This window comes from Cryptomeria japonica, chromosome 7 (genome assembly GCF_030272615.1).
Source record: "Cryptomeria japonica chromosome 7, Sugi_1.0, whole genome shotgun sequence".
NCBI lineage: Eukaryota > Viridiplantae > Streptophyta > Pinopsida > Cupressales > Cupressaceae > Cryptomeria > Cryptomeria japonica.
The window spans coordinates 238926616-238998704 of NC_081411.1; the positions used below are offsets into that span (position 1 = coordinate 238926616).

Here is a 72089-nt window from a genome sequence, read left to right on the forward strand (position 1 = left end):
AGGATTTGTGTGGTCTTGGTGAAGGTTTCTATACCCTTGGTGAAGCTTACTGCATAGTTGGTGGTCTGCTCTACATAGTTGACTCTTTGCGTTATGCAGTTAGAAAGAAAGGTTGGCTAATCAGCTCATCTTGTATCTCATGCTGGGTTTTCAATAAGTTTTTCATTTGCAGGGTATTTATTGGTCTAAAAAGTTGATTTGAAGGTTTAATGTGCATGATTGTAGGGTTTGATCAATCAAACCCTTAAAATTGAACAACAGATTTTACTTAGATCCTAATTAGGCTTGGATCAATCTTTCATTTATTCAAACAACTTTCACTTAGATCCTAATAGGCTTGGATTAATATTTTATTTCCTCAACAAATTTCATCTAGATCCTAATTAGGCTTGGATTAACCTTTCATTTTCCCTAGAAATTGCACCTAGATCCTAATTAGACTTTGATTAATCTTTCATTTAATGCTACAACTCACATTTAGATCTTAATTAGGTTTTGGATTAATCTTTGGTTTCATGTAGCAAGTCACACTTAGATCCTAATCAAGAGGTAAATGAATCTTTCAATTCATGTAACAATCTCAATTAGACTTAACTAGGAAGTTAAATGATTCCCTTCAGTTTTCATTATAATCATCTTTAGCTTAGAGGGTTTAATCAGATGTCATGATTCAAGATGGTTCTTCCCAAATCTAATGTTACCCTTTTGCTTCAACCTGACCTAGCATATGATAGTCACCAAGAGGACATTCTTACAGGATTAGGTGAACTAGCTTGGGAAACCAAAACTAGTTACACTTAGTACATGAGAATAAATTTTTTCATAGAAGAGGTGGAAGCCAAAGCTGATCATATTGAGAAATCCTTAAAGAAAAAAATTGAACAGGAGAGAGAAAAACAAAAATTAAGGGAAGAAGAGACAACCCAAGCTCCACCTCCTCCTAAACCCTGATAGGGATCCTGTCTTAGTATTCTTAAGCATCTTGCATCTTTAACTTAGAGAGTGTCTCACATCTTTAGTATAGGAATTTGTCTTGTATCCTTGGAAAATGAACCAAAAAACATAATGTCTCATATAGTGAAGTTTAGGATTTTAGAGAACCATAAGATAGTAGAACATAAGAGATTGACCAAGAACTTTCAAATAACACAACTAGCTTAGGCACTATTCACTAGCCCCGACATATCCATCACTCTTATGACCCCTAACGACACCATATGGATCGTAGAACACCATATGACCCCTAACAACACCATATGGCCCCTTAGGATACCATATGACCCCTAACGACACTATATGGTATCCTAAGGGGTCATATGGTGTCACAAGGAGTCATGTCATGTACTAGGATGTAAAAAGGGGTCATATGTTGTCATATAACCCCTAATGACACCATATGAGCCTAAGGGGTCATATGGTGTCATAAGGGGTTATGTGGTGTCCTAAGGGGTCATATGATACCATATGACCCATTAGGACACCATATGACTCCCAACAACACCATATGACCCCTAACGACACCATTTTATTGATTATTCATTGTGGTCTCTTCTTTAATTGATTGACTACTCATTGTGGTCTCTTCTTCAATTTCATTAGGTTCATTTAGTAAATCAAATTTTGTTGGTGCATCTTTATCATTTGTTTGATTATTGATTGTGATTTCTTCTTCAATCGCATTAGATTCATTTGGTTGTACATATAATTGAGATATTGTGGATGACATATTTTCTTGTCCCATTGTTCTTAGTTCACATAATTTCTTCATACACTGTCTTTGTCTTTCATTTTCAACCTCTCATTGTTTGATTGTTCCTCGCTTGTTATTTCCAATCGTTAATAACGATTGTCCTAAATAAAATCATTTTGCACTAATTAGAACAACAATTCAATCATTTGAAAACATGCAAAACAAAATTTCCCTTACTTTGACATATAAAACTGTCACAAAATCACAGTATAAGTTGTAGTGGGGCCTTCAACGACTTCAAAAACTCCTTTTGTGGTCATTGAGGCCATTGGCTAAATAAAAATATGCGCAAGAAACACGTACAAGTTATATTTAGTTAATCCGTATGTGTAATTATTCCCTAAAAATACCCCAATAGGGCAATGTTCATAATTCCCATAACTCGTACGTGCTTTTTATGTTAAAAAACCACAGCCCTGCAAGGCTATGGGCTCTCAACCACTGCACTCACACAAGGGATTTTTGGAGGAGGGCCCATAGCACTGCGGGGCTGCAGGGTCCATGTCCCCTTCTTTTTTAAATAAAGTTAAAATAATATAAATTATTAAAATATAAATTAAAATAATATAGAATAATGAAAATATAAAAATAATAATATAAAATAATTAAAATTAAAATAATATAAAATAATTAAAATTAAGATAATATAAAAAAATTAAAATATAAATTAAAATAAATAAAATATAATCATACAAAAAAAAAAAAATTGAAGGAGAAAAATAATGAAAATAGTATCATAATTAATGTATTCTATTGATTATTTTTTATGGATGGGAAGGGGAGTGAGGGAGAGGGAGATAGAGAGAAAGAGTGGGAAGAGGGAGGGGGGGAGAGAGAGTGAAGGAGAGATGGTATGTGTGTGTGTGTGTGTGTGTGTGTGTGTGTGTGTGTGTGTGTGTGTGTGTGTGTGTGAGAGAGAGAGAGAGAGAGAGAGAGAGAGAGAGAGAGAGAGAGAGAGAGAGAGAGAGAGAGAGAGAGAGAGAGAGAGAGAGAGAGAGAGAGTTGGGGAGGGAGGGGGAGAGAGGGAGAGGGAGAGTGAGAGGATGGGAAAGAAAGGGAGATAGAAGGGGGGAGGGAGAGAGAAAGAGTGGGGAGGGAGGGAGAGAAAAAGAGAGAGGGTGAGAGAGAGAGAGGGATGGTAAGGGGAGTGAGGGAGAGGGAGATAGAGAGAAAGAGTGGGGATAGGGAGGGAGAGAGAGAGGGGGGAGAGTGAGAGGATGGTAAAGGAAGGGAGATAGAAGGTGGGAGGGAGAGAGAAAGAGTATGGAGGGAGGGAGAGAAAAAGAGAGAGGGTGAGAGGGATATCATACATGGTCCTAAGGGGTTCGAATGGGTCCAAAAAAAGAGAGAGGGTGAGAGGGATATCATACATGGTCCTAAGGGGTCCTAATGGGTCCACACATGTGTTAGCACACCATGTGACCCCTTAGGACATCATACGACCCCTTAAGATATCATATGGTCCTAAGGGGTCATGTCGTGTGCTAAGAGGTCATATGGTGTTGTTATGGGTCTTCGGGGTCCTAATAGGGCTACACATGTGTTAGAACACTGTTGGTTAACAAATTTGTCCTTCTTAAATACCTTTTAAAAATGACTCCCAAATGCGCAAATTGAAAGACAAAAACAAGAACCAATAGTTGAGTCACTTGCAAAGGGGAGTGCAAGTTCTCTCTGAATTTTGATATGAAGGTACAACTCCCTTCATTGGATAAAAATATATATTTTTTGAATATGCTTTTAACCGGAAAGTAATAAAGGCAACTAACATCTGCTCATAGCCATGACATATATGTGAATAGTAGATTTATAATGAAGTGAATGAAGATAAGTAAAACACAGTTCAATTACCCACACCCACAAAAATAACCTTTCTAATAGAATCAAAATTCTCTAGACTCTAATCGAGTCTCTCTCATGCCTCAAAGGATAAGGGGGATCAAAAAACCCAGGCAAAGAGCTAACAATAGATTTCTTTCCAACGTACAAATTATTTCTGAAATCTTAGTTTTAGAATCAAATGCATATACACAATTTGATGTAACAGAAAAGGCAATGAAAGGTAATTACAAGAGAAACAAAGCTCATAGTAATTAAAAGAAAATATTGACAGATACGCAGATCAACAAATCTTCTTTATTTCATCAATGCCAAAATATGTGCTCACAGACTCAACACTTCTGAAAAATAAAACTGTGTAGTCTAGAAAACTATGCTGCCCTCTCTTTTTAACAACATAAAAGAAAACAATCCTCACTCTTTCCTTTCATTACATATATATAGCCTCTTTTTTTAAGAGACTTTCAGTTATCAATAACTGATTCTTGAAAAGATTATTTATTTCCTTCTCACTTAACATTCCTGTGAATACAATTATTACCTTTAGGGAAATAAAGCTCAAATATTCTAATGTATAATTTCCCTTGCTAGCCTTGGTGAATAATTTTTCACTTATAGGTGAAAATACTTGCCCACTTTCCTTAGTGTTTGAGTTTATATGAGTAAAAACCCAAGTATCTCCCAATTAATGTGATTGTCATTGATAGTTTTGATAGTGTTGTGCTCTGTTATCCATATCTTATGAACCAGACATAATGTTAGAAATATCTCCAGTGAGAATTTAGAAAACTAGGTTTTCTAAAACATATCAAAAATTCATCAAGATTCAACAATTGAATTGAGAGTTATGCCCCTTGCACAAAGACTGATTTTTCTGTCTCAGAAATTTCATGGCTACAAGTTGCATTGAAAACTACAAACAGTATACATTCCAAAACTTACACATGGATCACCACTTTGAGCTTCCATTTGAAGGAATGAGCTCTATTTTAAGAGAAAGCTATCTTTAGAATATAGGAGGATTGTAACTCTTTGGATTGTTTGTAATACAGTGCTGCTGAAACAATTGTTTGAAAATGTTATCAACTTCTATCCTTTGTTATCAACATATGGATTAATAAATAAATTCCACTTTCAAGAAGCCGGATCTTCCTTTGTAACATGAAGGTTGGAATTTGTATGTGTTAGTTTGTCTATCTTGAAATTCATCCAAACACTTTTGCTCTCAGCTTGGTGATCATTTTTAAAAACATCACTGTCATTAAAACTAACATTAATCAGCTCCAGGAGCACCTCTGAAATACATTGAGCCTTAGACAAATTACCATTATCAGCTTGTTTGGTAGATCAACATGTTATACTATAACTCATGCCAATGTTATTGGATTATTAAACTCGCTGAATTTTGAACTCACACACTTTGAACCTGCATCTGTTTAATCTAATGAATCTTTGAACTCTAAATTTGAACCTGCGAACCTTGAACTTTGAACTTTGAACCTTGAACCTTGAACCTTGAACCTTGAACCTTGAACCTTGAACATATGGGGTTCAATTAGAAGGTTCAAAATTACAGACTTTGCCCAAATATGATTCATTAATTACTTTGTCTGAACATTTAGCTGTGCGTTGAACCTTTGAACCTTGAACCTTGAACCAAAGAAGGTTCAAAGTTCAAGTTCAATGACCAAAAATTACAAAGACCTTACACTCATAAAACTAAAGCTATGATACAACCCACTCTAGTTGAACTCAAACTTTGAACTTTGTAGAGGTTCAACCGACAAGTTCAAGTTCAAGAAAAACTTCAACAAGACAAAAAACGAGAATTATACAAGGTAAGACTAAATAAACACTCCTTATTTGAGGACGCGAGAGACATAGTGCAAGCAAAAATATGGAGGGTAACGAGCACCATATGACCCCTTAGAACACCATATGACCCCTTAGAACATCATATGCTCCGAAGGGGTCATGTGTTAGAACATCATATGACCCCTTAGGACATCATACGACACCTTAAGATATCATATGGTCCTAAGAGCTCATGTCGTGTTCTAAGGGGTCGTATGGTGTCATTACAAGTCTTTGGGGTTCTAATGGGGCCACACATGTGTTAGAACACCATATGACCCCTTAGGACATGATGCGACCCCTTAGGACATCATATGGTCCTAAGGGGTCACGTGGTATCCTAAGGGGTCATATGGTATCATTAGGGGTCTTGTGGGCTTCTAATGGGTCTGCACATGTGTTAAAATACCATACGACCCCTCAGGACATCATATGACCCCTTAAGATATCATATGGTCCTAAGGGGTCATGTCATGTGCAAAGGGGTCATATGGTGTTGTTATGTGTCTTCGGGGTCCTAATCGGGTCACACATGTGTTAGAACACCATATGATCCCTTAGGAAACCATATGACCCCTTAGGACATCATATGGTCCTAAGGGGTCATGTGGTATGCTAAGGGGTCATATGGTGTCGTTAGGGGTCTTGTGGGGTCCTAATGGGTCTACACATGTGTTAGAGTACCATATGACCCCTTCGGACACCATACCACCCCTTAGGACACCATACGACCCCTTAGGACATCATATGGTGTACTAAGGGGTCATATGGTGTCGTTAGGGGTCATGTGGAGTTCTAATGGTGCCACACATGTGTTATAGCACTATATTACCCATTAGGACACCATATGACCCCTTAGGACATCATATGCTCCTAAGGGTTCATATGGTGTGCTAAGGGATCACACGATATCGTTAGGGATCGCGTGGGGTCCTAATTGGGCCACACATATGTTACAACACTATATGACCCCTTACAACACCATATGACCTCTTATGACACCATATGACCCCTTAGAATATCATACATGGTCCTAAGGGGTCATATGGTGTCATTGGGGATCATTTGGGGTCCTAATGAGGTTGCACCTGTTAGAACATCATATGACCCCTTAGGACATCATATGGTCTTAAGGGGTCATATGGTGTGCTAAGGGACCTTATATGATGTCATTAAGGGTTATTTGAGGAGAGAGAGGGAGAGAGAGGGAGAGAGAGGGAGAGAGAGAGATTTAAAGAGGGTAGGAATACAATGTACTAAGATATTGAGAGACTATATATGCATATATTTTACATACATATATGTACACACAAACACATATTTTTATATATTAGGATGTCTTTATATTGACATAACCTATACAGAGGTTTTGTTCTCTCCAAAATGCATACTGGTTTTGTTCTCTCTAAACCCCGTATGTGCTATTGTTTCTAAAAATACCATACGTGCTATTAATAAAATAAAACCCGTACACGTTTAGTGCGTTTAGGCTTGTGATTAGGCTTGGATGATAAGGCTCAGGGTTGGAAGTTTGATTTTGTGAGATTTTGCCAAGATCTAGAGGCAATGGAAAGCACAAATAAGAGAGAACAAAATAGATGATATGAATAAATTGTATTCTATCAAGATGAAAATACTGATCAACTAGATCATCAATCAATAATTACATACAATATAGATGAGCCCGCTTATATAGGCAAGGCTATATGGATATGTGAGCACACAAACATGACATGAGGCTCAATAAGAAATAAGGGTAGGTAGGAAATAGGTGTGGGTAGGTAGGAGAAACAATAAAATATTCCACATGAGGTGGATTGAAACAACAAGATAAGATCAGCACCATAAAAGGTGGAAATTCTCCTACACACACTATCCCAATGTGGCACAAACACCCAACTGTCTCATACCCAAACTAATATTAAATGCATGTACCTAAGTAAACTTAAGTATGGTGTAATAATATCCATGATAAATAATTATTGACACCAATATATTTCCTTCCATTTCCCTCATTTTTGAAGTGTTTTCTTTTATCAAATTGGTTTGTCAACTTTGTCATCATCAGGTTTACACCTCATCATCTGGGCATTTCTAAAATTGCCACCATATTTTCACCTATCTTTTGAGCTTTCTAACCATATAATTTTTTAAATTTTTTAACAACATTAATATATTAATCTTGAATTTCTTTTACCAGTATCTACATAGTTCTTAGAGACATATGTGTACCATTTTTTTTAATAACTCTTGATCTACTTATCCAAAAAAATTTAAAAATTATATATTATTGTAGTTCACTTGATTCTTTACACTTATAATTTTTTGTTTTGCATTTTCAATTATTTTGGTGCAAGTTATGCTTTGCGCACGAATAGGTACCTGATTTCAGGTAGTGCCCATTTCAAAAAATCATTAAAAAAAAAAATACTCAACAAAAAATTATAAAAATATACACAACTTATAGTGCTCACTCTTAGTTATCTTTCTACAAAAGGATTTATAAAAATACTAAATATAACTATGAATTTTTTGATACACATGTCTAACACTATGTTATGTTTTTTAGGAAAAAATCAGGGATTGTTTTTCGTAAGTGAAGGATTCAACCCCCTTAATCTTATCCAATTTTGAAAAAAAATAGTAGTTTGGAAACTAGATTCAAAGTACTACAATCTTTGTTCTTCGAGTATCTTCATATTTTGAGTGTATGACTCTCAATTTTTTCCTTCAAGTTTAGGTTTAGATGATTTTAGGAAAAAAATGTCCACTTATACCCCCATTTTTTGCACACCATCTTGGTGCATTTACCCCAAGATTTCTTTGAGGGGATTATGTTGATAAAAAATGGTATCCAGATGCTAGTCCAAAGATCTAATGGTGTGACCCATTATCATGATTTTGGAAAGCATATCTTGGAAGATAGAATAGTCTTTAGGGATAATATCTAAGGGCTGAGTCCCTAAATGGAGATATAATTATAGATAATAGATCTATTCACAAAAATAGAGGAGAGGTAGAAGAGTTTTATATGATATAAGATGTAAGGAGATATAAGGAATGTACTCAATATGTTGACATATGAATATAAACATATCTAATTATTGAAGTTGATTATGACTATGATGTTATCTTTATATTTAAGTACTTAAAAGAGATCTATAATAACTCTGTGTACCACCTATAGGTATGTTTTCTGTTGTGCCAAAAGCTCGATCTATCAACATCCACTACAAATGCCAAACTTACTCATATCCATGGGAGGTAGTTAAGACATGTCTCGAACCCCGCAAAAGGTGCTAACCACCAAGTCAACAATCTCACCCTCAGCACTGACTGAGGGTTCCACATCGACGGATGAATAAGATCTCTTGGGATTCAAACCCGTGACCCAAGGCCCTGATACCAATTGTAGGTATATTTGCTGTTGCACCAAAATATCAAGCTATCAACACCTGCTACAAATACCAAACTTTCCCAGCTCCATGGGAGGTGGTTAAGACATGTCATGAATCCCAAAGGAGGTACTGACCACCAAGTCAACACCACCTCACTAGGACTGAGTTTGGGGTAATTAGACTGAAATTGCATAAATCCTCTGAGAACAAAACTCTGGTCTATCTCCCCTAGATTTCTTGCTAATAGATCCAAACGAGAAGAAAAGTAGATTGAGGAGATCCTTCTCCTACTAAAATGACAAAGGAATAATTTCTCTCAGATAAATGAGAAAAAGATAAGGATACAAACACTTGAGTGGTGGTCAATATATCCAAAGAAGCATCAAATGTATAGATAGTGATAGAAGGAAATGGTACCATCACAAAGGAACCTAATAACTAGGTAATGATCAATTCAAAAGATACAAAACACAGGGAAATAAAGAGAAATCCATATCAACATGTGATAACTTTGGAAACACATAAACTGCAGATTGGGAAACCCCATTAAAAACAATTATTGATGATATAATACATCAATCCTTAGATGAAGTTTTGGATAGAGAAGAATAAATATCATATTTGAAAGACCATTTGGATTCTATTGATATCTTAGAATAGAGATGCATAACTCTAACCATAGGAAACTTCATATTAACAATGGACTAGTTAAGAGAAAGAATGGAAGAAAATTAGATAAACAAGAAATGGATGAAGATGCACTAAAACAAGAACAAACATCAATTAAAGCCTATATGTTAAGATCTTTATCCATGGGGAGAAATAATTCCCTTGGAGAAAAATATAGATGCTCACATGGAATGTTATGGACACAAATGCCCTTGACAAAAGGTTCTTGGTCTAGTGTTAGGTAGACACAAGCAAGGAAAATTTTGTACTTCTCCAAGAACAAAATTAACACATAGAGAAGTAGATCCTTATTTAAAGATTGCAAGGGATGGAGTGATAGTTTCATATAATTCATGGGTTCCTCAGGAGGATTAGGGATTTATGGTGCACACATATGGTATCCGTCACTATTACCGATTTCTCCACAAATTGGGAAGCAACAAAGGTCAGAACTTTAAACTCAAATCTATAGTTTTCATCCTTCAACACATATGACTAATTAAAATAGAAGTTTATAAGAGTAGTGTTTGGTCTATTATTAGCAACCAAATTCAGACTATTTAAGACAACTATGTAGTTGGAGGAGATTTAAATGTGATATTGGATCAAAGGGAGAAGATGGGTAGTTAGGAAAAATCGCTCAATCATAAAAAGATTTTATTATCATTCATAGAGAACAATGGACTAATTGATTGTGTACCATCAAATGAAACATACACATGGAATAATTGTAGAAGCAACTTTACCAACATAGTAGAAAGGATGAAATGATTCCTAATTACTAAATAATGGATGAATTGGCTAATAGTACCCACATCTCTCATATTCATGAACCCCATCTTTAACCATTTACCTATGGAGTTAGGGATCGTAGAAGAGGCAATTGGTCCAAAGCCATCGTTTCAATTTGAAAAAATATAGCGGCGACGCCTAGATTTAATCCCCAATTTAAAACAGTGGTGGGAGGAACCTATCAAAGAGAATGAGGCAAAAAAATGTTTATTTTCTACAAAAAGCTCGAAAGACAAGGAAAAATTAAAAAATGGAATAAGTCTGTCCTTGGTAACAACTAGAGAGAATGAGGATAGTTAAGTGATGGTTTTGCGATTCTTGCGATTTTAAAGGAATCTAAGATATGAATACTACGTCTTACAATAACTTAAGAGGAGACAAGGATACAAAAACCTAGTCTAAAATCGTTTATACGATAGAGATAAAAACTAATTAGTATGATACAATTATGAATCTTGTATGAAATATTTGAGGAAAACCTAGTATTTAATATTTTACTCAATGTACTAATCAACAACAATATTAATTAAAATATTATCCAAGTAAGGAGCCTTCACATGAGACAATACTAACACTTAGATATGAAGTAATACTAATAGCATAACAATACCTATGAAATACATGGCAAGCCAGAGTGGAGGAGGTGACTATGGTAGGGCTTCTGAGAGTGTTGCCATGGCAAATGATGATGGTGAAGATGACCTAGATGGTTTTAGGTTTGCAGGAAGAGTGGGATTGGATCTGCGGTTTTCATAGGTCCTTCTTTTGAGGATTGTGTTGTTCAAGATGGAAAAAGTTTACTTGTTTGGGTGGATTCTTCCTCTTCTTGCTAGTTTCTGGGTGTTGAGTTTCCTCTTCCTATTGATAATGTAGTTCCTGTGTCAACTTGTGTTTCTTTTTGGGTATTAAGTTGTTTTTTCTTGTCCTCGCTCCTTGGCCTTTCCTTGGGTTAGGCCCCCTTGCTTTTCAACTTTCACCTCTTCTTTCGAGTTTGGGGTGCAGGGCCTTTTTCTTATTTTTTGCCTTCTACCCTTTATTGAGTAGTTTTTTTGGGTTCTTTCTCTTTGTTCTGTGGGTACCTCTTTTATATCGGATTTAGTCCTTGTTTTGGGATTTTTTCTTTGATTTTGGTTGGAGCTTATCAAGTTCTTTCTCGGAGTTGGGGTTTCATTTTTTAGAGTCCATTACCCATGGAGACAGTGGTTCTTGGGATGCGGCGACGTTTCTTCTCACTTGGAGTTCACACGGTGGATCCTCCTTGGTCTAACTATTGTTTATTCCTTCTTTGGTGTTTCCCTACATAGTTGGTGCCTTCAGGTGGGGATTGAATCCTTTTTCTTTATAGGATGGCATTTTGTGCATCAGTATCTTGCACATTGAGTTTGTGGCTTGGGTTGGTATGACATTTGGATGATCGTCTATTTCTCTACTTTTGCTAACCTAACTATGGTTGTTTTTACCTTGGCGAGGATTTGGAAGGCTAACTTGATCGAGGATTCTTTCAAGGTGGAGCTTCTTAGGGGACTTGTTGTACTCATTGATGTTGAAGAACCTATTGAGGTTTCTCTTACTGTGGCATTCGTCTGTATGATGTAGTTTACTTTGAGTTATAATAAGTTGGATCATTTGGTGGTTAGCAAGGTTCCTATTGCTCGGTGGACCCTGTTGATGCTCCTACCAGATTGTCTACTCTGTGTTGTTGCAAATTCACTATGGTGGTATTTTGTGCTTCTATTGCTTCTAGTTATTTGAGTACTTGCCATATTCAGTTACTTGTGGGCATGTTGTGTTCCCTTGGTTTTGATGACATTGGACCTATCAAGGTGGTCCATGATGTTGTGTCTATAGTGATTTCTACTATAAAAGGTTGAGGGATGCCTTTGAAAACCCTATGAGTGTTTTTGTGCTAGTCAATTCCTTGGGTATAATGTTTCATGCTTTTTTGGAATGGCTAGATACTTTATCTACCATAAAGCTTCTGTGTTCCTTCAGATCTCTATGGCATGTGTTGACATAGTTTTTTGGCACCTCTAGTACTTTGTGATTTCTGTTCTTGCTAGAAATAATTTTTGGTCAAGGTGGTCCTATAGGTAAATGGTTGTGGGGTGCCTTTAGAAATACACTATTTGTTGTTTGTTCCCTTGACTACTAATAAATATCATTAGTTGGTGTTTTAAATACTTTGAAATATCTAAATCTACATCTTAATTTTATAAAATATCTTTTTTTACAAAAAAATATTTTAATAATTTTTTGACAAACATAAACTAAGAATAAATAATATAAAATATCATAAATTGCATGCATTAATATTATCTAGAAGTAACTTCAATAAATATATTAAGGAATTAATTGACATCCATTATATCTTTGTTTTTCAATTTGCACATGATTAAATTTTATAATCAATAATCTATTATAAATACTAAATAAATATATTATCGTACTTAATAATATACAAATAATTTAAATAAAATGTTATGAAGTTTCATTTTGTTTGGTAAAGAATAATGCTTTTATATTTGTTATTGTGGATTCTATTTGAATATCTAATCATATATTAATAGAATATTTACTAACTCAATGTTGATATAAAAAATTTAAATACATATAAATAACAATGTTGACTTTATTTGTATTATTGTTGCTATTTAAAAACCATCAAGTCTAAACTTAGAACGATGAAATGCTGTTTTAAAATGTTTTGTATGCTTCCATGCATTAAACATTAGTGTCATTTTTTATAAAATGGAAGGAGCAAAGACATGTATATTGTCTTGCACAAAATCTTATTAATTATCTTGAGTTATGTGAAAGTTCTAATAGTAAATAAAATTCAGTCAATAAAAATATCAATAAATACTATTAAATGATTTCTTAAATATTGTTTATGAAAAATTTACATCCTCAATTTATCAAAGATGAATACTCATTTTCAAAAACAATTATTGTTTTTTAAAAAAAAATTTTAATCAACACAAGTAAAGTAAAAGTTAATCACTAAATATTCTAAATACAAAACCAATTGACTTAAACGACTAGGACTAATAATATCTAGACTTGATTACAGTGGATGTAATAAGTTGCTGACATCCATTTTGTCTATGTTTTCAAATTTGCAAAGGCCGATTATTGAGAATCAATGACACCACAGTAAAAAGCAGAGGGTTTGCATGAGTTAGACTATATCCCAATGCCCAAAAATCATTTAAATCGTCCCTCCATGTTGGCAACACACACGCCGATTATATCTTTTAGAAGTCTGCTTTGTTGGTTTTTAGGTTGAGATGCAAATTCTTCCATTGCCATCCATTGAAAAACAAAAACAAAAAATTGCTTGAACCCAAATTAAATTCCAATTTAGCGACATAGAATTACCACCATATGCTTAAATATGAACCTTGGCTGCTGAAATTTATGTATCTTGCGCAACAATGTTAGAAGAAATAGATCTCAACATGCACACGAAGAGCAGATCAGATTTTTTGAAAGGGGCATTATGACCATCCCTGCAATTTATGCACCCACAACTATCAGAGAGCTAAAAATTACTATTTCAACCTTATCCTTCTTCATACCAACCTGGAAACAAGTTACAACTTTCTGTAATGAAAGTTTTTCTTATTTGAACCCAACCACTTGGACAAATTCTGTATCAATCTATATAAGCGCATGAATATTTTTCAAATTATCAAAAAAAGTTAAAAATTATATTGAACAGAAGGTAAAAATCCCGATTCAGAGGAAAATGGTTAGCTAAGTGACATTTACCCGTTTCTTCCTGAAATTCTCTTGCGACCCCTTCCTTAATGCCTTCTCCTTATCAGAAACAAATCACCGATAATTACATTAGTGGGCGTTCATGAAAAAAGGCATTGTCATAAATTTAGTTTGATGAGGATATTTAAACTTGATACCTGGTTAATCCTTCTTGTTGGCATCTTCCACAACCCAGAATATTTGTAAGGGCCACACTTTTCTTGAACTACTAGAACTTATATTGCAATTTTCACGATAATTGATGTATCAGATTTTTCACTTCAAACCACTAACCCACAACCACTATTAAAATAAATTTTGTGGGTAATCATTATAGTAACTTTACATTTTCCCAGTGATGTAAGAGGAGAAAATCCTCTTAACATGAACAACCACTCAAAATAGTAAATGTCTTTTCACACTTGATAGTTACATTGCTATAGATAGGAGGAGAATATTAAGTAGTGTAACTATAGTATATAAGAACTAGATACATTTTTACCTCTCCCTCCTTGTTGAATATAAAAGCTGTGATTCCCACTTGATAAGCATTATTAGGGATGGTAGGAGGAGTTTGAGGGATCCAATTCACTAACATCACATATGAAGGCTCTGCATGGTGGTACCAAAATCCCACTTGCAATTCACCAAACACTATTGAAGCATAAAAAAATGGCTTGGAGTGTAAAACATTAATAGTAGTAGCGAAGTTTTGGAAAACTGACCTCAATCTCAACTTGGACTAGTTTCACCTGTTCCTTGGGCACTTTAATCCAGATCGCTTTCTTCCCCTATATACGCATCTATCCAACAAGTATGAATTGAAGGTACTATTTATTAATAAGGGATTTGTATTTTAGAGTTAACAAAGCAAGAATCATTGACTTGGTGTGCCCATTGAGAAAGTGATGCCTTGAGTGAAGCTGCAAAATGAGAAGAATCGTTCTACATATTCTCTATATCAACAATGACACCATCATATATGTCTTTGTGGGCTTTGAGAACATCACATATTTCATTCAAAATTAATTCAACATCATTGATAACATCATCAGTGTAAGAGACTAAGCAGTGACCTGTCAACCTTCTGAATACAACTATGAGCAAGATTGGATTTGGCTTCTTCCTAAGTGTGTACAAAAGAAAAATGAATTGATATGACTACAATAATAATTTTTGGTATCGAGAGGATGTATATATATATATAGTGGCTGCTGAAGTTTCTTGGATTTGAGAGGAATTCTTTAGGGATGGTAACAACCAACTACCATTACCTTTCGTCACAAAAATGAAATAGGAAAACTTGAGACTTGTGGGCAAAGTAATGGCTAAAAAGGAAAAACTTACCAACAATTGTGATACAGGGAAGCGCGTGAACATCATGAAGGTAAAGCAAGCTCAAATAAGGAAATACATTGATTAACGTACTAGTAAGCATTTAACATTATTGTTCAGGTTCGTTCTCCTTGTGTCCTCTCGCCACATTTTATTGACTTTCATATACGACGATTATTTGTTGAAATTGACCTTTTTTAAAAGAATAAATATTTCGAAAGAGGTTTGAGGTTTTCTTATCGTCATTTTCTTACATCTTGTTACATCATCTATTGTTCAGGCCATTCATTCGACTTGAAATTTCAATACTAGTCATTCTCATCTTCCTATATAATTCACTTGACTATGTCTACCTTCTATGCTTAGACTTCAAGCTTAACAATGAGAATGATGAAAAAAAGGTATGTAAAATATTAAGCAATCAATCTTAATTAACGGTTTCAAATTAGTTAGAACCTGACTAGCTGAAATTGAGAAAGTCCCCCATCACTTACATAATAGCCAACAAGCGGAAGAGACGGATCTCACAAGTAGTGAAGCAAAAAAAAGACCCAAAAAAGATCAGAAGCATTTTTGGATAACAAGAAGCTTTTGACTGGAGCAATGAATCAACAAGAGACAACTAAATCATCTCATACAAAATGTGTGCATTTTCAAGAGGACCTTGAAACCTAAACGCAAAGATTTGTTGAGTAAGAAAGAAGCCTAGCAAGTAGTAGGAAGAGACCCTGAAAATAAGAACCAAAAACACCTTTGACAAAAAGGAAGACTTCCAAGGAATAGGTAAACAAAATAAAGGGTTTTGAAAGGGACCCTTGAACCTTATACAACTATAAGTTGAGACAAGTGGAGAGAAGAAATAATGCCACCACTTCAAGGGGAGAACGAACCAAGTCAGAGATGAAGAAATTGCAAGCTCATGAACTGAAGCCACCTCAATAGATTCAGGAGGAACAAAAATCCCAAAATAGTCCACATCATGAAGACTAGGACAAGGCTAACCACACAAACCACCTCAATAGGATCAAGATAACCATAACTAGCAGAAGCCACCACCATAGGATCTGCGAAACTAACCTCTATAGTAGAAACCACAAGACCTATAGGAGAAAATATAGGGAAGAGTCCCCCTCCTGTATTCTTGATCTATGGAGAGCACCCACTTCCAACCAACTCTAAAAGGGAGACCCAATGAGGTCCCCCTGAAGAGGATTCACATGGGGAAGAGGGGAGAAATGGGAATACACAAAGACCTAAGAAGAAAACAATACCATAAAAAGGAGCCAGAGACCACCACAAAATTAGGTACAAAGGAAGCAAAGCCCACTCCAATAACTCCCATGTAAGGTAGCCAGACCCCAACACACAACAAATGCCAACGAACTATTTCTAGAATATAACCCATTCCAAAAAGGAGGTCCTCATCCTCAGAATATCATGCCACCTTAGAAACTCATGAACTCCCTCCTCTGAACTAGAGAAGCACAAAAAAATCCAAAGTTGTCAAGAATTGCTACATGGGGAAGTCATGGAGGAGAATCCACCAGACTAAACCCATAGAGAGTCCAAACCCAAACCAATACATTGTTCCATCAAATAAAAGCAACACAATAGGTACAGTTGGCTCTAGAGATAGTTGTAGATGGATCCCTCACAACAATAAAATGGGTCATTGTGGTAGCAAGAGACTAAGATCTAGAGAAGAGGAAGAGAAAAACTCTTGATGGAAAAGAGAGAAAGACATGAAAACCTGAAAGTTGTAAATATCTCTAGAAAATTGTAGGTGTTGGAACCACAAGTCACCACCACACAAATAGGGGAAATTATCCAATAGTGAGAACCCATCTCACACCTCACATGCATATAGGAGAGAAATATAAAGGAGGCAGGGGAAACCCAAACAACCCAACCTCCAAGTCAAAGAAATTGGTCACCCAAGTAAAATTGCAAGACCCATAACGCAAACAAAATAATGGCTTCCCACAAACTCATCACCTCTAAGACAGAAAGGGAGTAGACCATAGAACCCATCTAGAGGAAAGTACAAATAGAGAGAAAATGAGGCAAAGTAGCTACTAAGACCTCCAAAAACTCCAATGTAGAACAAGAATAAGGATTATAGCCACCCATTTTGGTATGCTCCACAATAGATGCATTCAGACCAATACCTTCATCTCGATCATCTCCATCTCCTTTATCTCAAAAGTTTCCATCACTTTCATTTGTCATATAATATTTTTTTGATATGAAATACGCAAGAAGAGGTTGCAAGATTTTTATTAATTCAAAAAATTAGTACAAAGAGTGGAGCTATAACTCTAGTGTCGATATATGAGCATTCCTACCTACTACATATTGGTTTTTAATGCCACTATTAGAAACAAACCTACTCTAATACAATAAAATGACTTTGCAGCCCCATCATCAAATAGGACTCACAAACAAGATCCATAATAACCGCCTTAACCTAAATTAATCGATACATTAGTGGTACATATACTAGCCACAATTGTTTGTTATTAGAGCAGGGATTATTGCTAAAGATAGGAAAAAATCCATCAACAAGTGGGGTAAAAAGGTTTCACCCTCAAGGATTGGTTGTAGCACCAAATTTGGTGTGAGACCAAAGCTGCATCCTATTGCAAACAATCATAACTATTTTTATTTTCTTCTCTTTTTGCAGTGTATGCCAATCATTGGCATCACCACCCTCATTAATAAACTTTAGAGATCAGGATGTAATATGAGAACGAGTGTTCTCAACTTTTGAAGAGTGGAGGCCATCCTCCAATACATAAGACTCTATAGGAATATTTGCCACCCAATCCGTTGTGGTAGAATCACAAATTTTAACTCGATTTGAGAAAAATAAATTAGCTTGCTAAGATAGATTTAGAATTGCCTTTGTATTTGGAGAAGGATCTTCCACTTATCCTCCCTTTTTCTTCTTTGTCTCCTTTTTTGGAGAGATGTCCTTCATAATGGGGATGTTTTCCATAGTGTAATGGTTCTAGGGGAGGTATCTATCTACCAACGAGCCTCTCTCTTTGGCTATATTTTGACATTTGGATATTTAGTGACAATCTCTCTAGTTTTGTAGCATATTTTACATATGAAGGATATCCTTTCATAGTCTAAAGGTTTTATCCAACTATGACCATTTGCATTGAGACTAATTTCTAAAGGTTTTATCCAACTATGACCAACTATGATTATTTGTTGAATTTGACCTTTTTAAAAAGTAAATAAATATTCTGAAAGAGGTTTGAGGTTTTCTTATCGTCATTTTCTTACATCTTGTTACATCATCTACTGTTCAGACCATTCATTCGACTTGAAATTTTAGTACTCATCATTCTCATCTTCCTATATAATTCACTTGACTATGTCTACCTTCTATGCTTAGACTTCAAGCTTAACAATGAGAATGATGAAAAAAAAGGTATGTAAAATATTAAGCAATCAATCTTAATTAACAGTTTCAAATTAGTTAGAACCTGACTAGCTAAAATCGAGAAAGGCCCTGATCACTTACATAATAGCCAACAAGCCTAAGATAGAGATCTCACAAGCAATGAGGAAAACAAAAGACCCAAAAATGATTAGAGGCATTTTTGGAGAACAAGAAGCTTTTGATTGGAGCAACAAATCGACAAGAGACAACTAGATCATCTCATACAAAAAATGTGCATTTTCAAGAGGGCCCTGAAACCTAAACCCAAAGTTTCCTTGAGTAAGAAAGAAGCCTAGCAAGTAGTAGGAAGAGATCCTAGAAATAAGAACCAAAAACACCTTTGACAAAAAGGAAGACTTCCAAGGAATAGGTAAACAAAATAAAGGGTTTTGAAAGGGACCCCTGAACCTTGTACAACTATAAGTTGAGACAACTGGAGAGAAGAAATAATGCCACCACTTTGAGGGGAGAAGGAACCAAGTTAGAGATGAAGAAATGGCAAGCTCATGAACTGAAGCCACCTCAATAGATTCAGGACGAACAAAAATCCCAAAATAGTCCACATCATGAAGACTAGGACAAGGCTAACCACACAACCTACCTCAATAGGACCAGGATAACCATAACTAGCAGAAGCCACCACCATAGGATCTGCAAAACTAACCTCTATAGTATAAACCATAAGACCTATAGGAGAAAACATGGGGAGGAGTCCCCCTCCTATATTCCTGATCTATGAAGAGCACCCACTTCCAACCAACTCTAAAAGGGAGACCCAGTGAGCTCCCCCTGAAGAGGATTCACATGGGGAAGAGGGGAGAAAGGAGCATACACATAGACCCAAGAAGAAAATAATACCATTGAAAAGGAGCTAGAGACCACCACAAAATTAGGTACAAAGGAAGCAAAGCCCACTCCAATAACTCCCACGCAAGGTAGCCAGACCCCAACACACAACCAATGCCAACCAGCTATTTCTAGAATAGAACCAGTTTCAAAAAGGAGGTCCTCATCCTTAGAATATCATGCAGCCTTAGAAACTCGTGAACTCCCTCCTCTCAACTAGATAAGCACAAAAAAATCCAAATTTGTCAAGCATTGCTACAAGGGGAAGTCATGGAGGAGAATCCACTAGGCTAAACCCATAGAGAGTCCAAACCCAAACCAATACATTGATCCATCAAATAAAAGAAACACAATAGGTACGATTGGCTCTATAGACAGTTGTAGATGGATTCCTCACAACAACAAAATGAGTCACTGTGGGAACAAGGGACTAAGATCTAGAGAAGAGGAAGAGAAAAACTCTTGATGCAAAAGAGAGAAAGACATGAAAACTTGAAAGTTGCACATAGCTCTAGAAACTTGTAGGTGTTGGAACCACAAGTCACCACCCCATAAATAGGGGAGATCATCCAACAAGGAGAACCCATCTCACACCTCACATGCATATAGGAGGGAAATATAAAGGAGGCAAGGGAAACCCAAACAACCCAAACTCCAAGACAGAGAATTTGGTCACCCAAATAAAACTCCAAGACCCATAATGCAATCAAAATAATGGCTTCCCACAAACTCATCACGTCTCAGACAGAAAAGGAGTAGAGAATAGAACCCATCCAGAGGAAAGTAAAAATAGAGACAAAATGAGGCAAATTAGCTACTGAGACCTCTAAAAACTCCAATGTAGAACAAGAATAAGGATCATAGCTACCCATTTTGGTATTCTCCACAATAGATGCATTCAGACCAATACCTTCATCTTGATCATCTGCATCTCCTTTATCTCAAAAGTTGCCATCACTTTCATTTCTCATATAGTATTTTTTTGATATGAAATACGCAAGAAGAGGTTGCAAGATTTGTATTAATTCAAAAAATTAGTACAAAAAGTGGAGCTATAACTCTAGTGTCCATATATGAGCATTCCTAACTACTACATATTGGTTTTGAATACCACTATTAGAAACAAACCTACTCCAATACAATAAAATGACTTCGCAGCCCCATCATCAAATAGGACTCACAAACAAGATCCATAATAACCGCCTTAAACTAAATTAATCGATACGTTAGTGGTACATATACTAGCCACAATTATTTGTTATCAGAGCAGGGATTATTGCTAAAGATAGCAAAAAATCCATCAACAAGTGGGGCAAAAAGGCTGCACCCTCAAGGATTGGTTGTAGCAGCAAATTTGGTGTGAGACCAAAGCTGCATCCTATTGCAAACAATCATAACTATTTTTTATTTTCTTCTCTTTTTGCAGTGTATGCCAATCGTTGGCATCACCACCCTCATTCATAAACTTTAGAGATCAGGATGCAATATGAGAACGAGTGTTCTCAACTCTTGAAGAGTGGAGGCCCTCCTCCAATACATATGACTTTATAGGAATATTTGCCACCCAATCCTTTTTGGTAGAATCACAAATTTTAACTCGGTTTGAGAAAAATGAATTAGCTTGCTAAGATAGATTTAGAATTGCCTTTGTATTTGGAGAAGGATCTTCCACTTATCTTCCCTTTTTCTTCTTTGGCTCCTTTTTTGGAGAGATTTCCTTCATAATGGGGATGTTTTCCATAGTGTAATGGTTCTATGGGAGGTATCTATCTACCAACGAGCCTCTCTCTTTGGCTATATTTTAACATTTGGATATTTAGTGACAATCTGTCTAGTTTTGTAGCATCTTTTGCATATGAAGGATAGACTTTCTTAGTCTAAAGGTTTTATCCAACTATGACCATTTGTATTGAGAATAATTTCTATCAGTATATTTTTAGAGGTGTCCAATTCCACTAAAATTTGAGAAAAGGTCATGTGGTTGAAATTTTAAGAATCTGTGTTTGTCATCTGGAAGTTTCCAAGGGAGTTCCCTATAGTTTTAAAGGAGTATTTGAAACAGTAATGAAGGGTAAAATTTGGAGGACAAACCCAAATTGGCATGGCTAAGAAGGGTTTCATGGATAAATTGAAGTGTGGATACCAAGATTTTAGTAACAATAAACAACGAAGCAATAACCAAACATGCAAGTGAAAATAAAATTACAAAATTCCTGATAAAATCTAGAGGATTCAAGAAATTTTATCATAAATCTCCAATTGACCCAGTCATATGCTTCCTTATTGTCGAGCTTAACTAAAATACTTAGAGCTCTAGTTTGATGAATTCAGTGAATACACTTGTAAGCTTTGATCACTCCATCAACCATTAAATTTTTAGTGCAAATCTAATTTGTTACTCAAAAATGATGGAAGGTAGAATGGTTTTAATATATTTTTCTATTAATTTTTACACAATCTATACAAAGTATTACAAAAAAAAAATAGTACTAAATTCATCCAGTGATGTGTGAATTAGAGAAATGAATTCATTGTTAACCTCCTATAGGATTGTTGATTTATTCATCTATTCTTTAATAGTTTAGACCAAATCCTTGCCAATGATATTGCAACATCTATGGAATAAACCTACTGCAATGCCATAGGGACCACATGAACATTGTCTAAATGAAGTTGTCTTACTGCCAATTTGATTAAACTGACCATTGAATAATCTTCCAACAACCTTAATTAATTATAGAGAAATCAATTTGAGAATTTTATGTAAAACTAAATTATGTGGGATCTATTGGGAACCTTCCCAATTATTGACAAGATTCTAAAAGAAACAAACTGTACACTCTTTGATGACCCTAAGATCCTCTTGTCTTATTTGGTACTTAAATCATAGAGATTATGTTCTAATCACATCATACCTTTGTAGCATTGTTGAAGTATTTATAATTCTTATCTCCATCTTTGAGCCAAGACTCTCTAGACTTTTTCTTCCAAAAGACCTCTTCCTTAACAAAGATATCCATGTATTCCTTCATGATTTCTTACATCTAAAAATGTGCTTAATCCATATCAAGAAGAAGGATTGTGTTTCTTCATTGAGTAGGATCAATGTCAATTCAACATTGACCTTGGTCTTGGAAATGTTTTATTTTTTAGATAAGTTGTGGATAAGTGGTCCACTCCTAAATATAATTAATTTCAAAAGAAAACATTAAAACATGCATGCCCTATAATAGAGGTGCCTCAAAGAACACATTAAATTCTTAAATCCTAGCTCATCTATTACCCATTTGCCACTTATCTCAAGGAACAACTACCTCGCCATTTTCTAAGTGAAGAATCGTCACAAACAAACCAAAGGGACCTCAAACATAGTGCTAATGAATCTTATCATATATCTAGTGGAAAAAGACCTAGCACCCTAACAAAATATTATTAGCAAATTAAGGCTCCAATACTATAGGGTGTGTGGAATGAACCTCCAAGTGCATCTAGTAGAAAAGTGAGGCAATCCAGTGCAAAAAATCATGCACACGAACAACCATCCCACAACATAGGATAAAAGAGAGTGAAGCATCATCAAGCCAAAAAATATTAAAAATGAAGAAACCTAGCCCAAAAAATATAAGGAATTCTTATCATTCTCAATGATGTCTATGAGCTTCACATGTTCTACCATCATAATCAACTTACCTTCCTTGGTATTTTTGTTTGTTCCTTGATTTTCCAACTAGTTTGCCGCATTATTGGCCTTACAATATATATTGTAATTTGAAAATTTCATATTTTTGAGACTATCCCACACTCTGTTAATTAACTTATCCAATCTCCAATTAAGAAAACATTTTTTTGTTATCCCATTAACACATAATACCGAATCACCTTCTATGTCAACTTCCATCTAGCCTCTTTTTTGGCACTCTTCTAGAACCCTATTATGGCCAATGTCTTCTACTTCGTTATTGATTAATATATCATTTGGTCCAGCCATCACCCACAACACTTCACCTTTCAATTGGATGAAGATTAGGTGGGTTCTTTCTATTTTTTTTTGACATTGGCATGAGACTAATACTTTTTAAAAACTCCTCATTTATCATGACTATGATGATGCAAAATATTGGATTTTCCTTTTGAGGCTTCATCAACTTGGATCATCACTATTTATAGCCTTTTATTTTTTGAGAGAGGAGCTCCATGTCTAAATAGGAGAATTTATTATTTCGAATCAAGAATGTGTTAGTATTAGAAATAGTCATACGACCCCTTAGGACACCATACGACCCATAACGACACCATACGATCTATAATGATACTATACGGTCCGTAACCATACGACCCTTAGGAATGCCTCTTTTTGCTCTCCAACTCGCCTGATCGTTGCGAGCCACAACCTAGCAGCAAAATCGCCCAATTACTGAAATTACTCAAAGTTATCAATATTCAACATCGCGTTGCTCGAAGCGCGTTAATCATAACAATAATCTGTCTGATCCTACGAGGTCGTGTTATGGCACTCTAAAAAAGCCTCTCTCAGTTTCGGTAGAGTCGGATCCACTTGCTCGTGGTGACTCTTTCTTGGTTGCGACAAAAAGTGTCAGATGAGTTCAATGAAAAGTTGCACAATGCTCCATCTTTCAATTCGTTCATCGCGACATCGAACTGTCAGCTCGTACGCGTCAGGGTGGCCGGGTTTACGCTAGGAATGCCTTCTTTTTGCTCTCCAACTCGCCCGATCGTTGCGGGACACACCCTTGCAGTAAAATCGCCCAAGTGCTCAAATAGCTCAAAATTGTCAATATTTGGCATCGCATTTGTCGGTGCCCGTTAATCATAAGAGTGATTCGTAACAACACCTAAGGGGTCATATGGTGTCCTATGGCCCCATAGGACACCATATAATCCCTTAGGTGTCCATACGACCCATAATGACACCATATTGTGTCCTAAGGGGTCATATTGTGTCCTAAGGAGTCATAGGACACCATATGACCCCTTAGGACAACATACGACCCATAACGACACCATATTGTTTCCTAAGGGGTCATATTGTGTCCTAATGGGTCATAAGAGACTATATGACCCCTTAGGACACCATACGATCCATAACGACATTGTATTGTGTCCTAGGGGGTCATATGGTGTCCTAAGGGGTCATAGGACACCATATGACCCGTTACGACACCATACGACCCATAACGACACCTAAAGGGTCATATGGTGTCCTATGGCCCCATAGGACACCATATGACCCCTTAGGTGTCCATTCGACCCATAACGATGCCATATTTTATCCTAAGGGGTCATAGGACACCATATGACCCCTTAGGACACCATACAAGCCATAATGACACCATATTGTGTGCTAAACGGTCATATGGTGTCCTAAGGGCTCATAAGACACCATATGACCCCTTAGGACACCTTACGACCATAATGACACCATAGGACACCATACGACCCATAACAACACCATACGACCCATAATGACACCATACGATCCATAACAACACGAAAGGGGTCATATGGTGTCCTATGGCCCCATAGAACACCATATGACCCCTTAGGTGTCCATACGACCCATAACGACACCATATTGTGTCCTAAGAGGTCATATTATGTCCTAAGGGGTCATAGGACACCACATGACCTCTTAGGACACCATACGACCCATAACGAGACCATATTGCGTCCTAAGGGGTCATATGGTGTCCTAAGGGGTCATAAGACACTATATGACCCCTTAGGACACCATATGACCCATAACGACATCGTATTGTGTCCTAGGGGGTCATATGGTGTCCTAAGGGGTCATAGGACACCATATGATCCCTTACAACACCATACGACCCATAACGACACCATATTGTGTTTCTAGTGTATTTTTTCTGGATTCGATTGTGTGTATATTTTTTCATCAACGTTTCGAATCACACTCCGTGATTCATCATCAGGATGAAGAGAATTCCCAAGACACGGAGTGTGATTCGAAACGTTGATGAAAAAATATACACACAATCGAATCCAGAAAAAATACACTAGAAATGCAAAATGGATTGTGGAAATCTCATAGCTTTAACCATATTGTGTCCTAAGGGGTCATATGGTGTCCTAAGGGGTCATGGGACACCATATGACCCCTTAGGACACCATACAAGCCATAACGACACCATATTGTGTGCGAAGGGGTCATATGGTGTCCTAAGGGGTCATAAGACACCATATGACCCCTTAGGACACCTTACCACCCATAACGACACCATAGGACACCATATGACCCATAATGACACCATACGATCCATAAGAACACCTAAGGGGTCATATTGTGTCCTATGGCCCCATAGGACACCATATGACCTCTTAGGTGTCCATACGACCCATAACGAGACCATATTGTGTCCTAAGAGGTCACATTGTGTCCTAAGGGGTCATAGGACACCATATGATCCCTTAGGACACCATACGACCCATAACGAGACCATATTGTGTCCTAAGGGGTCATATGGTGTCGTAATGGGTCATAAGACACTATATGACCCCTTAGGACACCATATGACCCATAACGACATTGTATTGTGTCCTAGGGGGTCATATGGTGTCCTAAGGGGTCATAGGACACCATATGACCCCTTACGACACCATACGACCCATAATGACACCTAAGGGGTCATATGGTGTCCTATGGCCCCATAGGACACCATGTGACCCCTTAGGTGTCCATCCGACCCATAACAACACCATATTGTGTCCTAAGGGGTCATATGGTGTCCTAAGGGGTCATATGGTATCCTGAAGGGTCATAGGACATCATATGACCGCTTAGGACACCATATGACCCATAACGATACCATATTGTGTGGTAAGGGGTCATATGGTGTGCTAAGGGGTCATTTGGTGTGCTAAGGGGTCATATGGTGTCCTAAGGGGTCATAAGACACCATATGACCCATTAGGACACCATAGGACCCATAAGAACACCCTATTGTGTGCTAAGGGGTCATATGGTGTCTTAAGGGGTCATAAGACACTATATGACCCCTTACGACACCATATGACCAATAATGATATCGTATTGTGTCCTAAGGGGTCATATGGTGTCCTATGGGGTTATAGGACACCATATGATCCCTAGCGACACCATACGACCCATAATGACACCTAAGGGGTCATATGGTGTCCTAAGGGGTCATAGGACACCATATGACCCCTTAGGACACCATTCGACCCATAACAACACCGTATTGTGTCCCAGGGGGTCATATGGTGTCCTAAGGGGTCATAGGACACCATATGACCCCTTACGAGACCATACCACCCATAACGACACCTAAGGAGTCATATGGTGTCCTATGGCCCCATAGGAAACTATATGACCCCTTAGGTGTCCATACGACCCATAAGGACACCATATTGTGTCCTAAGGGGTCATAAGACACCATATGACCCCTTAGGACAACATACGACCCATAACGACACCATATTATGTCCTGGGGGGTCAGATGGTGTCCTAAGGGGTCATAAGACACCATATGACCACTTTGGACACCATACGACCCATAATGACACTGTATTGTGTCCTAGGGGGTCATATGGTGTCCTAAGGGGTCATAGGACACCATATGACCCCTTACAACACCATACGACCCATAACGACACCATATTGTGTCCTAAGGGGTCATATGGTGTCCTAAAGGGTCATAAGACACCATATGACCCCTTAGGACACAGTTTTGGTAGACTCGGATCCATTTGCTCGTGGCGACTCTTTCTCGGTTGCAACAAAAAGTGTTAGATGAGTTCAATGAAAAGTTGTACAATGCCCCATCTTTCAATCCGCTCATTGTGACACCGAACCGTCAGCTCGTACACGTCGGGGTGACCGGGTTTATGCTAGGAATGCCTTCTTTTTGCTCTCCAACTCGCCCGATTGTTGCGTGCCACACCCTAGCAGCGAAATCGCACGTTCATGATCTCGAGTGACAAGCCCCTCCTGTAAGCATCACAATATAAATTAAACTAAATACAAGTGTCGTTAAAATTTCCAATAACATATTATTAAGATAACAAATCTAATGCTAAATTTACTAAATTTACAAACTTGTCTCATACTTCTGTTAAAGCAGTTGAACTTGCTACTGCTACAGCGACACCGTGCTCCATTGACGCATGGACAACAGGAGTAGTCTCTGATGTCAACATCTAAAAATTAAAAAAAGTATATTGATTAATCGCTAAAACTATCTATATTATTTAATAACAACATTAAAGATAAATTGTTTACCTTGGTGAAAGATTGTCGATGAAATACACTACGAGGTGTTGATGTTGAATCTCTAGCATCAAACTATTTGACATCCAAAATTAGTAATTAGAAAATCATTCACATAAGGTTCAACTATCTACATATAATAATTATATTTCTTCACTCGTTGTATACCTGTGGAGTCGACGAAGTAGTGAAAAAGGGTGCTGCAGGAATGTTGCTAGTATTGTGAACACTTGACCCTGATTTTTTATCATAATAATTTACTAATTTAGATATATTCTCAAATTTACATATAAGATCTAATAAAAATATTGAAATGAACTTGTAATGAAATTCACCTGGGTATGAATGCCAAATGGTTCATCCAACAAGGATTTTGTCATGTCAATGTTCTTTGTAGCAAACTCCGCTCATGCACGTGCATTCTCAGAACTATTAGGATCATAAGTGCAAAGAGAACCACAAGATCGACAAAAATGAGCTGGAACTCAATGCCTAGAAGAATCAACATCATCACTCGCATCACCCTCTACTAGAGGCCTAGCATATTGTATAAGGGTCTGAGTGAGTGAGCTAATCGATTCTAGAGTTTTGACCTCAATACTCTCCTTCACAATGGAAGGAATAATAACATGCTCCACCATAGGTCTGGCCAAGGATCTTGGTGGGAGATTTGGATCACGCTGTGCACCCTCTCTATCATGCGAGGAACCCCCACCTCTACCTTGGAAATCTAGAAAATCAAAATGGTTTGGGATCTCATTAAGGACAAACTCACAGTACAATTTTCTCAAAAAGTATTGGGGTACCTCATGATTATTGCATGGGGGCTGATCAAATACCATCCACCACCTATCCCAAAAATTGTTCTTAATCCCTTCATGATGACACCAATGAATAGGGAATCTCCTACATCCAGGGTGTAAAGGTTGATTCGTTCGGGGGTCCGTAAAAATAGCACACAAGTCAAATTTATTAATTTTCTTTTTCTTCACTGCCGCATATGATAATTTGTCAGCATAAAATTGCTTTTGTTCTTCCTTCTTACAGGACCAAAAATTTATTTGCCCACTAATATATTGTATGTGAGATACAGTAGATTACAAAGAACTAGCAAGGTTTGTCCTATGGGAGTTTGTTCTAATGGGATCTTTTAGCCTTGTGATTAAACCTTCAAGCTCTTTCTGGCTATTTTCTATTTGACCTAATAGGTTTTCTTGTGTACCTATGGGATGTCTAGGGATTGTAGGAGGTTCTTGATGTGCTTCTTCTTCAATATGGTCTTCATGAGGAGGTGATTGATGTGCTTCTTCTTCAATATGGTCTTCATGAGGAGGCGATTGAGTGTTTTTAACATTTTCTTCTCTAATCTCATTTCCTGATAATGAAAATAAATTTAAATCAATAAACCTAGTTTAATCTTCAAATTAATAAAAAAAATGACAATAAGAAAATAAAAATACATACCTCTTTGAGCTCTTCGATGGCATGGCGGCATTTTGATAAGAGATGGACAACTTAGTGCCCAATTTCAAGCTTTTACAAAGGGTGAGCGCAAGAAAATGGCACCCGAAAATGCCAAAACGCGGGTTTGAAATGCAGAATGCATCCAAAATACGGAGCAGAGTTTTTTTGAAGTTTACAATGCACATAAGGCGCACGCCTTATAAGGCATGCGCACTATAGGGTGCACGCCCTATAGTGCGTGCAGCTTGTAAGCCGTGCACCTTATGCACTTTTTAAATTTTTTTTGAAGTGTGGCACCTTTTTGGTACCACAACTTCATGCATATACCCTACACAAAGACTCAAGAAGAAAACAATACCATCAAAAAGGAGCTAGACACCACCAAATAATTAGGTACAATGGAAGCAAATCCCACTCCAATAACTCCCACGTAGGGTAGCCAGACCGCAACACACAACCAATGCCAACCAACTATTGCTAGAATAGAACTAGTTCCAAAAAGGAGGTACTCAACATTCAAATATCATGCAGCCCTAGAAACTCATGAAATCCCTCCTCTGAACTAGAGAAGCACAAAAAAATCCAAAGCTATCAAGCATTGCTACAAGGGGAAGTCATGGAGGAGAATCCACAAGGCTAAACCCATAGAGAGTCTAAACCCAAACTAGTACATTGATCCATCAAATAAAAGAAACACGGTAGGTATAGTTGGCTCTAAAGACAATTGTAGACGGATCCCTCACAACAACAAAATGAGCCACTTTGGGAATAAGAGACTAAGATCTAGAGAAGAGGGAGAGAAAACCTCTTGATGTAAAAGAGAGAAAGACATGAAAACCTGAAAGTTGCACATAGCTCTAGAAAATTGTAGTTGTTGGAACCACAAGTCACCACCCCACAAATAGGGGAGATTCTCCAATAGTGAGCACCCATCTCACACCTCACATGCATATGCGAGAGCGATATAAGGGAGGTAGGGGAAACCCAAACAACCCAACCTCCAGGATAGAGAAATTGGGCACCCAAATAAAACTGCAAGACCCATTAACCCAAACAAAATAATGGCTGCCCACAAACTCATCACCTCTAAGACAGGAAGGGAGTAGAGCATAGAACCCAGCCAGAGGAAAGTAAAAATAGAGAGAAAATGAGGCAAAGTACCTACTAAGACCTCCAAAAACTCCACTATAGAATGAGAATAAGGTTCATAGCCACCTGTTTTGGCATTCTCCATAATAGATGCATTCAGACCAATGCCTTCATCTTGATCATCTCCATCTCCTTTATCTCAAAATTTATCATCACTTTCATTTCTCATATAATATTTTTTTGATATGAAATATGCAAGAAGAGGTTGCAAGATTTGTATTAATTCAAAAAATTAGTACAAAGAGTGAAGCTATAACTCTAGTTTCCATACATGAGCAATCCTAACTACTACATATTGGTTTTTAATGCTACTATTAGAAACAAACCTACTCCAATACAATAAAATCACTTTGCAGCCCCATCATCAAATATGACTGAAAAATAAGATCCATAATAACTGCCTTAACCTAAATTAATAGATACATTAGTGGTACATAGACTAGCCAAAATTGTTTGTTATTAGAGCAAGGATTATTGCTAAAGATAGCAAAAAATCCATCAACAAGTGGGGAAACCCTCAATGATTGGTTGTAACACCAAATTTGGTGTGAGACCAAAGGTGTATCCTATTGCAAACAATCATAACTATTTTATTTTTCTTCTCTTTTTACAGTGTATGCCAACCGTTGGCAACACCACCCTCATTGATAAACTTTAGAGATCAAGATGTTATATGAGAATGAGTGTTCTCAAATATTGAAGAGTGGATGCCCTCTTCCAATACATACGACTCTATAGGTATATTTGCCACCCGATCCGTTGTGGTATCTAATCATAAATTTTAACTCAATTTGAGAAAAAATGAATTAGTTTGCTAAGATAGATTTAGAATTGCCTTTGTATTTGGAGAAGGATCTTCCACTTATCCTCCCTTTTTCTTCTTTGGCTCCTTTTTTGGAGAGATGTCCTTCATAATGGGGATGTTTTCCATAGTGTAATGGTTCTAGGGGAGGTATCTATTTACCAACGAGCCTCTCTGTTGGACTATATTTTGACATTTGGATATTTAGTGACAATCTGTCTAGTTTTGTAGCATCTTTTGCATACGAAGGATAGACTTTCATAGTCTAAAGGTTTTAAATTGTTGTAGAATGGAGTCTAGTTTCTAAAAATATAATTTTTTTCAAAATATGATGAACGTGTAAAAATCTATACCCAAAATAGTGCATGTTGGTTTTTGACAAAAAACAGACACACTAACAAAAGAAATTATATATGAAAGACTTAATGAAATCAAAATTTGAAATAAATTACATTTTTGGATAGCTAAGAGAGAGCTCAAGTTTACCACAGTATTTTTTTTAACTTCATTGAAACACATGCAAACCTGACGGAGAGCATGACCAAAAATATGTCAAAATTTTCAATGTTCTGACAAAAACACGTCTCTAGCTTGAAATGATCATCCAAACCTTTGGGTTGGATGCCCAAGGCAAATCCAAACCATAGGTTTGGTGTTTCCCAAAGCGGGCCATTTGGCGCTCGCCAAATATGGCGAGCACCCTATTTGGTGTGCGCCAAAAATGGCGCTCGCCCTATTTGGCGTGCGCCAAATGTGATGAATGGATATTCCATTTGGCGCGCGCTGAATAAGGATGAAAAGGGAGATAGCTCGAGGCATAGGAGAATAAGGGACTTGTGAGAGCTAGAAAGGGGAGGGACAAAGAAGAGTATGTATCTATAAGAATGAAGAGCCCGAGAAGAGGTAAGGGGAGAGAGAGAATATGAGATCTAGTTCATAGAGAGAGATGGAACTATGAGGGAAGGGAGATAAAGAAGGGAGAGGTGAGATGGGGGTTTCTATGTACACAATTGGCACTCTCCCTATTTGGTGCGCGCCAAATGTAGAATAGATACATACTCTTTTTTGTCCCTCCCCTCTGTAGCTCTCACAATTCCCTTATTCTCCTATTCCTCGAGCTATCTACCTCTTCATCCTTACACCCATCTAATTCCCTCTCTCACCTCTTTCCCTCAGTTTTTTCCTCACTCCCTCCTCTCTCTAGGTTCTAAGGGGTCATAAGACACCATCTGACCCCTTAGGACATAAAAATGACCCCTAATGACACCTAAGGGGTCATAGGACACCATATGACCTCTTAGGTTACCATAGGACCCATAATGACACCATATTGTGTCCTAAGTGGTCATAGGACACCACATGACCCCTTAGGACACCATACAACCCATAACGACACCATATTGTGTCTTAATGGGTCATAGGGCACCATATGACCCCTTAGGTGTCGTTACCTCTTAGGACACCATATGATCCCTTAGGTGTCCATACGACCCACAACGACACCATATTGTGTCCTAAGGCGTCATATGGTGTCCTAAGGGGTCATAAGACACCATATAACCCGTTAGGACACCATACAACCCATAACAACACCATATTGTGTCTTAGGGGGTCATATGGTGTCCTAAGGGGTCGTAGGACACCATATGAGCCCTTATGACACCATATGACCCATAACGACAACTAAGGGGTCATATGGTGTCCTATGGCCCCATAGGACACCATATGACCCCTTAGGTGTCCATACAACCCATAACGACACCATATTGTGTCCTAAGGGGTCATATGGTGTCCTAAGGGGTCATAAGACACCATATGACCCCTTAGGACACCATACGACCCATAACGACACCGTATTGTGTCCTAAGGGGTCATATGGTGTCCTAAGGGGTCAAAGGACACCATATGACCCCTTACGACACCATACGACCTATAATGACACCTAAGGGGTCATATGGTGTCCTATGGCCCCATAGGACACCATATGACCCCTTAGGTTTCCATACGACTCATAACAACACCATATTGTGTCCTAAGGGGTCATATGGTGTCTTAAGGGGTCATAGGACACCATATGACTCCTTAGGACACCGTACGACCCATAACGACACCATATTGTTTGCTAAGGGGTCATATGGTGTCCTAATGGGTCATAAGACACTATATGACCCATTAGGACACCATAAGATCCATAACGACACCGTATTGTGTCCTAGGGGGTCATATGGTGTCCTAAGGGGTCATAGGACAAGATATGACCCCTTACGATACCATACGACCCACAACGACATCGTATTGTGTCCTAAGGGGTTATATGGTGTCCTAAGGGGTCATAAGACACCATATGACCCCTTACGACACCATACGACTCATAACAACACCTAAGGGGTCATATGGTGTCCTATGGCCCCATAGGACACCATATGACCACTCAGGTGTCCATATGACCCATAACAACACCATATTGTGTCCTAAGGGGTCATAAGACACCATATGACCCCTTAGGACACCATATGACCCATAACGACACCATATTGTGTCCTAGGGGTTCATATGGTGTCCTAAGGGGTCATAGGACACCATATGACCCATTACGACACCATACGACCCATAATGACACCTAAGGGGTCATATGGTATCCTAAGGGGTCATAAGACACCATATGACCCCTTAGGTGTCCATACGACCCATAATGACACCATATTGTGTCTTAAGGGGTCATATGGTGTCCTCAGGGGTCATAAGACACCATATGGCCCCTTAGGAGGACATATGACCCATAATGACACCATATTGTTTCCTAAGGGGTCAGATGGTGTCCTAAGGGGTCATAAGACACCATATGACCCCTTAGGACACCATACGACCCATAACAACACTGTATTGTGTCCTAGGGCATCATATGGTGTCCTAAGGGGTCATAGGACACCATATGACCCCTTATGACACCATACAACCCATAACGACACCATATTGTGTCCTAAGGAGTCATAAGACACCATATGGCCCCTTAGGACACAGTTTCGGTAGAATCGGATTGAGTTGCTCATGGCGACTCTTTCTCGGTTGCGACAAAAAGCGTAAGATGAGTTTAGTGAAAATTTGCACAATGCCCCATCTTTCAATCCACTCATCGCGGCACTGAACTGTCAGCTCATACGCGTCGGGGTGGCCGGGTTTACGCTAGTAATGCCTTCTTTTTGCTCTCCAACTCGCCCGATCATTGTGGGACACACCCTAGCAGCGAAATCGCCTAAGTGCTCAAATTGCTCAAAGTTGTCAATATTTGGCATTGCATTTCTCGGCGCCCTTTAATCATAAGAATGATCTGTCTGATCCTATGGGGTCATGTTATGGCACTCTAAAAAAGGCTCTCTTGGTTTTGGTAGACTCAGATCCAGTTGCTCGTGGCAACTTTTTCTTGGTTATGACAAAAAGCGTCAGATTAGTTCAATGAAAAGTTGCACAATGCCCCATCTTTCAATCCGCTCGTCGCAGAACCGAACTGTCAGCTTGTTGGTATCGAGGTGGTCATGTTTATGCTAGGAATGCCTTCTTTTTTCTCTCCAACTCGCCCGGTCGTTGTGGGACACACCCTAGCAGCAAAATCGCCCAAGTGCTCAAATTGCTCAAAGTTGTCAATATTCGGCATTGCATTTCTCGATGCCCGTTAATCATAAGAATGATCCGTTTGATCCTACAGAGTTGAGTTATGGCACTCTAAAAAAGCCTCTCTCAGTTTTGGTAGACTCAAATCCAGTTGCTCGTGGCGACTCTTTCTCGGCTGCGACAAAAAGCGTCAGATGAGTTCAATGAAAAGTTGCACAATGCCCCATCTTTCAATCCGCTCGTCACGGCACCAAATCATCAGCTTGTACGCATTGGGGTGGACAAGTTTATGCTAGGAATGCCTTCTTTCTACTCTCCAACTCGCCCGATCGTTGCGGGCCACACCCTAGCAGCGAAATCGCCCAAGTGCTCAAATTGCTCAAAGTTGTCAATATTCGGCATCGCGTTTCTCGACGCCTGTTAATCATAAGAATGATCTGTCTGATCATGCGGGGTCATGTTGTGACACCAAACCGTCATCTCATACGCGTCGGGGTGGCTTGTGTCTTGGATTACAAATACATATTAAGGTTCAAAGCTTAAGTAACAATAAACTTTGTGCAATTATTCATCTAATCATTTGTACTGTAATTATGGATAACCATGATAAATGATTTGCATTAACCAAAAAGCTATAAATCCATGCAACATTGTATACCGTTAAAACTATCAAATATATCTAATACAAACAAATAGGCTTGCCAAAAGCCATATGGACTTAGAATTTCACATATTCATAAAACAAAACATATGTTCAAAATTGCTATAAAGGCATACAACATGATATCCAATAAAGTCAAATAGGGGCTTGCGAAAAGCCATATGGACATAGAATGTCACATATTCGTAATACAAAACATATGTTCAAATTTTCCATATAGGCATACAACATGGTATCCAATAAAGTCAAATAGGAGCTTGCCAAAAGCCATATGGCGATAGAATGTCACATATTCGTAATACAAAACATATGTTCAAAATTGCCATATAGGCATACAACATAGGACCCTATTCTATTCATTTCCCTCCAGGGGAAGGAAGCAGATCATGAGATATCTTTTCCTATCGAGGGGATGGAGATGTATATGATGCAGGTGTCTTTCGAGTACGTCCACTTGACCTCCTCTCCAGACTTTTTTGTAACTCCACCTGATACAATGAAAAGAATGATGTTAGCATATACAAAAATTGAATTTTAGAATGACATATAATAGAATAGTCACTTACCGCATACAAATAATCATGATGTTCATCCACAATAGGTGCACGTTCATGATCTGGAGTGACAAGCCCCTCCTGTAAGCATCACAATATAAATTAAACTAAATACAAGTGTCGTTAAAATTTTCAATAACATATTATTAAGATAACAAATGTAATGCTAAATCTACTTAATTTACAAATATGTCTCATACGTTTGTTAAAGCAGTTGAACTTGCTACTGCTGCAACAACACTGCGCTCCATTGACGCATGGACAACAGGAGGAGTCTCTGATGTCAACATTTGAAAATTAAACAAAGTATATTGATTAATCACCAAAACTATCTATATTATTTAATAACAACATTAAAGATAAACTGTTTACCTGAGTGAAAGATTGTGTACCCTCTGTCTTTCTGCAAAGTTTGTACCGTTGTTGACAACAACAACTTTACCGATGCTACCCCCCTGAAGTCCATGCTCCGCCGCTGTCGTGTGTTTTCTGCCGGTGCCCATACATTTTGGTCTCCAACTACTTTCATTTCCACCAACCACTGCCACCTCCAGAACCTCCCGCTGGGATGCTTCATCCTCGTCGGGGTGTCGTGTTCCCACCACCTCCCGACTTGATTTCTATGCCGACCGATGCAACCTTTACACCAACGCCACTGCTTCATCTGAACAGGAACCTACGATCCTGTCTTGACGGGCCCATGCCGCCACATGACAACTTTTCATTGGTTCATTGAACCTTGTCAGCCCAAATTATAGCTACCCAACCACCACGTGACATTTTTTTATTGGCCTGTCAAGCCATCATCAACCACGTGAGACAACTGCATCAGTGCCACGTAGCGGACAATTATTCGTCAGAACTGCCTAGTTGACAATACACATGACCTCCATATCGTATCCGTATTGACATGACATCAGACACGTCAACATCATCGACCAGTCATAGGCTGCCACATCATCAGGGCCGTACAGTATGGTCACCCAGTCAATAGGGTGGTGAAGTTTTCCCGATGGCTAGACAACCGCCAATTTTAAGCCCACGAAATGCCGATGTAAGCACACATCAACATTTTTTTGAAAATTTGAAGGCCCCATTCTTGAGCCTTGCATTTCATCTCCTCATATTGATAGCACATCACCTCTTGGACTCGATGATGCAATTAGTGCGCCAATTTTGCCTTCTTGTGATTTAGTGCAGTAAGATATTTTATGTCTTCTAGCTTCAGTTCATTGGGATGACTAATTGACAGACATTGCAGGTTTGTTTATGGAGTCATACATTGCAGATTTGGGAGAAATCATTGATTACATTCATCTTCTCTTTGATGAAGATGATCCTTCTTTGATTTTTGTGAGGGAACACTCTAACCCTCTTGTGCATTCTCTATATGATCATTCTTTAGAGGTTGACATGATTATGGATACTTTCGTACAATAGTCGGAGGAGGTCTCTTTATTCTTTGAGGAGACATGTGAGTCTTTGGATATTGTTCTACATTCTCCTCCACTAGATCTTGGAGTGCCCTTTTCAGTAGTGTGGACTAGTTCACCATCTTTGGAGGGGGTATCATTCAACATCAACATGGGGACACTTGAGTAGTTTTCAGAGATTCTATTCATCATGAGTTTTTTTCCTACCTCTTCCCTTCATGATTGGGGAGACTTCATGGATACACCTTTGGTTTTGTTTCTTTCTAAGGGGAGGAATAATGTTTGACGTTCGTGGAGCAATTTCTTCATTCAGCATCGAGCTTCTATCATTGGTGCAGATTCTACATTGAGGTGGGGCTATCTAGTTTCTCTTCTTCTCTCATATGGGGTGGAATTTTTCCTCACATGGGGTTTTGTTTCTCACATGCTTCTTTGAGAGTTTCTTTGTATATAGTTTTCATCTCTCTTTTGGGGGGAGGGTTTTTTCCCATTGGGTTTTTCTCACTTTCCTTTCTTTATGAGAGATTGCATTGGTTTGCGTGCATTTGCATTTGTACATGGGTACCTAACATGGCCTTGTATCCGAGACCTATCTTGCATTGCTTAGTTGCATTGTATACTTAAGTGCATTCCCCTAAGTTGCACTTAAGGGGGGGGGGGGGTGTTGGTGTCATTAATTATTCATCTTGGATATTATTACACCTTACTTAAGTTTACTTAGGTACATGCATTTCATAGTAGTTTGGGTATGAGACACTTAGGTATTTGTGCCACATTGGGATAGTGTTTTGTAGGAGAATTTCCACCTTTTGTGGTCTTATCTTTTTGTTACATTCCACATTCGGTGGGTGATCCACCTTATGTGGAATATTATATTGTTTCTCGCACCTACCACACTTATTTCCTACCTACCTTTGTTTTTCTTTGAGCTCTTGATCTTGGCAAAATCTCATAGTTATAAACCAAGATGTGCAGTATTCTCTAAAAGATAATCAAATAAAATTTAAGTATTTTTATTGTGTAACACCTTATTCTTGGAAGAGCACTCAATAAGGTCATGAGAAGCCTCATGGGAGGAATCTTAGGTGGAATTATTGATTGAATTTATAGGATTTGGAAGTGAATTGAAAAATATGAATGTCTAGTACTAGAGTCTCATTGGCTTTTTAGGTGGAGGAAATCAAATGAGGATCACCATATATAGGGGAATAAGTAACTAGAGATTTCAACCAGCCAGTGAGATTTGTTGCTTCAAAATATTTTTCCAAAGGTAAATAAGGTTGAATGATATTTCCTTTAGTCTTTATGTTGAAAATATCCTCAACAATTAAGAGGGTTGTAGAGCTATTCGAAATGTATTTAATACAATTCATTGAAGAATTACCTCTATTCAAATAATCAAAAAGAGAATTGGAAGATAATAAATCTCCACCTTCTGTTTCCATTTAATAAATTCAGAAATTAGTTCAAGCTCTTTTGAGTGAGGTTAATTAAAGTCCAATTCAATACAAATACAAAGATATAGATGCCAAATGCCTCATCAGTAAAATTCTCATTTAGGCTAATAAAGAAGCCTAAAGCATCTTAAAATTCTCAAAGGAATCCCTCATATCAATACTTAGACCCGGAAGATTATAAAGTTGGGTCCAAATCAACATTTTCCCTAGAACTTGAGTAAGAGGGTTAAAATTAGGTTCATAATCCTTGATGAAGAATCCCAACCCATCCATCACCAACAATCAATGAAATATTATATTCTTTTTTTAATTCAGCAAAAGCATACTCCACCAAGAAGAATCCATTGGATAGATATTTAAATTTAACCTTAGTGTCCCACTTATTCATTAACCAATTTATAATTCTTGAATGAGCAAGCCATTTCCTAGTCCATTTGACAAAGAAGGCACATTCCTTTAAATGACACACAATATGCTAATATTTTATGAGGTAATAATAATCACTTCGCTTTTAACAATACAATATTTCTCGGGTTCAATTGGATTGTGATGATTAGGTGTGGCTTTAGGGGTCTCCTATTATTCTCCAAGTATGTAGAGGCCCATGGGAAAAAGTAATGTGAAGGAAAATGTTGTAAATATTACTAAGATTTATGTGTATAACCAAGAGGGATACAATCTGCACTAGTGGTCATGACTAAGGTCCATTTTCCTTGATTACCAAAACATAATTTGATACAATTCAGTGATTGGTAGATAATCTTGATCACCCTAGGGCTCTATTATTTCTCAATATTTTTTATTTTCATCAATGAATTTTTTCAAATCACTAGAAATTCATAAAAAATCCTAGAAAATTTTGATGAAAAGTAGCAAATATAACTATTATAATTATTGTTAATTATAAAATATATCAAGTCTAATGTTTAATTTAATATATTATAAAATTAAAAAATAAAATTCAAATATATGTGTTAAGAAAATTGAGAGTAGATTAAACAACAAACATAGTTTAATAAAGACAATGAATTACATGGTTCATCAAAGGTGGCTATGTCCGTAGAAAAGTGAATTATTTTTTTTCCTTGAATGATCGTAGCAATTACATCAAGTTTCATCAACTTCAAATATTATCTTCATCAATTTTTCGTAAAACTTCTCATTTACAACAAAGAGTCAAAAGATATGGGAATGTTAAAGGTTGGGGAAATTGAAAGGGTGTGCTTGTTGGATTTCACAACTAAACAATATATTCTCAAGTGAAACTACCAAAAGAACAACTCACAATGAGAATTTAGAAATATTTTCCAGAAATATAAGTGATCGTATATGCACTCCTATATATGTAGTTACATAGCTAACAAATAGATGTATGGTATTGACATGTGGACTATTACGTCAATCGTACTTTTTATTTTTGGGGTTTTGACATACTTTAGTATAATTCAAAATAGTTTTTCTACAATAATTATTTTAACTAAATATGCATGACTTGTCTAATACACTGGTATAGAATAAAAGGTTTGTAAATAGTTATGTTAATGTTGTCCAACAAATTAGAAATGGGATTTTTTTAATATAAAGTAATGGAAGGTAATTATAAATAAATAAATACCACTATTCGTTACATGGGCGATTACTATACATGGATCTCAAGAATCAACACTCAACAATCCAAGACTAAAATTTTACAACTTTGTCTAGAGTTAATTAATAAAGGGTCTTCGAAGAGAACCACCATTTAATTCCTTTGATCCATATATACAATATATACATTTTACATAAGATCAACCACTCATAATTTGTGATATAAATCCATCAAGTATTAGTTTCAATGTGTAGGAATGAAATAAATAAACAAGCAAAAATCTCTTTCCAAGCTCATTTTATACAACCAAAAGAAATCATGGTGTACAAATTCCTCAAAATTAAAATTGTTACAAATCTTTCATTGGATTAAATATAAACAAATATATAATACAATTTTTTCTCAAACTTTTGATAAAAATATTGTATGTACAAAACATGTAGACAATACAAAAAAATAAATAAAAAAATCTCTCTCTTAACATGTTAAACATAATATTCTCTGAGGTAATCATTGCACCTCCTTATGCAACGTGCGAGCAATTTCTAGACCTAACTAGGATGGATGTATTAAAGTGAGTGCCTGGCATCCATTCTAGCTTTGTTCTTCGGTTTGGCGATAAATTATTGAGAATAGAGGGCATTGCAGTAGAATGCAGAGGGTTTGCGCGAGTTAGACGATATCCCAATGCCTGAAAATCCTTTACATCGTCCGTTGACGTTGGCAACACACACGCCGATCATATCTTTTAAAAGTTTGCTTTGCTGATTTTTAGGTTGAGATACAAATTCTTCTATCGCCATCCACTAAAAAAAACAAAAACAAGTTATTTAATTTGAACCCCAGTTTAAACGAATATTGAAACTATCCAGCTTAACAATATCGAATCACCGCCGCATGTTTAAACGCGTACCTTGGCTGCAGAAATTTCGGTATCTTGCACCACAATATTAGAAGAAACGGATCTCAACATACACACGAAGAGCATATCCGATTTTCCGAAAGGGGCATTGTGACCATCCCTGCAGTTCATGAAGTTATAACTTATCATTCTTTGTACCAACTATGAAACGAGGTATAACTTTGTGTAATGAAAGTTTTGCTTACCTGAAGCCAACCACTTCTACGAATTCTGCATCAATCTGTAAAAGCACAAGAATATAGTTTGGATTATAAAAAATTATATTGCAAAGAAGTTAAAAATGAGGTAAGTGACATTAGGTAAGTGACGTTTACCCCTGTTTCTTCGTGAACTTCTCTTATGGCCCCTTCCTTAATGCCTTCCCCCTACCAGAAACAAATTGCCCATAATATATTAGCGGGCTTCATGTAATTTCATGTAAAAATTGAAGAGTCATAAATTTAGTTTGATAACTGAATTTCACCCTGATACCTGGTTAATCCTTCCTGTTGGCATCTTCCACAACCCAGAATCTTTGTAAGGTCCACACTTTTCCTGAACTACTAGAACCTACATTGCCATTGTCATAATAATTTATGTATTTATCACTTCAAGCCATTGACCCACAACCGCTATTAAAATAACATTAACGGGTAGTCATTATATTAATTATACATTTTCCCAGTGATTAAGAAAATCAAATCCTTTTAACACAAACAAACACTTAAAATACTCGACATCTTTTCACAGTTACATTGCTATGGAGCGGAGGAGAATATTAAGCAGAACTGCGCTACATTCGGATATACCTAATACTACAATTACCTGTCCCTCCTCGTTGAATACAAAAGCTGCAATTCCCACTTGATGTGAGGCATTATCAGGGATGGTAGGAGGAGATTGAGGGATCCAATACACTAACATCACATATGAAGGCTCAGCATGGTGATACCAAAATCCCACCTGCAATTCACCAAATACTGTTGAAGCATAAACGAATGGCTTGGAGTGAGAAAAACATCAATGGAGTTAGCGAATTTATGAAAAACCGACCTCAATCGCAACGGGGACTAGCTTCGCCTGGCCCTTGGGCACTTTAATCCACACCCCCTTCTTTCCCTGTATACCCATTGATCCAACAAGTGTTATGAATTGAAGGAATTACTTACTAATGTCTTGAGAGATTTGTATTTAGAGTTAACAAAGCAGTAAACACTGACCTGGCGTGCCCAATGAGAAAGTGATGCCCTGAGCGAAGCTGCAAAACGAGTAGCATCGTTTTGCATATTCCCAATGTCAACAACCACACCATTATATCTGTCTTCCTGGGCTTTGAGCACTTCACATATTTCGTACAAAACAGTGTCAACATCATTAGTGGTAGCCGAAACCTCGTTTGTTGGGAATGCCATTGTGCAGTGTAAACACCACCCGCCAAAAAAATGTTCAATAACTAGCGATGCAAATTGAATTTGGCTTCTGAGTACCCCTGCGAGCAGGATTGGATTTGGCTTCTTCCTATTTCCAAATCGTGTGCAAAACAGATTGAATTAAATTAGCGCCAGTGCAATAATAGTATGTGGTAGAGTTTATATATATATATAAAATCGTGGCAACAACTAGAGAAAGTTTCTGGGATTTCAGACGAATGCTTCGGCGCGGGTAACAACTAACTACAGGTTTCGATTACAACTCTCCGTATTTTATTGACATTCCATATATGCTATGACTATTTGTTCGCGTTGACCCTTTCTGAAAACAAATAAATACTCTAGAACAAGTATTGCATGGAAACAATCGGATGTTAAACTTTGTTGGACACTCTATCCTAAGCTTCACCTAAAGTATAGTCACTTGGAGAGGAGACACACACTAAAGCAGTAAATTTCAAACAAAGAATTCACATATTATGCTAGACCACCCATAGATGGTGAGAGAGCATCATTTGATGCTTTAAGATAAAATATTTTGTTGAATTACATAAGAAATAAGTGCAGTATATTATTATTTGTATGATTGCAACTTTTTTCTTATATATTAGCGAGTGTTCAATTAGCTAACACCACTTGTGGAACAAAGAGTATGTTTCATTCACCATGGGAAAGTATGCTTAAAGTTGGGATTTCATGTTTTATGTCTAGTGAATCCAAGTATAAATTGTATTGATTTAATATTATAATGTGTTGTATTTATGGGGCCAAATGGAAATGGGCACCCTAACTGGAAGGAATCTCGAGATTCTTTGGGCATGACAAAAATAAATCATGTCACTTGAAAATTGTAATACGGTATGTAAGATCATCTTTTCTTTGTGAGATGTTTAAGAGTTTTTATGAGATTGTAAGATGTATAAGAAAAATTATGATTGTAATTCCAATGGCGAAGAAACCAAAACAAAAGGACATGATCGATGTCGTTTAAAGGAAACACAAAGTCCTACCAAAACTCTTGAGCATGCTACAACACATCCGTTGATTATAAATATTACAAATACTCTAAACTCTACAACATTCACATCCTCTTGATCACTTCATCATCTTCATCAACTAATACCTAATGCCTGAAATCATTACAAAAGCCTGAATATATAGAAGTCTTTTGAAATTAGAGATTATATAGATGATTCTACAATCAAGACCGACTTGATCATATATTTAATATTTTTTTATTTTAACTTTATTTTGTTCCTTCTAGAATATTTTTCTATTAACAAGATTTTGTGTATATATTTTGTCTTTCTCATTTAATGGCTCCATTTCATTAGTGAGAGAAATTAAATCTTTCAACAAAAAATATAAGTGAGGACAACTAGGATTGAAATTTCGAATGAAAAAATGAAAGATAGATGATATGATGTAATGGGAAAATCTGGGGATAAAAGAAGCAACAATGAATGGTGTAGTGGAAAAAAATGGGGACAAGGAAACCTCAAATCTCTTTTAGAATATTTATTTTTATTTTTGTTAAAAAAGGTCAACGTGAACAAATAGTCGTCGTATATTGAAAGTTAATAAAATACGAAGGTCGCGAGCGGAACGAACTGGGAGAGTCCCAAGAAGCTGCGCGGCAGGGTTAAACGCTTACTGCTTCATTAATCAGTGTATCAGAATCTGAATTTGCTTTGCTTTCAGCCTTTGAATTTTTTATTGTGAGATGGTCACGCGCTTCTCTGTATTATTATTACTAAGACGTAGCAGCATAGTTGTTCATTACCAAGAAGTTTCGATAGCATACTTGTCCCTAGCGCAGCATACTACTTCATCAACAAGAAGTTTCGATAGCCCCTCTGCGAATTTACGAAGAAAGCTAATAAATCATTTGCGTGTCCGTAGAATTTTTTAAGGTAAGTTTTTCCCTCTTTGTCGTTGCTTTGCATACAAGTTTTCAGTTTTCCTTTTTGGTTTGTGTAACGCTTACGTTGTAAGGAAGGGTAGCGGTAGTTGGTTGTTAACAGCGCAGAAGAATTCGTCTGAAATCCCAGAAACCTCCTCTCATTGTTGCCAATAATATATATATATATATACACTTCCCCCCTCTACAACATATTACTATTGCACTACTAATTTAATTTAGTCTGTTAGGAAGTAGCCAAATTCAATCTTGCTCACAGAGCTACTCAGAAGGTTAGCATCTCTTCCTGCACCACTATGGTTCCTTTTCATTTCATTGTGCTAGGTATTGAACTATTTTTTGGCAGGTCGCTGCTTACACTGCACAATGGCATTCCCAACGAACGAGGTTTCGGCTACCACTAATGATGTTGAAACAGTTTTGAACGAAATATGTGAAGTGCTCAAAGCCCATGAAGACAGATATGATGGTGTAATTGTTGACATAGAGAATATGCAGAACGATGCTTGTCGTTTTGCAGCTTCACTGAAGGCATCACTTTCTCAATGGGCACGCCAGGTCAGTGCTTACTGCTTTGTTAACTCTAAATACATATCCCTCAAGACAATAATAAATAGTACCCTCAATTCATCATACTTGTTGGGTATATAGGGAAAGAAGGCGGTGTGGATTAAAGTTCCCAAGGAACAGGCGAAACTAGTACCCGTTGCGATTGAGGTCAGTTTTTCAAAACATCGCTGCTACCATCGACGTTTTTTTCCCTCCAACCCATTTGGCTAGGCTTCAATACTGATTGGTGGATTACAGGTGGGATTTGGGTACCACCACGCAGAGCCTTCATATGTGATGTTAGTGCATTGGATCCCTCAAACTCCCCCCACCGTCCCTGATAATGTTTCACATCAAGCGGGAGTTGCAGCTTTTGTATTCAACGAGGACGGAGAGGTAAAGATGTAATCCAGTTCTTATATATTGTAGTTACTCTGCTTAATATTCTCCTCCTGTCCGTAGCAATGTAACTGTGAAGTGTGAAAAGACATTCACTATTTTGAGTGGTTGTTCGATTTAAGAGGTTTTTTTTTCCTTACATAAATTATCGTGACAATGGCAATATAGGTTCTAGTAGTTCAAGAAAAGTGTGGCCCTTACAAAGATTCCGGGTTGTGGAAGATGCCAACAGGAAGAATTAACCAGGTATCAGGTTTAAATTTCCACATCAAACTAAATTCAAGACCCTGCAGTTTTTACATGAAATTAAAAGACGATATCTAATGTACTTATCGGCAATTTGTTTCTGATAGGGGGAAGGCATTAAGGAAGGGGCCGTAAGAGAAGTTCAGGAAGAAACAGGGGTAAATGTCACTTACCTCACCTTTTTCCTCTGAATCAGGATTTTTACCTTATGTTCAATATAATTTCCGACATTTTTTTTTGATAATTTATGTATTTTCTTGTATTCTTACAGATTAATACAGAATTTGTACAAGTGGTTGGGTTCAGGTAAGCAAAACTTTAATCATTAGAAAAAATTGTAACTTGTTTCATAGTTTGTACGAAGAAGGATAAGTTTGATCTAGCTCTATAATAGTTGTGATTGAACTGCAGGGATGGTCACAATGCCCCTTTCGGAAAATCCGATCTGCTCTTCGTGTGTATGTTGAGATCTCTTTCTTCTAATATTGTTGTCCAAGATACCGAAATTTCAGTAGCCAAGGTACGTGTTTAAACATTATTTCAACATCGTTCAGTTGGATAACTTCAATATCGTTTAAGTGGGGCTTAAATTTGTTTTATTTTCAGTGGATGGCGATAGAAGAATTTGCATCTCAACCTAAAAATCAGCAAAGCAAACTCCTAAAAGATATGATCGGCGTGTGTGTTGCCAACGTCAACGGACAATGTGAAGGATTTTCAGGCATTGGGATATCGTCCAACTCGCGCAAACCCTCTGCTTTCTTCTGCTCTGCCCTTAATTCTGAGTAAATTATCGGCATTTGCAAACTGAAGAACAAAGATAGAATGGATTTCAGCAACTTCATTCAATACATTCGTCCTAGTCATGTCTAGATATTCCTAGCACGCTCCATGTAACAATGATTTCCTCGATAGAATATTATATTTAAGTTAACATGTTGAACGAGTATATTTTTTTTAATCAAGTTTTGAAATAAATACAAATTTTTCAATTATATTTGAAAAATATTTGTATTGTATATTTGACACTATGATCATTTGAAACAAAGATTTGTAACAATTTCATGTTTGAAGAATTTATATTTATGATTTCTTTTGTTTTTATGAAATGAGCTTAAGAACTATTTATTTGTTGATTTATTTTGTTTCTACACATTAAAATTAGACTTTAGTGGACTTATACATAAATAAATGGTTGATTTTATGTAAAATAAATATATTATAAATGAACTCATACATCATCTTTCTAAAATTATTTCTCATATTCTTAAATTGTATTCTTAAGATGTAAATAAAAGAGTCACCAAATATATCATTAGACAATAGTGTGTACACACACAAACTTTACTTTAAAAAAATGACATTGTACAGTTGAAATAACATGACACTACGCACTTATGATAACTTCCACTTCATCTTTAACGACTTTCTTTCATTGCACGTGAAGCATGAAGATGCTTTTTAAAAAATAGTAGCTTTACAAAATGTTCATGTGGAGTACAACTATTCATAACTATTTAGCTAACTAGTTATCTAATGGTCATAGCCAACTATACATCTCTGCAAATTTCTACTATATCTTTGTTATACCAAATTCAGACCATAGTCTTTTCTATACATATAAATGTGGCCATGCACTGTATCAAAGGCGATATTTTCTTGAAATATGTTGTCTTTATGAATGATTTTTTTATTGTTAAAATTTACCCTCGTATATTTTACTTGAAAATGTATGATGTGCATTCTTATCTATGTTGTAAAATATGACACTTGAAATTTGTGAAATATTTTTTATCTTCACATCTACATTTTTTTTCTTGTTATTTCTACATTTATTTAGAATTCCCTTATATTTGGTATCAAAACCTATTGCTTTCATAGATATCTTTTTGCTATAGTGTATATATTGCCCTTTCTTGCATAGTCTATTTGCATCCAACTCCTAAACTCCTCCAACTGTACTATTTTCAAACTTTTTATTTTACATACTTGCTTTGATTTAGGTATCAGAAATAAATTTCTTTTACTTCCCCTAATTCCTAACAAGGCTCTAGTGACTAATTAATTTTTGTTATACATAAAACTTTGATATTAGCTAGTTACAGTGTGGTGAGACTGGTTGTATTATAATACTACTTTGAAATAGAAATATGGAATCAATTTTGTTTCAATAATCTACTTATCCATTGCTAACTGCACCTTAAGGGATCAATCCTTAGTAGGATTTTTGTGTTTAAAGAATTCATACCAAATACAATCCATTCTTGTGAGAAGGTAGATTTTAAAAATTCAATAATAGATGCAACAAGACTCCAATTATCCAAAATCCATAATCTAAAGTCTATACTATCCAGAGATAGAAAATTGTACTTTGGAATAAAAGGCTTTCATTTCCTATCATATTAATTAACTCTACTTGTGAGTTAAAAGTTTATTTTTAGGCATGCAGTGAGGTATGTTTTAGGCACGTAGAAGTTTTTTTATTCAAGAGAACCAATGGCTTCAATAAATAGATAACAATCACAAAATTATAGAATAAAATTATACACAACAAAGAATAAGCTGGCTACATAATAACTCCAAATCAAAAATCGTTCCAAACCACCAAGCACTTTCCAAACCAAATTGATTGATAGCCTTTGTGTGTGGATGTTTATACTATCAAACTCATAGGTAAATTCAAAGAATATATAATGCAAGTAAAAGAAAGATACAACCATCTTGATATATATATAATTTTGTTTTAGAAAATAAAATAAAATATATTTAAAAATAAATAAAATAATGGGGTCCACAACCCTGGGACTACGACACCTGCATGGGGATGTCGTAGCCGCAAGGACTATAGTACCCTTTCAACTATCTCAAATAGATGAAAAATGAACAAATTATTTCTCAATTGTCTTAAAGGTTACATTTTATTGCAGAACAAAATAAAATGTAACCTTTAAGATAATTAAGAAATAATTTATTCCTTTTTCATCTATTTGAGATAGTTGAAAATATATTTTTTGAAAAACAAGAGTTATCAAGGGAAGAGGAAAAAATAAAATATAACCTTATTATTTTTGTTACATACACATGCACGCACACTCACACACACACACACACACACACATATGTATGTACATACATACATACATACATACATACATACATACATACATGCATGCATGCATGCACATACATTGGGCTGTTGTCATTGATGTGGTTTGGTCTGCCATGTATGTTTTGGTTTGGTCTAGTAGTTTGCTTCAGTATATGTTATAGAACCATTTCTTTAGCTTCTTTATTATGCAATGTACATGCATGTTTACTTCATGCATATTTGAGGTCTAGTATCTACCTTACTGGAAGATATTCTAGGTCCGGTCCCATCCGGATGTGATGAAGGCATAATCTACAAGGCATTTTTGGATGTGGTCCTATCCAGACATATTAGAGGCATGTTCTACAGAGTATTTTTGGAACAATGTCGAACCCAACATCTTATGAAGACATTTTTTAATTGCATGTGGATATTTCGGTCTCACCCCTTTTTGGTTGAGCCAACTAATCATAATATATAGTGTAGACATATATAACCATCAATTTTGCAAGTTAGAGATATGGTTTTTGAAAAATAACTATTGTGTACGTATTACATATGCGAAAAGGTTTTTGGATGTGAATATTGTTATGTGGTGTATGTACAATGAATGTAAAGAGCAGTTTATGCACTTCAATGAAATTGTAATTCATGCATATGTCTGATGCAACTCTAACAGTTCATGTAATTCCCGCCATGAAAACCATAGAGAGACTATCAGATAATTTTAAAACGTAGAGATAATTTTTTAAAAATGAACAACTACTCATTAAACAACATTATTACATTTCTCATTACAAATTACAAATGCAATTTTAACATGAACAAATTAAACTAAAGTACACAAGCAGAATTATCATATAAACATATTAAACAATTTTAACATTCTTTCCTAGGGTATTATAATGTTTTACTGAATTACTTCAAATATGGTAATAGACAACATCCATAGATGATCAATGTCCACATACAATGTATATTCATTTCACTCTATTATATAAGTCAATCATTAAGTTTTTATTACATCATGTACATGTATCCTACTCCAAGTATACATCATCTGTTGCCAATAGGGAATCCCAATATACAATTGCAAAAAATAAGGATCTTCTATCTTGATCACAAACATCCAACACAAGGAAAACATCCCAATGGAAGAAAAATATCAACCACCCAAGTCTCCGACCATGTGGAAGCAAAAGGAACCACCCCCTGTGCTCTAGAGAATGATATAAGGTCCCACACACACCAAGCTTAGACTAACACCTATCTCTCATAACACAACAAATTACATAAACAAATACTATCAACACAAGATGTCTAGGATCAAATGTAAATAAAGATAGTTTCTAGAGACTTCCATGAAATAAAGGCTGAGACCGAGGGCACACTTAGGGGAAAGTATCATCACATTCTGTCATCAAGGTTATCCTAGCAGTCTCTTTAGATCTCGGTGCCAACTAACACCCATGTGGAACCAACTCAACTTCTCATGAAGACAAAGGAGTACAGTCATGCCAATAAGGCCTTCCCAATCTCATCCTAAGACTGTACTGGCACTTTAGGCCATGAGTGGGGCACCAAAATAATTTACTATCTTATTAATGTGAAAACTACCCAATCCCCTAAATAAATTAATTAAGGATATCACTTATTTAAAAACTTCCAACGAGATCTCCTAGTAGCCACACAAAGGCCCTGGCACTCACTTGGAAGCCACTTCCCCTAATATGCTCCTATAATCTAGGGTCAAATATAAATAATAAATATGTAGCATCCTAAAATTTCACCCCTTGCAATTTTGATCATATTTTGGGCCCTCACCTTATTGGTCTCATCCCCACGCTTGACCATGACCTATTTTTGTCTTCCCTATGCAACCAGACTTCATTATTAACCTTGCACCTTGCATGGCCATCTTGATCCTACCCCAAAATAGGGCAAGACTAGGGCGTGGCGTCCTGATCCCCACTAGGACGAGGGCATTCTTCCTTGGTATCCCTTAAGGGGACCTACCTTGGCCCTTCTCCCTTGGACTTATCTCAAATGTGAGCAAAAAATAAACCCCTATGTCGGCCTCTGTCGGAAAATTAAATATTTGACAATAGGCAAGTATATCAAGAGGTCTTCCCCTCTCATTTGGATATACATTCATGAAAGCGGAATTGGATCTCAAGCGTTCAAGCATTCATCATCAAACAATCTTCAAGGCTGCATATTCTTCATCTATCCATTGGGGAAATATTACTTCATTCATTTGTAAGAATGTGTGTGTGTTAAGGTTTTGTAATATTCATGCCATTTCATACAAAATATGTGATTACATTCAAGAAGAAAAGTATCATTATCATCTATTGTAGATCTCAAGGTATACCTTTCCATCATTTATTTTAAGTATTTATAGTATTTCATTCAAGGTTGATTCCAAACTGGAGTTTGACTTAGGCAAACCCCTATTCCCATCCCCTTTCTTCTTCTTTCTGTGTGCAGGAAACATGTGTGCAGTTGTACTTCTACCATTAATCTTTATTTGTAGAGAAAAAACCCCTTTTTGATGCATGGAAAGTTCAGAGGCCCAAGTAGAGGGCGCCCCTGTCCGGACACACGATCCCTAAAAATTTTGCCTGATTTTGTAGAGAAGCTCTTTGAATCATCTCAAACTTCTCAGATCGAGGTGCACGACTGAATCACGAATCTGTAGCTCGTTATTTTCACATACTTTGTCTTGAATTTCAGAACTTTACTTATTCAACTTACAAAAGAGGGTCAAACACATTCCAATCTAAATTAATATACTTATTATTCAACCCTTGCATCATTTAGGATTGGATCTAGTAGATTCATCCCCTCTTTTTAATGTAAAGTTTCCTCAATTGAAAATCGGCTTAGTGACTTCCCCCTTTCATGTGGTGAATTTGCTAAGCTCTAATTTTTCACTTTACATTTTGGTGAACCCAACTCCTTAGACCATTAATTTTGATTTTTGTTTTCAGATTTGAGTGTATGCAATTTAAAATTAAAATTTCCATTTACAAGTTTGATTTCTTTGCAAATTTTAAAAATTTAAAGGTTGATTTTATTAAAACCCTAATTTTTATTTTCAAAATTGAGCTTGCGATTTGTATAATTTGGATTAATTATTTCAGATCTGAGAATTCATTCAATTTGTAAATTCAAATTTTCATCTACAAGTCAAATTTAAGAACTAAATTTTAAAATTAAGTGGTTAAATTCAAAAACCCTTATTTTTAAATTTTTTAAATTGAGCTTGTGGGTTGTTTAAATTTTGAATTTCCCTCTTCAATTTTGGTTGCTAAATTAAAATTAAAATTCAAAATTGCAACCTTGGATCAAATTTCAAATTTAAATTTTAAAATTAAGTGGTTAATTAAACAAACCCTAATTTCTAAGTTTAAATTAATCTTGTGCGTTTTCTAATTTTTCAATTTCCAAATTCCCACTTTAGATCTATTTTCAAATTTTAAATTAAGTGGTTCTTTTTACAAGACCCTAATTTTTCATTTAATTCTCTTGTGGACAATTTCAAATTTAAATTTTTAAAATTTTTTATGAGGTTAATTAAAAGAGCCCTAATTTTTAAAATTAAATTATTTCTTTCAATTCTTAAATTTCAACATTTAAATTGAAATTTTAAAATTAAATTATTTCTTTCAATTCTCAAATTTCAGCATTTAAATTTAAATTTTAAAATTAAGAGGTTATTTAATGAAGCCCTAATTTGAAATTAAATTTTTATTGGATAAATTCAAATCTTCTAGTGGATAATTAAGATGTTATTTTCAAAGGCCTAATTATAAATTTAAATTTCCTAGGAGGTTGCATAAATTGATTAATAATTTTTCTAAAATTTTGAATTATTCAAATCTCAAATTCTTATTTTCAAATTTTCATTTCACATTTTTCAATTTAAAAAAAAAAAAAAAATCAATTTTGAGTCTCATTAATTTAAATAAATTAAGAGGTTTTATTTATAAAGTCCTAATTTTATTTTCAAATAATTTGCTTGGACTTAAATTTCAATATTCATCATGGTAATTAATGGATTTGACCTATTTTTTATTTCACACATGAGTATCGCTTTTTACATATATTTATTATAATCATGTGTTGGATAATGGCTACTTTCACTTCATGTTACTTCTTTTCATTCATAACACTTGGACATATTGCAATTTTTGAATTTCCAAGTTGATTCCTTTTGATAGATTAGATCTCAAATCTTTCATTTTTAATATATGTTGTGTTATGGTGATGTTTTTGGGCAAATGTATTTCATACATAGATCACCTAAAAGCTTTTGTAGATCCTAATCCTAGAGATGACAATGAGAAACCTAATACTTGTACCTCTCCTAGGGTATCTAATGTGAATGAAGAAATAACTAATACTCCTATCAATTATCTCTCTAATGGAGAGAAAGCATCAAAGAGAAACATGGCCCCATCTTCTTCTCATACACATGCCCTTACGCAAAGGGGGCAAGGTCAAAACATTGGTGTTTCTATCTCTCTAGATCTTCCTTATTTTCCTAGAGACAATCTTAAACATCAAAGCATTTGTAGAGAAGATGATGTCATGCATTTCATTGACGATCTCTCTCCTCATATAACATTAAAAATTTTTGAGGCCTTAGATGATAAGGATATTCCTTCCCCATCTACCAAAGAGGATATACATGATGAAAGAAAGGAAATTTTTTCTTCATAAGATATTCCTTCTTCATCTACTAATCCTTTCATTCCTTCTAAACATCCTTAAACTAAAAACTATGTTTCACTATGTTCTTTGAGATTGCATTATTCATAACTTGATACCTTTTCTTGCATGGAATTATCCTTCATGCGAGCACATGTTTGTTCCTTTATTGGAACCTATTTCATTCTTGACATGGTGCACCTTCTATGAATAATCTCTCCCTAGAGAGCTTTTGTAAACCTTCCCTCTTCCTCTTTCATTCTCTTTAAAAAGTACATCTTCTTTTCCATAGTGCTATTCATCACTTGATGTCCTTTCTTGCATAGAGTTATCCTTCATTCGAGCACATATTTATTCCCTGGTTAGGACCTATTATTTGATTGAAATGGTCCGTCTCTTATGAATAGCCTCTCTCTAGAAGATGTGTAATTTTCGTCTTTATCATCTTACTTGGGGGGCAAGGATGGATTTTTCACCTTCCCTCTTTCTATCTAATGTATCACTATTCCCTTTTAGGGGTTGCATTTTTCATGTGTTGATATCCTTTCTTTCAATGACATGTCTCTTGTGAATAATCCCTCCTTAGGGGAATATGTGATCTTTCTTTCTTTCTCTCTCTCTCTCTCTTTGAAGATTACCACTTCTTTTGAGATGCATTTTACATAAATTAATGTCTTTTCTTGCATTGGATTTTCATTCATGGTATATTGTACATTTCCTTACGCTTAATCTCTCCTTAGAAGATTGTGCAATTATTCCCATTGTCCCTACACTTGAGGGGCAATGATTGATTTCTCCTCTCTATCTCCTCTATAAGGATCTAATTTTCCTTTGCAGAGTGGTGTTTGGTCATGATTTGGTTTCATTCCTTGTGTCAAGTTATTGTTTGCTCAAGGATTCTCTCTTGTACAAGACGTGTAATTCCTTGGATATAACCTCTTCTTCACTTGGCAATGTATATCTATCTTAAACTTACCCCTCACATTGGGTAAAAAGTGTGTCATCCTTCATCAAGAATCTCTTTCACCTATAAACAGGAGGGAGGTATGGATTCTTGTTCTCCTTTCCTTCTTTTTGGTAGAAGATGTTAAGTTTGTTCAAGATATCTCCTCCTAAAGGTAGATGTCTTTTAAGAAAATATCTCTTCTTCTCCAAGGATCTCCTTTAACATTTGTTGCAAGATATCTCTTTTTAAGCTATTTTATCCTTGCTTGAAGAGTATACCCTCTCTAGCCTGGATTTATGACATTTTTGCTTAAAGGATATCTCCTTGGTGTTGAAGGTAAGGTATCCTTGTCTCTAGCTTATTTAAGACATCAACATAAAACTATATTGATATCTTAAGTGGGGGCACCCATATCGCTCCCTTTGTACCATATTGTACTATTCTCTTGCATATCATTTTTGCATGTCTTAAATGGGGTGTTCATTCTCGAAGCCAGAGTAAAAAAATTTAGAGAGAGATGCTTCACACTCGAAACTAGACGTAATATTTGATATATGTCTTAGATGGTGTTAACACATCACCGAAAATAGAAAAGTCTTAAATGGGATGGCCTCGAAACCAGGCATGTATCTTGGCCACTTGGCATTTACACATTTGTACATGCAATCATCCCTTAGCATTTGCATTTACATTACATGTGTTAAACAAGTTTAAGCACACTAAAAAATAGACCAAAGACTCTTACACAAGGTTATATACACTTGAAACCGAACATCACTTGCACACACGCACGGGGATGGGTGAAACTAGCTAAAACAACTAGACTATTCTTACTCTCCTCCCAACATGGATCACCTAGATAAAAACATCTAGGGGTGAGTTGTCCATGTCCTTTCTTACCATGTATCACCTAGATAAAAACATCTAGGGGGAAGTAGTCCATGCCCTCTCTCTAATCATTCTTCTCATGGATCACTTGGATAAACACATCTAGTGTGTATTCGTGCTCTCTCTTATTTCTCTCATGAACTCATAGCTTGGCTATTGATAGTTTATGGATGATGCTCACTTTCCTCTTGTATGTGATCATTTGTGTTCATGAAATGTCATTTTCAAGAATGATATTAGTTGAGAGATTTTGATATCGAGGTCTCTTTAGGTAATTGACTTGAGGTTTTATTTTTCGTCTTTAGCTTTGAGGTCTTGTGTGCCTTTGCGTCTTTTCCTTTGTTTGTATTTTTGTCTTTTTTTTTTTTCTTATTGTTTTTGTCTTCTTTATGTTCCCTTGCATATTTTTGAGTGAGTTAAGATCCTAAGATTGGCAGCTTAGTTCCTCAAAATTAGCAATATCTTATCCTCTTTGTGATTTTTCTCCAAATTCCTCATGTTCTTCTCTCTTCTTCTACTTTACCATGAGTATTTACGTAAGATCATACTCCTGCTAAAGAGGGTACTAAATGTAGCATCCTAAAATTGCAACCCTTGCAATTTTCACCGTATTTTGGGCCCTCACCTTATCGGTCTCACCCCATGCTTGATCAGGACTTGTTTTTTGTCTTCCCTATGCAACTAGACTTCATTTTTCACCTTGCACCTTGCATGGCCACCTTGATCCTGCCCCAAAATAGGTTAGGACCAAGGCATGGTGCCCTAGTCCCCACTAGGACCAGAGTGTGGCACCTTCGGATCCCCTAAAAGGGACCTATCTTGGCCCTTCTCCCTTTGGACTTATCTCAAATATGAGCAAGAAATAAACCCCTATGTCAGCCTCTATAAAAAACTTCAATATTTGACAATAGGCAAGTATATAAGAAGGTCTTCCCCTCTCAATTGGATATACATTCACGAAAGCGGTATTGGATCTCAAACATTCAAGCATTCATCATCAAACATTCTTCAAGGCTGCATATTCTTCATCTATCCATTGGGGCAACATTACTTCATTCATTTGCAAGAATGTGTGTGTGTTAAGGTTTTGTCATGTTCATGACATTTCATACAACATATGTGATTACATTCAAGAAGCAAAGCATCATTATCATTTATTGCAGATCTGAAGGTATACCTTTCCATTATTTATTTTAGGTATTTGTAGTATTTTATTCAGGATTGATTCCTAACCAGGGTTTGACTTAGGAAAACCCCTATTCCCAACCCCTTTCTTCTTCTTTCTGTGTGCAGGAAACAGGTGCGCAACTGTACTTCTAGAATTAAGCTTTATTTGCGGAGACAGAAAAACCCTTTTCGATGCATAGAAAGCTTGGAGGACCAAGTGGAGGGTGTCCCTGTCTGGGCACATGGTCCTTGCAACTTTTGCCCGATTTCATAGCGCAACTCTGAATTATCTCAAACTTCTCAGATTTAGGTGCACAACTGAATCTCGAATCTGTAGCTTGTTGTTTTGCATACTTTATCTTTAATTTCAACACTTTACTTATTCAACTTACAAAAGAGGGTCAAACACATTCCAATCTAAATTAATCTACTTAGCATTCAGTCCAAGTGCATCATTTAGGATTGGATCTAGTAGATTCATCTCCTCTTTTGCATGTAAAGTTTCCTCAAGTAAAAATTGGCTTGGTGATTTCCCCCTTCCATGTGGTGAATTTTCTAAGCTCCATTTTTCCACTTGACAAAAATAACTCATAACCATCTGTAATGCAAAATACAGTGGTTCCCATATTACAAACTAAACCATTACAAAAGGCTGATTTTCCATTCATAATATAATTCCAAGAGAGCATATCTTATGCAATTTCAAGAATATCACAAAAATCCTTCAAAAATCCAATTAATCAATTTTAAATAATCATCACAGGGAAACACAAATGGAAAAATAAGTCTGTGGTATGACTCAGACTGATGAAAATTTCAAAAACAAGAAGAAAAGTAAAAATAACCAGAATCACGCATTTGTAAACTCTTTTATAGTGCATTTGCACATTCCTATTGCAGATTTACACATTCTTGTCACGCATTCATTAATTCTTCCAGCACATTTGTGACCCAGTTTCATGCATTTGTTACACAGTCTAGCACATATAACAAATATTTTAGTGCATATGTCAAACTAGTAAAATAAAAAATAAAACATGAATACAATTCATAAAAAAACTCTAAAAAGCTCAAACAAGATTTGACATAAACAAAAACAATTCAGAAAGAGATGCCTTTACTCATAGACAAGGTAAATAACTCCAAAATAATAATTATATTCTCAAATCCAAGTCCACAACTAAAATCAAAGGCAAATAAAAATTTCAGAGAAGGAAAATACAGTCGTAGAGAAGACTCACTACCAAACTCTTATTACTTCAATAATTAAATTGCAACAATAAAAAATACAAAATTTAAAATACAAACAATCGAAACTTAATACAATCTCCTTATACAAGCATGAAAATTTAACACAAAGAATTAAAATACAACAAGAACCCCAAAATTCCCATATATGCAATAACTGAAAATTCTGATTATAATAATATTAATAACTATAAAATACCAATTTTCTCCCCAATTAACCCAAAATATAATTTTCAGACACAAAGTAGACAATCTATTCTCTTTTTAAAAACTTTAGATGCATAAAATAAATTTAGATATAGAGATAATAAATTCTCTAACCTGGAAATTAGAAGAAAGGTCTAAGTCCGGAGAAAAGTTGAAGCACAACCAAAATTATAGAAAATTCCAATGCAATCCATAGCCAGAAACAAATCTCCTAATATGCAAGCTATAATAAACAACTGCATAGAAAATCTCTTCAAAATCCAAAAGTAATCTTTCACTTGAAAATCCCAAATCACCGTAAATTCGCTAGAGCAATAGTGCAAAACTTCTCCAAAAATTTCACATACACAATAATAATGCAACAATCCCTTAAAAATTCTCAAAAAGCCCAAAATAAAACATAAATAAAAAATCCTAAAAATAATAATCTTGCATGCATAAAACCCAGTTAGAAATTTCAATGCAAAGCATAAAGATCACTCCACTTCCACCTTCGAAAACAAATTAAAAATAATAAATACTAAATAAATTTCTCAATTAATCAATAAAGCCAAATAAAAATAATAAAAAAATAATTAATTAATTAGCAATTTAATATAGAAGATCTAAATAAAATAATCAATCAAAATCCCAATTAAATATAAAAGCTCTAAATAAAATAATTCCAGTCCAACAATTTATTTAACAACATTAAACTCACAGTAAATATTATTTATTAATTACACAATTAAACTTATAACATTATTAATTAATTAATTACCACAATAAAATCAACCCACATAATTATTAAATAAAATACCACATAACCAATATACTAGAATTGGCAAGGTATCGACCAGGCCTAGAATGTGATAGGACATTATATCATTCTTTGTTTCAACTTGCCTTTGGGATAAGAGACACACTCAGACTTGTGAAGCCAGGTGGAGTTGATGTCTAGTACCTGCAATCCTGCATAACACCAAACATGTGTGCACTCTGTATGTGTGTGTGTGTGTGTGTGTGTGTGTGTGTGTGTGTGTGTGTGTGTGTGTGTGTGTGTGTGTGTGTGTGTGTGTGTGTGTGTGTGTGTGTGTGTGTATGTGTATGTATACATATTTTTCATTTTTAACCTAATATGATCTCCATTATTTGTGTGATCCTATCTCATTTTGTCTTTTCCATTTTTGCTCCAAATCTTTCCATTTTATTCCCATTACAAGTTCAGGGTTACATTTTACCCTTCATCCCCCTTGTGTTAAATCTTTCCCTTGTCACTTTTATAGTGACGGTTTTCCCAATTGTGTCTCCTCCTAATTCGGTCCTCCCACTTTGCCTTTTCCATTTTCTATCTAGATATTTCCCTTGTGTTCCTACTTTAGGTGTTTAGGTTTCATTTTGACCTCTCCTTCACCCCCCTTGCATTGGATTGTTCCCCTCTAATTCGAGTGATGTATGTTTTTAACCAAAATCCCTATCATGATTTCAGGGTTTTTGGCCTTCTTTTTAGGGTTTTGTCGCTTCCCTCTTTCCATTTTTAGTTCAATTAAATTGTCTTTCCTATCTATCCCTATGTTCAAGTTACATTTTGATCTCTTCTTCGATCCTATGATATCACATTTATCCCTTCTCTGCTTGTTGACCTGCTTTCACCCAGTTTACTTATTGCTCAGTTTTGATTGAGTTGCTCTAGTTTTTTGATCTTCATTCAAATCTTCTCGTTATATATCCAAACTTTCCTCTTCTTTCCAATTTCACCAATTTTGACCCAAATTGACTTAATTTGACCCCTTTAAGGTCGTTGGATGTCAGTTTTACTAACTTGCTCTTTTTAGTTTTAATTAATCATTTTATTAATTAAGCCCCTAATTCTTCTTCTTTAATCATTCATTGATCCTCTTCCCTTTTAATACAAATTAAATAATATTGCATTACTTAATTAATTCTGATTTATCCCCTCTAATTAAATAATGTTAATTAATTAATTAAAGGTTCATTTCATAACCTATAGTTGAATAATTTATTTAATTTCCTAATTATCTTCTCGTATGAGGATAATATTTGTTTGTTTTAATTTTTCATTGAAAATATCCTCCCGGTTTTCAAAAATAGAAACATTATGTCAAGATTCCTCTTTGATTTTCGAAAGTCCTAATTTTTGGAAACATCTCATTATTTTTTCAATTTTAAATTTGAAAATAAGGTATGCATCCCCTAAAATCTACTTTTTTTTTCTCCTCTTTTTCCTCCATCTCCTTCATCCTTCCTTGAATGAGAGCTTTGCCATGCGTTTAATTTCCTCTATTGTGTGTTTAATTTGGTCCGTCCACCCGATCAAAAATATTTTCGATCCTATCCATCAGTCGAGTCTTCAGTTTTCTATAAATTGAAGCTCAGACTTTCTCAATCATTTCATCTAACTTTAGCATTGTTATTTTGCCAGTTTGTCAAGCAATCATCTAGTTCTCAAGTAGCTTTATTTTGACAATTTATCTAGCAATCATCTAGCTTAATTACTGTTGTTTTATCATTTAAACAATCTTTCAGTTTAAAAAATTAATATTGCATAATCACACATTCCTAGTATATATCACATATCGCCCCTTCACTTTCATCTATTTGATGCACTTGACATAATGAGAGCGACATAGAATTATTAGAGATGAAAGGAAGAAAAACATGGCTTCATTGAAAATTTGAGGTTTGTATTTGTGTTTTCATTTCGTTTTGATTTTAACAGTCCTATTAGTCAAATTAGGAAGGTTTTAGCATGAAATTATAGTTTTGTGATTAACTTAGCTAAGTTGTATGTATGTTTGGTTTTCATATTGATTAACCACACCTATTTTCCTATGTATATATCTGCTAAACCTTACATGAACACGCAGGCAATTTGATTCTTATCTGATATTTTTTTATTAATTGTAGATTCCAGAAGGTCAAAAAATCTTGATTTATGTGCCTGACATTGGTCTTGCGTAGGTGAAACCAAGTCCTACATTGTTGGCTAGGATTTATGTGGTCTTGGTGAAGGTTTCTATACCCTTGGTGAAGCTTACTGCGTAGTTGGTGGTCTACTCTACATAGTTGACTCTTTGCGTTATGCAGTTAGAAAGAAAGGTTGGCTAATCAGCTCATCTTGTATCTCATGCTAGGTTTTCAATAAGTTTTTCATTTGCAGGGTATTTCTTGGTCTAAAAAGTTGATTTGAAGGTTTAATGTGCATGATTGCAGGGTTTGATCAATCAAACCCTTAAAATTGAACAACAGATTTTACTTAGATCCTAATTAGGCTTGGATTAATCTTTCATTTATTCAAACAACTTTCACTTAGATCCTAATAGGCTTGGATTAATCTTTTATTTCCTCAACAAATTTCATCTAGATCCTAATTAGGCTTGGATTAACCTTTCATTTTCCCTAGAAATTGCACCTAGATCCTAATTAGACTTTGATTAATCTTTCATTTAATGCTACAACTCACATTTAGATCTTAATTAGGTTTTGGATTAATCTTTGGTTTCATGTAGATAGTCACACTTAGATCCTAATCAAGAGGTAAATGAATCTTTCAATTCATGTAACAATCTCAATTAGACTTAACTAGGAAGTTAAATGATTCCCTTCAGTTTTCATTATAATCATCTTTAGCTTAGAGGGTTTAATTAGATGTCATGATTCAAGATGGTTCCTCCCAAATCTAATGTTACCCTTTTTCTTCAACCTGACCTAGTATATGATAGTCACCAAGAGGACATTCTTACAGGATTAGGTGAACTAGCTTGGGAAACCAAAACTAGTTACACTTAGTACATGAGAATAAATTTTTTCATAGAAGAGGTGGAAGCCAAAGCTGATCATATTGAGAAATCCTTAAAGAAAAAAATTGAATAGGAGAGAGAAAAACAAAAATTAAGGGAAGAAGAGACAACCCAAGCTCCACCTCCTCCTAAACCCTGATAGGGATCCTGTCTTAGTATTCTTAAGCATCTTGCATCTTTAACTTAGAGAGTGTCTCACATCTTTAGTATAGGAATTTGTCTTGTATCCTTGGAAAATGAACAAAAAAACATAATGTCTCATATAGTGAAGTTTAGGATTTTAGAGAACCATAAGAGAGTAGAACATAAGAGATTGACCAAGAACTTTCAAATAACACAACTAGCTTAGACACTATTCACCAGCCCCGACATATCCATCACTCTTATGACCCCTAACGACACCATATGGATCGTAGAACACCATATGACCCCTAACAACACCATATGACCCCTTAGGATACCATACGACCCCTAATGACACTATATGGTATCCTAAGGGGTCATATGGTGTCACAAGGAGTCATGTCATGTTCTAGGATGTAAAAAGGGGTCATATGTTGTCATATAACCCCTAATGACACCATATGAGCCTAAGGGGTCATATGGTGTCATAAGGGGTTATGTCATGTACTAGAATGTTAAAAGGGGTTATGTGGTGTCCTAAGGGGTCATATGATACCATATGACCCATTAGGACACCATATGACTCCCAACAACACCATATGACCCCTAACGACACCATTTTATTGATTATTCATTGTGGTCTCTTCTTTAATTGATTGACTATTCATTGTGGTCTCTTCTTCAATTTCATTAGGTTCATTTAGTAAATCAAATTTTGTTGGTGCATCTTTATCATTTGTTTGATTATTGATTGTGATTTCTTCTTCAATCGCATTAGATTCATTTGGTTGTACATATAATTGAGATATTGTGGATGACATATTTTCTTGTCCCATTGTTCTTAGTTCACATAATTTCTTCATACACTGTCTTTGTCTTTCATTTTCAACCTCTCATTGTTTGATTGTTCCTCGCTTGTTATTTCCAATCGTTAATAACGATTGTCCTAAATAAAATCATTTTGCACTAATTAGAACAACAATTCAATCATTTGAAAACATGCAAAACAAAATTTCCCTTACTTTGACATATAAAACTGTCACAAAATCACAGTATAAGTTGTAGTGGGGCCTTCAACGACTTCAAAAACTCCTTTTGTGGTCGTTGAGGCCATTGGCTAAATAAAAATATGTGCAAGAAACACGTACGAGTTATATTTAGTTAATCCGTACGTGTAATTATTCCCTAAAAATACCCCAATAGGGCAATGTTCATAATTCCCATAACTCGTACGTGCTTTTTATGTTAAAAAACCGCAGCCCTGCAAGGCTATGGGCCCTCAACCACTGCACTCACACAAGGGATTTTTGGAGGAGGGCCCATAGCACTGCGGGGCTGCAGGATCCATGTCCCCTTCTTTTTTAAATAAAGTTAAAATAATATAAATTATTAAAATATAAATTAAAATAATATAGAATAATGAAAATATAAAAATAATAATATAAAATAATTAAAATTAAAATAATATAAAAAAATTAAAATATAAATTAAAATAAATAAAATATAATCATACAAAAAAAAAAAATTTGAAGGAGAAAAATAATGAAAATAGTATCATAATTAATGTATTCTATTGATTATTTTTTATGGATGGGAAGGGGAGTGAGGGAGAGGGAGATAGAGAGAAAGAGTGGGAAGAGGGAGGGAGGGAGAGAGAGTGAAGGAGAGATGGTATGTGTGTGTGTGTGTGTGTGTGTGTGTGTGAGAGAGAGAGAGAGAGAGAGAGAGAGAGAGAGAGAGAGAGAGAGAGAGAGAGAGAGAGAGAGAGAGAGAGAGAGAGAGAGAGAGAGAGAGAGAGAGTTGGGGAGGGAGGGGGAGCGAAGGAGAGGGAGAGTGAGAGGATGGGAAAGAAAGGGAGATAGAAGGGGGGAGGGAGAGAGAAAGAGTGGGGAGGGAGGGAGAGAAAAAGAGAGAGGGTGAGAGAGAGAGAGGGATGATAAGGGGAGTGAGGGAGAGGGAGATAGAGAGAAAGAGTGGGCATAGGGAGGGAGAGAGAGAGGGGGGAGAGTGAAAGGATGGTAAAGGAAGGGAGATAGAAGGGGGGAGGGAGAGAGAAAGAGTATGGAGGGAGGGAGAGAAAAAGAGAGAGGGTGAGAGGGATATCATACATGGTCCTACGGGGCCGAATGGGTCCAAAAAAAGAGAGAGGGTGAGAGGGATATCATACATGGTCCTAAGGGGTCCTAATGGGTCCACACATGTGTTAGCACACCATATGACCCCTTAGGACATCATACAACCCCTTAAGATATCATATGGTCCTAAGGGGTCATGTCGTGTGCTAATAGGTCATATGGTGTTGTTATGGGTCTTTGGGGTCCTAATAGGGCTACACATGTGTTAGAACACTGTTGGTTAACAAATTTTTCCTTCTTAAATACCTTTTAAAAATGACTCCCAAATGCCCAAATTGAAAGACAAAAACAAGAACCAATAGTTGAGTCACTTGCAAAGGGGAGTGCAAGTTCTCTCTGAATTTTGATATGAAGGTACAACTCCCTTCATTGGATAAAAATATATATTTTCTGAATATGCTTTTAACCGGAAAGTAATAAAAGCAACTAACATCTACTCATAGCCATGACATAGATGTGAATAGTAGATTTATAATGAAGTGAATGAAGATAAGTAAAACACAGTTCAATTACCCACACCCACAAAAATAACCTTTCTAATAGAATCAAAATGCTCTAGACTCTAATCGAGTCTCTCTCATGCCTCAAAGGACAAGGGGGATCAGAAAACCCAGGCAAAGAGCTAACAACAGATTTCTTTCCAACATACAAATTATTTCTGAAATCAAAGGTTTAGAATCAAATGCATATACACAGTTTGATGTAACAGAAAAGGCAATGAAAGGTAATTACAAGAGAAACAAAGCTCATAGTAATTAAAGGAAAATATTGACAGATATGCAGATCAACAAATCTTCTTTATTTCATCAATGCCAAAATATGTGCTCACAGACTCAACACTTCTGAAAAATAAAACTGTGTAGTCCAGAAAAATACGCTGCCCTCTCTTTTTAACAACATAAAAGAAAACAATCCTCACTCTTTCCTTTCATTACATATATATAGCCTCTTTTTTTAAGAGACTTTTAGTTATCAATAATTGATTCTTGAAAAGATTATTTATTTCCTTCTCACTTAACATTCCTGCGAATACAGTTATCACCTTTAGGGAAATAAAGCTCAAATATTCTAATGTATAATTTCCCTTGCTAGCCTTGGTGAATAATTTTTCACTTATAGGTGAAAATACTTGCCCACTTTCCTTAGTGTTTGAGTTTATATGAGTAAAAACCCAAGTATCTCCCAATTAATGTGATTGTCATTGATAGTTTTGATAGTGTTGTGCTCTGTTATCCATATCTTATGAACCAGACATAATGTTAAAAATATCTCTAGTGAGAATTTAGACAACTAGGTTTTCTAAAACATATCAAAAATTCATCAAGATTCAACAATTGAATTGAGAGTTATGCCCCTTGCACAAAGACTGAATTTTCTGTTTCAGAAAATTCATGGCTACAAGTTGCATTGAAAACTACAAATAGTATACATTCCAAAACTTACACATGGATCACCACTTTGAGCTTCCATTTGAAGGAATGAGCTCTATTTTAAGAGAAAGCTATCTTTAGAATATAGGAGGATTGTAACTCTTTGGATTGTTTGTAATACAGTGTTGCTGAAACAATTGTTTGAAAATGTTATCAACTTCTATCCTTTGTTATCAACATATGGATTAATAAATAAATTCCACTTTCAAGAAGCCGGATCTTCCTTTGTAACATGAAGGTTGGAATTTGTATGTGTTAGTTTGTCTATCTTTAAATTCATCCAAACACTTTTACTCTCAGCTCGGTGATCATTTTTAAAAACATCACTGTCATTAAAACTGACATTAATCAGCTCTAGGAGCACCTCTGAAATACATTGAGCCTTAGACAAATTACCATTATCAGCTTGTTTGGTAAATCAACATGTTATACTATAACTCATGCCAATGTTATTGGATTATTAAACTCGCTTAATTTTGAACTCACACACTTTGAACCTGCATCTGTTTAATCTAATGAATCTTTGAACTCTAAATTTGAACCTGCGAATCTTGAACTTTGAACTTTGAACCTTGAACCTTGAACCTTGAACCTTGAACATATGGGGTTCAATTAGAAGGTTCAAAATTACAGACTTTGCCCAAATATGATTCATTAATTACTTTGTCTGAACATTTAGCTGCACGTTGAACCTTTGAACCTTGAACCTTGAACCAAAGAAGATTCAAAGTTCAAGTTCAATGACCAAAAATTACAAAGACCTTACACTCATAAAACTAAAGCTATGATACAACCCACTCTAGTTGAACTCAAACTTTGAACTTTGTAGAGGTTCAACCGACAAGTTCAAGTTCAAGAAAAACTTCAACAAGACAAAAAACGAGAATTATACAAGGTAAGACTAAATAAACACTCCTTATTTGAGGACGCGAGAGACATAGTGCAAGCAAAAATATGGAGGGTAACAAACACCATATGACCCCTTAGAACACCATATGACCCCTTAGAACATCATATACTCCGAAGGGGTCATGTGTTAGAACATCATATGACCCCTTAGGACATCATACGACACCTTAAGATATCATATGGTCCTAAGAGCTCATGTCATGTTCTAAGGGGTCGTATGGTATTGTTACAAGTCTTTGGGGTTCTAATGGGGCCACACATGTGTTAGAACACCATATGACCCCTTAGGACATCATATGGTCCTAAGGGGTCACGTGGTATCCTAAGGGGTCATATGGTATCGTTAGGGGTCTTGTGGGGTTCTAATGGGTCTGCACATGTGTTAAAGTACCATATGACCCCTCAGGACATCATATGACCCCTTAAGATATCATATGGTCCTAAGGGGTCATGTCGTGTGCAAAGGGGTCATATGGTGTCGTTATGTGTCTTCGGGGTCCTAATCGGGTCACACATGTGTTAGAACACCATATGATCCCTTAGGAAACCATATGACCCCTTAGGACATCATATGGTCCTAAGGGGTCATGTGGTATGCTAAGGGGTCATATGGTGTCGTTAGGGGTCTTGTGGGGTCCTAATGGGTCTACACATGTGTTAGAGCACCATATGACCCCTTCGGACACCATACAACCCCTTAGGACACCATACGACCCCTTAGGACATCATATGGTGTAGTAAGGGGTCATATGGTGTCGTTAGGGGTCATGTGGAGTTCTCATGGTGCCACACATGTGTTATAGCACTATATTACCCATTAGGACACCATATGACCCCTTAGGACATCATATGCTCCTAAGGGTTCATATGGTGTGCTAAGGGATCACATGATATTGTTAGGGATCGCGTGGGGTCCTAATTGGGCCACACATATGTTACAACACTATATGACCCCTTACGACACCATATGACCTCTTACGACACCATATGACCCCTTAGAATATCATACATGGTCCTAAGGGGTCATATGGTGTCATTGGGGATCATTTGGGGTCCTAATGAGGTTGCACTTGTTAGATCATCATATGACCCCTTAGGACATCATATGGTCTTAAGGGGTCATATGGTGTGCTAAGGGACCTTATATGATGTCATTAAGGGTTATTTGAGGAGAGAGAGGGAGAGAGAGGGAGAGAGAGAGATTTAAAGAGGGTAGGAATACAATGTACTAAGATATTGAGAGACTATATATGCATATATTTTACATACATATATGTACACACAAACACATATTTTTATATATTAGGATGTCTTTATATTGACATAACCCATATAGAGGTTTTGTTATCTCCAAAATGCATACTAGTTTTGTTCTCTCTAAACCCCATATGTGCTATTGTTTCTAAAAATACCATACGTGCTATTAATAAAATAAAACCCGTACACGTTTAGTGCTATTAATAAAATAAAACCAATAGATTTCCTTCCATTTTCCTCATTTTTGAAGTGTTTTCTTTTATCAAATTGGTTTCTCGACTTTGTCATCATCAGGTTTACACCTCATCATCTGGGTATTTCTAAAATTGCCACCATATTTTCACCTATCTTTTGAGCTTTCTAACCATATAAGTTTTTAAATTTTTTAACAACATTAATATATTAATCTTGAATTTCTTTTACCAGTGTCTCCATAGTTCTTAGAGACATATGTGTACCATTTTTTTTAATAACTCTTGATCTACTTATCCAAAAAAATTTAAAAATTATATATTATTGTAGTTCACTTGATTCTTTACACTTATAATTTTTTGTTTTGCATTTTCAATTATTTTGGTTCAAGTTATGCTTCGCGCACGAATAGGTACCTAATTTCAGGTAGTGCCCATTTCAAAAAATCATTAAAAAAAAAAATACTCAACAAAAAATTATAAAAATATACACAACTTATAGTGCTCACTCTTAGTTATCTTTCTACAAAAGGATTTATAAAAATACTAAATATAACTATGACATTTTTGATACACATGCCTAACACTATGTTATGTTTTTTAGGAAAAAATCAGGGATTATTTTTCATAAGTGAATGATTCAACCCCCTTAATCTTATCCAATTTTGAAAAAAAATAGTAGTTTGGAAACTAGATTCAAAGTACTACAATCTTTGTTCTTCGAGTATCTTCATATTTTGAGTGTATGACTCTCAATTTTTTCCTTCAAGTTTGGGTTTAGAAGATTTTAGGAAAAAAATGTCCACTTATACCCCCGTTTTTTGCACACCATCTTGGTGCATTTACCCCAAGATTTTGTTGAGGGGATTATGTTGATAAAAAATGGTATCTAGATGCTAGTCCAAAGATCTAATGGTGTGACCCATTATCATGATTTTGGAAAGCATATCTTGGAAGATAGAATAGTCTTTAGGGATAATATCTAAGGGCTGAGTCCCTAAATGGAGATATAATTATAGATAATAGATCTATTCACAAAAATAGAGGAGAGGTAGAAGAGTTTTATATGATATAAGATGTAAGGAGATATAAGGAATGTACTCAATATGTTGACATATGAATATAAACATATCTAATTATTGAAGTTGATTATGACTATGATGTTATCTTTATATTTAAGTACTTAAAAGAGATCTATAATAACTTTGTGTACCACCTGTAGGTATGTTTTCTGTTGTGCCAAAAGCTCGATCTATCAACGTCCACTACAAATGCCAAACTTACCCATATCCATGGGAGGTAGTTAAGACATGTCTCGAACCCCGCAAAAGGTGCTAACCACCAAGTCAACAATCTCACCCTCAGCACTGACTGAGGGTTCCACATCGACGGATGAATAAGATCTCTTGGGATTCAAACCCGTGACCCAAGGCCCTGATACCAATTGTAGGTATATTTGTTGTTGCACCAAAATATCAAGCTATCAACACCTGCTACAAATACCAAACTTTCCCAGCTCCATGGGAGGCGGTTAAGACATGTCATGAATCCCAAAGGAGGTATTGACCACCAAGTCAACACCACCTCACTAGGACTGAGTTTGGGGTAATTAGACTGAAATTGCATAAATCCTCTGAGAACAAAACTCTGGTCTATCTCCCCTAGATTTCTTGCTAATAGATCCAAACGAGAAGAAAAGTAGATTGAGATCCTTCTCCTACTAAAATGACAAAGGAATAATTTCTCTCAGATAAATGAGAAAAAGATAAGGATACAAACACTTGAGTGGTGGTCAATATATCCAAAGAAGCATCAAATGTATAGATAGTGATAGAAGGAAATGGTACCATCACAAAGGAACCTAATAACTAGGTAATGATCAATTCAAAAGATACAAAACACAAGGAAATAAAGAGAAATCCATATCAACATGTGATAACTTTGGAAACACATAAACTGCAGATTGGGAAACCTCATTAAAAACAATTATTGATGATATAATACATCAATCCTTAGATGAAGTTTTGGATAGAGAAGAATAAATATAATATTTGAAAGACCATTTGGATTCTATTGATATCTTAGAATAGAGATGCATAACTCTACCCATAGGAAACTTCATATTAACAATGGACTAGTTAAGAGAAAGAATGGAAGAAAATTAGATAAACAAGAAATGGATGAAGATGCACTAAAACAAGAACAAACATCAATTAAAGCCTATATGTTAAGATCTTTATCCATGGGGAGAAATAATTCCCTTGGAGAAAAATATAGATGCTCACATGGAATGTTATGGACACAAATGCCCTTGACAAAAGGTTCTTGGTCTAGTGTTAGGTAGACACAAGCAAGGAAAATTTTGTACTTCTCCAAGAACAAAATTAACACTTAGAGAAGTAGATCCTTATTTAAAGATTGCAAGGGATGGAGTGATAGTTTCATAGAATTCATGGGTTCCTCAGGAGGATTAGGGATTTATGGTGCACACATATGGTATCCGTCACTATTACCGATTTCTCCACAAATTGGGAAGCAACAAAGGTCAGAACTTTAAACACATATGACTAATTAAAATAGAAGTTTATAAGAGTAGTGTTTGGTTTATTATTAGCAACCAAATTCAGACTATTTAAGACAACTATGTAGTTGGAGGAGATTTAAATGTGATATTGGATCAAAGGGAGAAGATGGGTAGTTAGGAAAAATCGCTCAATCATAAAAAGATTTTATTATCATTCATAGAGAACAATGGACTAATTGATTGTGTACCATCAAATGAAACATACACATGGAATAATTGTAGAAGCAACTTTACCAACATAGTAGAAAGGATGAAATGATTCCTAATTACTAAATAATGGATGAATTGGCTAATAGTACCCACATCTCTCATATTCATGAACCCCATCTTTAACCATTTACCTATGGAGTTAGGGATCATAGAAGAGGCAATTGGTCCAAAGCCATCGTTTCAATTTGAAAAAATATAGCGGCGACGCCTAGATTTAATCCCCAATTTAAAACAGTGGTGGGAGGAACCTATCAAAGAGAATGAGGCAAAAAAATGTTTATTTTCTACAAAAAGCTCGAAAGACAAGGAAAAATTAAAAAATGGAATAAGTCTGTCCTTGGTAACAACTAGAGAGAATGAGGATAGTTAAGTGATGGTTTTGCGATTCTTGCGATTTTAAAGGAATCTAAGATATGAATACTACGTCTTACAATAACTTAAGAGGAGACAAGGATACAAAAACCTAGTCTAAAATCATTTATACGATAGAGATAAAAACTAATTAGTATGATACAATTATGAATCTTGTATGAAATATTTGAGGAAAACCTAGTATTTAATATTTTACTCAATGTACTAATCAACAACAATATTAATTAAAATATAATCCAAGTAAGGAGCCTTCACATGAGACAATACTAACACTTAGATATGAAGTAATACTAATAGCATAACAATACCTATGAAATACATGGCAAGCCAGAGTGGAGGAGGTGACTGTGGTAGGGCTTCTGAGAGTGTTGCCATGGCAAATGATGATGGTGAAGATGACCTAGATGGTTTTAGGTTTGCAGGAAGAGTGGGATTGGATCTGCGGTTTTCATAGGTCCTTCTTTTGAGGGTTGTGTTGTTCAAGATGGAAAAAGTTTACTTGTTTGGGTGGATTCTTCCTCTTCTTGCTAGTTTGTGGGTGTTGAGTTTCCTCTTCCTATTGATAATGTAGTTCTTGTGTCAACTTGTGTTTCTTTTTGGGTATTAAGTTGTTTTTTCTTGTCCTCGCTCCTTGGCCTTTCCTTGGGTTAGGCCCCCTTGCTTTTCAACTTTCACCTCTTCTTTCGAGTTTGG

The 72089-nt window shown here is 36.0% G+C and overlaps 3 protein-coding genes across 3 annotated transcripts; 2 read left to right on the plus strand and 1 right to left on the minus strand.

The window, feature by feature from the left end:
• Positions 1 to 41159: 41159 nt before the first annotated feature.
• Positions 41160 to 43141, minus strand: LOC131857091 (nudix hydrolase 8-like). The gene is made up of 8 exons (XM_059209156.1): positions 42801 to 43141; positions 42634 to 42699; positions 42406 to 42543; positions 42073 to 42150; positions 41916 to 41966; positions 41787 to 41821; positions 41593 to 41701; positions 41160 to 41485 (listed from the first exon to the last, which is right to left on the minus strand). The coding sequence occupies exons 1-8, from the start codon at positions 42990 to 42992 to the stop codon at positions 41303 to 41305; spliced, it is 852 nt and encodes a 283-aa protein (XP_059065139.1). The 5' UTR covers positions 42993 to 43141; the 3' UTR covers positions 41160 to 41302.
• A 1988-nt stretch (positions 43142 to 45129) lies between these two features.
• On the plus strand, positions 45130 to 45903 carry LOC131857166 (nudix hydrolase 8-like). Its single transcript, XM_059209339.1, has 4 exons — positions 45130 to 45203; positions 45278 to 45489; positions 45583 to 45648; positions 45739 to 45903. The coding sequence occupies exons 2-4, from the start codon at positions 45298 to 45300 to the stop codon at positions 45886 to 45888; spliced, it is 408 nt and encodes a 135-aa protein (XP_059065322.1). The 5' UTR covers positions 45130 to 45203; positions 45278 to 45297; the 3' UTR covers positions 45889 to 45903.
• Positions 45904 to 46101: 198 nt separating this feature from the next.
• LOC131856622 (nudix hydrolase 2-like) lies at positions 46102 to 47168 on the plus strand. The gene is made up of 5 exons (XM_059208469.1): positions 46102 to 46125; positions 46233 to 46283; positions 46397 to 46431; positions 46537 to 46645; positions 46732 to 47168. The coding sequence occupies exons 1-5, from the start codon at positions 46102 to 46104 to the stop codon at positions 46912 to 46914; spliced, it is 402 nt and encodes a 133-aa protein (XP_059064452.1). The 3' UTR covers positions 46915 to 47168.
• The last annotated feature ends 24921 nt before the right edge of the window (positions 47169 to 72089 follow it).

Coding starts and splice junctions, on each gene's coding strand:
- LOC131857166 (XM_059209339.1), top strand. CDS start 45,298: ATGGCATTCCCAACGAACGAGGTTTCGGCTACCACTAATGATGTTGAA. Junction 45,490..45,582: donor TTTCTCAATGGGCACGCCAG/GTCAGTGCTTAC, acceptor TTGGGTATATAG/GGAAAGAAGGCGGTGTGGAT. Junction 45,649..45,738: donor TAGTACCCGTTGCGATTGAG/GTCAGTTTTTCA, acceptor GGTGGATTACAG/GTGGGATTTGGGTACCACCA.
- LOC131857091 (XM_059209156.1), bottom strand. CDS start 42,992: ATGGCATTCCCAACAAACGAGGTTTCGGCTACCACTAATGATGTTGAC. Junction 42,151..42,405: donor TATTCAACGAGGAGGGACAG/GTAATTGTAGTA, acceptor ATGGCAATGTAG/GTTCTAGTAGTTCAGGAAAA. Junction 41,822..41,915: donor AAGTTCACGAAGAAACAGGG/GTAAACGTCACT, acceptor GTGCTTTTACAG/ATTGATGCAGAATTCGTAGA.
- LOC131856622 (XM_059208469.1), top strand. CDS start 46,102: ATGCCAACAGGAAGAATTAACCAG. Junction 46,126..46,232: donor CAACAGGAAGAATTAACCAG/GTATCAGGTTTA, acceptor TGTTTCTGATAG/GGGGAAGGCATTAAGGAAGG. Junction 46,284..46,396: donor AAGTTCAGGAAGAAACAGGG/GTAAATGTCACT, acceptor GTATTCTTACAG/ATTAATACAGAATTTGTACA.